The sequence below is a fragment of the Rhinolophus hipposideros genome, assembly GCF_964194185.1.
Source record: "Rhinolophus hipposideros genome assembly, chromosome: 26".
Classification (NCBI taxonomy): Eukaryota; Metazoa; Chordata; class Mammalia; order Chiroptera; family Rhinolophidae; genus Rhinolophus; species Rhinolophus hipposideros.
The window spans coordinates 25,337,764-25,409,852 of NC_138072.1; the positions used below are offsets into that span (position 1 = coordinate 25,337,764).

At 39.9% G+C, this 72,089-nt stretch overlaps 1 protein-coding gene across 2 annotated transcripts; it reads right to left on the reverse strand.

Annotated features, from left to right (window-relative positions):
• Positions 1–16,601: 16,601 nt before the first annotated feature.
• On the reverse strand, positions 16,602–47,606 carry TSNAX (translin associated factor X). Of its 2 annotated transcripts, none has more exons than XM_081038843.1 (6): positions 47,162–47,606; positions 46,618–46,722; positions 44,031–44,145; positions 41,073–41,203; positions 22,662–22,789; positions 16,602–19,022 (listed from the first exon to the last, which is right to left on the reverse strand). In XM_081038843.1, exons 1-6 carry the CDS (start codon positions 47,175–47,177, stop codon positions 18,645–18,647), a joined length of 873 nt encoding a protein of 290 aa, XP_080894969.1. In that variant the 5' UTR covers positions 47,178–47,606; the 3' UTR covers positions 16,602–18,644. The 2 variants fall into 2 exon arrangements, with proteins under 2 accessions (XP_080894969.1, XP_080894970.1); XM_081038844.1 differs by having other exon boundaries at positions 17,146–19,004; positions 47,162–47,345.
• Positions 47,607–72,089: the final 24,483 nt, after the last annotated feature.

The window sequence follows — 72,089 nt, forward strand, 5'->3', positions numbered from 1 at the left end:
CAACAATGCATTACAAAGATTATTCATCACGACCAAATGGGGTTCATCCCCGGGGCACAAGGATGGTTCAACATCTGCAAATCCATCAATGTGATACATCACATAAACAAAATAAAGGATAAAAATCATATGATTATATCAATTGATGCAGAAAAAGCATTTGACAAGGTACAACATCCATTTATGATTAAAACACTTAATAAAATAGGTATAGAAGGAAAGTACCTTCACATAATAAAGGCCATCTATGACAAGCACTCAGCTAATCTCATAATTAATGGTGAAAAACTGAAGTCCTTTGCTCTACGTTCAGGAACACGACAGGGCTGTCCCCTATCACCTCTGCTTTTCAACATAGTGCTGGAAGTCCTTGCCAGAGCAATCAGGCAAGAGAAAGAAATAAAAGGCATCCAAATTGGGAATGATGAAGTTAAATTGTCACTCTTTGCAGATGACATGATGCTATATATAGAAAACTCTAAAGACTCCACCAAAAAGCTATTAGAAACAATAAACAAATACAATAAAGTTGCTGGCTACAAAATCAATGTACAAAAGTCCATTGCATTCCTATATACTAACAATGAAATCTCAGAAAAAGAAATACAAAAAACAATTCCCTTTGCAATTGCAGCAAAAAGAATAAAATACCTAGGAATAAACTTAACCAAGGATGTGAAGGATTTATATGCTGAAAACTGTAAGACATTTTTTAAAGAAATTGAAGAAGACACAAAGAAATGGAAAGACATTCCGTGCTCATGGATTGGAAGAATCAACATAGTTAAAATGGCCATATTACCCAAAGCCATATACAGATTTAATGCAATCCCCATTAAAATCCCAATGGCATTTTTTAAAGAAATAGAACAAAAAATCATCAGATTTGTTTGGAACCACAAAAGACCCCGAATAGCCGAAGCAATCTTAAGAAAATAGAACAATACTGGAGATATCGCACTCCCTGACTTTAGCTTGTACTACAGGGCTACAATAATCAAAACAGCATGGTATTGGCAGAAAAACAGACACATAGACCAATGGAATAGAATTGAGAACGCAGAAATAAAACCACATAAATATGGACAGATGATTTTTGACAAAGAAGCTAAAAACATACAATGGAGGAAAGACAGCCTCTTCAATAAATGGTGCTGGGAGAATTGGATAGCCACGTGCAAAAGAATGAAACTGGACTGCTATCTGTCACCATGTACCAAAATTAATTCAAAATGGATCAAAGACTTAAGCATAAGACCTGACACAATAAACTGCATAGAAGAAAACATAGGTACTAAACTTATGTACCTGGGTTCAAAGAACATTTTATGAATTTGACCTCAAAGGCAATGGAAGTAAAAGCTAAAATAAACGAATAGGACTATATGAAACTTAAAAGCTTCTGCACAGCAAAAGAAACCATCGACAAAATAAAGATGCAACAGACTGAATGGGAGAAGATTTTTGCAAACAGTGCCTCCAATAAGGGGCTAATATACAAAACATACAAGGAACTCATGAAACTCAACAACAAAAAAACAAACAACCCTAGGGAAAAATGGGCAGACGACCTGAAGAGACATTTCTCCAAAGAGGATATACAAATGGGAAATAGACATGTGAAAAAATGCTCAACATTACTAATCACCACAGAAATGCAAGTGAAAACCACAATGAGATATTACCTCACCCCAGTCAGAATGGCTTTCATCAACAAGACAAATAGTCACAAGTGTTGGAGAGGCTGTGGAGAAAAAGGAACCCTCATACACTGTTGGTGGGAATGCAGACTGGTGCAGCTGGTATGGAAGGCAGTGTTGAGGTTCCTCAAAAAATTACAAATAGAATTACCACATGACCCAGCAATCGCTCTCCTGGGTATCTACCCAAAAAATCCGAAAACATTTATACATAAAGACACGTGTGCTCCAATATTCATTGCAGCTTTGTTTACGGTGGCCAAGACATGGAAACAACCAAAATGTCCTTCGACAGATGAATGGATAGAGAAGTTGTGGTATATATACACAATGGAATACTATTCGGCGGTAAGAAAAGATGATATAGGAACATTTGTGACAACATGGATGGATCTTGAGAGTATAATGCTAAGCGAAATAAGTCAGACAGAAAAAGCAGAGAACCCTATGATTTCACTGATATGTGGTATATAAACCAAAAACAACAAAAGAACAAGACAAACAAATGAGAAACAAAAACTCATAGACACAGACAATAGTTTAGTGGTTATCAGAGGGTAAGGAGGGTGGGGGGAGGGAGATGAGGGTAAGGGGGATCAAATATATGGTGATGGAAGGAGAACTGACTCTGGGTGGGAACACATAGTGGGATTTATAGATGATGTAATACAGAATTGTACACCTGAAATCTATGTAATTTCACTAACAACTGTCACCCCAATAAATTTTAAAAAAGAAACAAAACAGAGACAACACAAAACAGCAAAAGTATAGGCCAATCTCATTTGTAAACACAGATGCAAACTACTAAATAGGATATTAGCAAAGCAAACCACAAGTGTATATTTTTAAAAAAGGAAAACACCCTTGCATTATTCCAGAAATACAAGAATGCTTTAACATTAGAAAATCTATTAATGTACTTCATCACATAAACAGATTAAAGGACAGAAACTGGACAATATTAATAGATCCAAGAAAAAGATTTGCTAGAATTAACATAATCATGATTTTAAAAGAAAAAGTCTTAGCAAACAAGTAAGAGAAGGAAACTTCTTTAAAGAGTGTATGAAAAACCCACAGTAAACATCATAGTAAATGTCAACTTTTAAAGCATTCATTTAATCAGAAATGAGATCCTTCAGCACTATGCTTGTATCGTGGGAGTTCTGTCCAGCACCAGACAAGAAAAATGAAAGGTATGTGGAAAGAAAAAATGTGTAGGTCCTAAATTCATTGTTTTACCCTGACAGCAATGTTTATCCAAAGCAGAGGCTGCCAGCAATAGTTAGCCACTGTTAGCAAGGACCTAAGAGGAAGGTGGGGAAGAAGGGGGCAGGGAAGTGTTGACAAAACTGCTTTGAGATGACAAGTCCTGAATTAGCCCTGATATCTTGTTAGGTGGATAATAAAGCGGTTAATTAATCCTTACTACCCTGTGATCAAGAAATTTAAGTCAAATCTCTATTTATATTAGTACCTTGACATCATGAAAGCACTAAGAGTTTTCCTGTCATGTTAGTATTTATTTTCATCGCTCCAGGGAGACTGATTTGTAATTCCGCTTGATCCTTGCTAGTTACAGGAAAGTTACAACATTTGCTTAGAAAATGGATCACTCAAAGTTGTGACATTCATTTATCACTGGAGGTTGATTCTTCCGGGTTAACTTTGGTGATAATAAATTCACTGATTCCACAGAGCTCATCTGACTGAGTCAAGCCCCATACAAAGAACAGAGCTAAAGATATCTTCCTCCTGATGAAAAGGTGTAATTCTAGCAACAATAAAGTGACTGGCAGATTAACTTTAAAACACAATGAAGGGCCGGCCCAGTGGCTCTGGTGGTTGGAGCTCCATGTTCCTAACTCCGAAGGCTGCTGGTTCGATTCCCACATGGGCCAGTGGGCTCTCAACCACAAGGTTGCCAGTTCAATTCTTCAAGTCCTGCAAGGGATGGTGGGCAGTGCCCCCTGCAACTAAGATTGAACAAGACACCTTGAGCTGAGCTCCCAGATGGCTCAGTTGGTTGGAGCGCGTCCTCTCAACCACAAGGTTGCCAGTTTGACTCCCGCAAGGGATGGTGGGCTGCGCCCCCTGCAACTAGCAACGGCAACTGGACCTGGAGCTGAGCTGCGCCCTCCACAACTAAGACTGAAAGGACAACTTGACTTGGAAAAAAAGTCCTGAAAGTACACAGTGTTCCCCAATAAAGTCCTGTTCCCCTTCCCCAATAAAATCTTTAGAAAAAAAAATGAAGAATTCTATCAAACACTGAAAAAAGAAATAATACAAGAACATGAAGACAATTTTGAAGGTGGAAGTAGGTGTTTTCTCATTTATCAAAACTCATTATAAATTTATAGTAATTAACAAATAGACCAATAAGATAGAAAAAAGGGAACCTGGAAAGAAACCCATGTTCCTATCAGAAGTTAGGATAATAGTGATGGCTCTGCAAATTGATGGGAAAAGGATAAAGTTTTCAACCCACATGGAAAAATAAAATAACTTCTCGTCTCCAGACCACACACCATACACTGGAATACAAATAATAATAATAATAATAATAATAATAATAAAATTCAGATTGATTCCAACTGTAAATAGAAAAGACAAAAGTTTAGAATACAGGATAATGTATTTATGACCTCAGGGTATGGATGAAGTTCTTAAGTAAGACAATAGAAACACAAATCTTTCAAGACTGGTATATTTGATGGCATTAAAATAAAACATTTCTGTCTGAGAAAAGACAACATACCTCCAACTACAGACCAGGAGAAATCATTTATATATTTATGATGAACGACTACAAAAGGGTGAAAAGCCATGAGGTGTTTGGGGGAAGGCAATCTAATATAAAAATGCCCAAAATATATTAACAAGTAATTTACAAAAGAAGAAATACTGTGTTTCCCCGAAAAAGACCGGGTCTTACAGTAATTTTTGCTCCAAAAGACACGTTAGAGCTGATTGTCTGGCTAGGTCTTATTTTGGGGAAACACTGTATAAACGGCAAAGAGTTTTAATTGTAGAGATATTCACTGTTAGATTAAGCCACATTAAATTGCCAATATTCACTAGTTTTTGACTTACAAACATGCAATTTCATATAGGTCAAACTAGTAGCAGTAAGGGATATAAAAATTAAAAGAGATACCATTTAAAACCCATTAGATTGGTCACCAGGATTGACAAAATTACGTGGAAACACAAACTCTTATACAACTGCAAAAGGAAGCATAGATTGGTACAAACACTTTCGGAATATCTAATAAAATTGAACATGCATATACTCTAAAAACAAACTATCTCACTCCTATATAATTCTACCTAGATGAATTCTCACACATTCACAAGCTAAAAATAGTGTATAAGTCAGGGAGACAGAGAAATAAAGTTGCAGACAAACAGAACCAATAGCGAGAACCAATGTGTGTGTGTGTGTGTGTGTGTGTGTGTGTGTGTGTGTGTGTGTGTGTGTGTGTGTGAAGAGATTTATTATAAGGAATTGGCTCAGGCAATTGTGGAAGCTGAAACATCCCGAAGTTTGCAGTCAGCAAGGTGAAGACCCAGGAGAGCTGATGGAAGTGCCCGCTCAAAAGCCAGCAGGCTCGAGAACTAAGAAAAAGAAAAACGGCTATTTCAGAGTCCAAAGGCCAGAAAAGAGCAATGTCTCAAGCAGTCAGACTGGAGCATTCCCTCCTACTCAGGCTCTTTGTGCTATTGGGGCTCTTGGTTGATTGATGAGGCGCACCGCATCAGGGAGGACCATCTGCTTTACTCAGCCTGCAGATTCAAATGTCAATCTCATCCCCAAACACCCTCAAACGTTGGGGCATTCCATAGCCCGGCCAAGCTGACACATGCATGAACCCTCACGGGTATTCATTACGGTACTATCAGTAATAGCAAAACCTGGAAATAGTCTAATTGTCTATTCATTCTACTAATATCCACTACAGACCCATTATGTGCCATGGATTATTCAATACGTTTGGGACACATCAGTGAGTGAAAAAGACAAACATTCCTCTTGTTGGGGAGCTTATCTATTCGTTAAGGGAGACAAATAATAAGCACAATACATAGAAAGATGTATATTACTTACGTAATAAGGGAATGCTACTCTCCACAGTTTTGAGAACACCATTCATATTATAGTCTATGAAATGCCACCCTCTGAAAATGTGCAAGGCAGCATATTGGGTTGGGAGGAGGTGGCCCATGGCAACTAAATTAGGTCTCACTAGGAAGGTGGCATATTAGCACAAACTTACAAGTGCTAAGGGAATTAGCGTGCAGATAGCTGGGGAACAAGAGCAAACCAGGCAGAAGAAATAGACCCTGTAAAGATCCAAGAGCTGGAGGCCAGCGAGGCTGGAGTGAGGTGGGTCAAAGGGCAGGTATTCGGGTAAATGCAGGGCGGGCAGACTGCGTGGAGCCCTGTGGGCCATCGTAAGGACTGGGCGATCCCCTGGGAATGAGTGAGTAGCCATCATGGGGATTTAAGAGGAGCAGAGTGATCTGATCGTGTGTGGAAAGGACCACGGGGCTGCCCTACAGGGCAGCAAAGATGGAAGCAGGAAGCGGTGGCAGGATTCCAAGGGGGAGGTGCTGATGGCAGCACCAGGATGACAAAAATTCTGGATTCTGGGTATATTTCAAATATAAAGGCTACAGAACTCCTGACAGGTTGGATGTGGAATGTGAGTCGAAGAGCAGAGTTAAGGATGACTATTATTATGCCTGATCAACGGAGACGCAGGGTACATGTGCACAGGCCTGCAGGGAGCAGCCAAGCTAAATCATAGGCATGTTACCTCTGACATGGGTGTTAGACATGCAGGCGGAGATGTGGGACTGGGAGCTGGACGCACGCATTGGAGTCCACAAGAAGTCTGGGTGGGAACCGGCAGTGTATCGATGGCGTTTAAACCCACGAGACTGCACAAGACCACTAAGAGAATGAATGGAAAGATGTTCAGAGATGGAGCCTTAGGCCCTCCAGTGTGAGGCGGTCAAGGTCAGGAGAAGGAACCAGCAAAGGAGACTGAAAAGCAGCTAGTGAAACAGGAAGGAAGACCAGAGTGTCTGGAAGCCAGCAGAGAAAAGTGGACAAAGAGGAGAGCGTGACCACCTGTGTCAAACGCTGCTGACAGGTTGAGCAAGATGAGGATAGAAGGTTATATGTTGAACTAAACAATATAAAGGACATCTGGAGAAGAGCAGTTCTGGTGAAATCTTAGGGACAAGAGTCTGAGTGGCTTCAAAAGAGAATGGGAGGAGAGGAATTGGATTTGGGGGAAAAAATACAAGGTCTGACAATTAAGTTTGCGAACTCATCCTAGAATAAGTGCTATATATCCCACGGCTGAATATCACTACGGCCACCTTCGAAGTACTCCCCTTGGGAAGCTATGCACCGACGCCAGCGCCTAGTCCACCCTTCAAAGCCATTTTGGAACTCTTTTTCTGGAATGGCCATCAGAGCTGTCATTGTATTACCCTTGATGTCCTGAATGTCACCAAAATGTCTTCCTTTTAATACCTCCTTTATCTTTGGGTAAAGAAAGAAGTCCTTGGGGGCCAGATCAGGTGAGCAGGTAGGGTGTTCCAAACAGTTATTTGTTTCCTGGCTAAAACCTCCCTCACATGGTGCCGTGTGAGCTGGTGCATTGTCGTGATGCAAGAGGCATGAATTGTTGGCCAAAAGTTCAGGTTGTTTTCATCTAACTTTTTCACGCAGCCTTTTCAGCACTTCCAGATTGTAAACTTGGTGAACTGTTTGTCCAGTTGGTACAAATTCATAATGAACAATCCCTCTGATATCAAAAAAGGTTAGCGACATCGTTGCAACAAGTTCTCAAACTTAATCATCAGACTGTGTAGGTGTGTGTCCTTCAGGAAGTGGGATAAAGAGTTGTTTTAAGATATGCAAAATAAAATTATGTTTGTATATTTTATTCCAGAGGAAAAGAGTATGTTTGTATGCAGCGAGATGTGGGCACTCAGGAAATAAGGGTTCGTGTTCATTCTATCAAACTGAGGATAAGAAAATGAGTCCAGCAGCTATTCTCATTCTTTACTAAAAGCAAAGTTCCTGGCTAGTCTGATCCACCTTCCACAAACCCACATCTTGTTATACTTCAAATCTCAGAGTAGATTGGAACAAATTTAATCAAAATAATACTAATAGTGCCCTTGGTTTTTAACTCTTTACTTCACAGAAAGCCTACAAATGTGCCTATTTTCAGCCTTGCTCACTGGTTCACATCCGATAGGAGGGCACCCAACAAACACTGCTGTCATTTTGTGCCTGTTTCTAGAGCTACTCTGGGCATTCATAAAAACACAGACATATTCTTTCAGCTTTTTTCACACCGTAGTGGCATATCGGCATTTTGCTGTTTTCAGTTCAAATAATTTGGGTATCTTTCCATACAGTACAGGCAGAGCTCTTTCTTCTTAGTGGCTTTATAGCATTTAACTCTATGGTTGTACCATAATTTATTTAATTGTCCTTCATGGAGGGGCACTCACGTTTCAAATGTTTTTATATTCCAAATAATGCTGCGTGCTTTTGAACATGTAACTTCACAAATGTATGAATGAACTTGATATTGCCAAAACACCCCCTAGAGATCAGAAGTTCCAAGGATCAATATCAATTTGCACTTTTGCAGCAGCGTCTGTCTGACAACACAGTGTTATCTTCAAATCTTGGCCCATCTGCTAGGTGAAGCGTGTTAACTCGCAGTTTTAATGGGCATCTCTCTTCTGAGAGCTCAGTCCTCTCTTCCCATGCTTAGGAACCACTTGTAGGTATTTCATATCTGAAGATGGTCTCTACTAGGCGGCATTCGGCCAGGAAAGCAGAAAGCACTCCAGGCATTACAATCGGGAGTGGATTTAATACAGGTGCTTCCAAAACGTGGGCCGGGCTGGGTGAAAGGAAGGTCAGGGAGAGCTGCCAGTGAAGCCAGGAAATCAAGAAGTCACAGGAATTGCAGGAAACCACAGCTGATGACCTCAGCTGCTTGACACTGAAGCAGGTGACTAACAGAAGGCAGGAGCTCCTGCAAAATCTCACGTATGCCATCTCACCGGTCTTCACGCTTGCCCAGTGGTCCTGTGATGCTGAGAGAACAATGGCCTCTGTTCTCTTTCGGTTTTCAAATATTACCTGTGCCTGTCATTGGTAGAGTGCAAATAAAACCCTGTTAGCAAGAGAATCAGGGAGGTGTGGCTTCCAGACTTCCAGCCCCTAGGATGGAGTAGGAGTTTGGAAGGCATGTCCAGTATGGGCACCAACAGACAATGCCAGCCCTGGCCCATCCTTTGTTACTTGGCACTCCACATGCCCCTGCAGCTGGGTTTGCACTTAGACGACATCCTGCTCCCATCTAAGGTGATGTAACTATCCTCCTGCAGTGGAGGCATGTTCTCCTTCTTCCTGAAACAGGAGGGATGAAGTCCTATCTGTCACTATCCATCTCTGATGGCCTTGCCATTCTCTAACATGAAGACTAAATTAAAAGGTTAACCAACAACAATACACCCTACATAAAATAACACAGTAAAAGAAGAGGAAGAAAAGAGGACACAACGGATTAATATATAAAATATACAAAGCAAGGAGAAAACATTCATTGTCACGGAACCTGTTTTTTCTGCAACTTCCCTGAGATGAGAGTTGGCATTTATCATTTTCCTTTTCTACTTTTCATTCTAAGCTCCCTTTGCCTTCAGCCAAAACCTCACTTGACTGAGATGCTTTATCCGGTGGATGACCCAACTCTTCATCCCTAAAGGGTGAGTACCATTAGGGTTCTGGCCGTTTGATGTTTCTGTAGCCTTTTGTAGATTTCACTCCACCCACGGGAGTTCTCAGAGGTGTTCCAGAGAATTACTGTGGGCGCATGTGCATTCTATTAGGTAGACAAGGCATGTTCAGAGCCTTTTATTTGCATTATGAATACGGAAAAAAGTTCTGGGCTTTGAGTCCTGTGTTCGTGAGTTGCCTGGACACTGTTCTGTTGAGTTTCTGGAAGCAACACTTGTGATTTGGGAGATGCAACTGCCTCTGCTATTCAAAAGACCATGAGACAAGTTACAAAAAGATTTTTCCAGGGAAAAGTAGACCACTAAGAAATACACTTTTGACAGTAAAAGCACAAGCAACAAAAGCAAAAATACATAAATGGGATTACACCAAAAAGCTTCCTTCTGCACAGCGAAAGCAACAATCAATGGAATGAAAAGGCAACCTACTGAATGGGAGGAAATATCTGCAAATCACATAACTGAGAAGAGGTTAATATCCAAAATATAGAAAGAACTCATAGAACTCAACAGCAAAAAAACTAACAACCTGATTAAAAATGGGCAGAGGAACTGAACAGTTTTCAAAAGAAGACATACAGATGGCCAACACTTACACAAAAAGGCGATCAGCATTACTAATCATCAGGGAAATGCAAATTAAGCCACAATGAGATATCACCTCACACCTGTCAGAATGGCCACCATTAAAAATTCAACAAATGGCGGACGGGTCTCTCAGATGATTAGAGTGCAACCTCTGGGCAACGGAGCTGCCAGTTCAAGTCCCACATGGGCCAGCGAGCTACGCCCTTCACAACTAGAATGAAGTCAATGATCTGCTGCTCAGTTCCCAGGTGGCCAGATGGCTCAGTTGGTTGGAGCGCATCCTGTCAACCATAAGGTTGCTGGTTCAACTCCTGCAAGGGATGGTGGGCTGTGCCCCCTGCAACTAACAACAGCAACTGGACCTGGAGCTGAGCTGCGCCCTCCACAACTAAGATTGAAGGGACAATAACTTGACTTGGAAAAGTCCTGAAAGAACACACTGTTCCCCCATAAAGTCCTGTTCCCCTTCCCCAATAAAATCTTTTTTTTAAAAAAAGTCAACAAACAACAAATGCTGTCGAGGATGTGGAGAAAAGGGAACCCTGGTGTACTGTTGGTGAGATTGCAAATCGGCGCAAGCACTATGGGAAACAGTATGGAGGGAAACAAAAAATTAAGGGCATCCTGGGATTCCTCTCGTGACAAAGTTTCTCCTGGGTTCTGGGGATTTAGAGCATCCACAGATGGACCCAAGGGTCCATGAATCTCCTTAAATTACATGCAAAATTTTGCAGGTGTAGTCTATTCAGTGAGTTATACACCTGGGTTCCCAGTCTCTGTACTGCATTTTCACACAGATTACACTGTTCAGTCATAAAACACCTGAGCGAAGTAAGGCAGCTAGTGTTCAACAGATGAGTAAGATGAAGGCTCAGGGTAGGCCTGCTCGAAGTCACACGTAATATTAAGAACCACAAAAAGTCATGCTACTGCAGAAAGGCTGTACTGTGAATCTCATGAGTTGGTTTCTAACCCCAGATCTTTGCCAACACGTGGGAGATAACCTAGAAGTTCCTAACTCTCTAGGTCTCAGTAACATCACTCACAAAAGGGGCCGAGGGAGGTGTGTGCACGGGAGGGGGTCTTGTAACTCGCTGCCACCTCAGAATTGCGTTCATGTAAACGCACTTTGAGACAAAAAGTGTGCTTTTGTTAACCTGTGGGTTGGAATTCAATGGGCAAATCATCTGAAAACTTTTCAAGTCTTATTTTCAAACCAAGATTATGAGTTAGCCGTGTGACACCTCTCATATTAATCAAGTGTTGACTGTGCCAGACTTTCTAGACTTCGGGTGGCTCTCAGCATAATGGGTCCCAGGACACCGACCCCGTCCATAATCCCTCAGGGATCCAGAGCCGAGAATTCTCACTGAACAGCACTACTGAAAACCTCACCCACCTGATGGAAGTGAGGCTCCATTGTGTGGACAGCCCCTCCAACTCAGGAACTGACAGGGGCTTGTTCAGTAAGACCATCCGGGGACCAACTGGTCTCTCTGGCACCCAGCTGCCAAAAACTTTCGTAATTCTGGATGCAACAAACGTGCCCTTGAAGACAGAACCCAAGTGTTTCTTCGGAAACAAACCACAGTACTGTCATTCAGGGTCTCACCCCACTCCTCGCACAAGAACGCAGAACATGGTGAGGCCAAAAAGGAACACCAAGCTATGGATGGGGGAGTCACACCACTATAGTCTCGCTGGCGCCTGGGTTGGAGACACAGGAAGCAGGAGCCACACGATCCGCAATCTGCCATCTGCTTCTCTGCCAACCAACCAACCTGCCAAAGTAGCCATGGCAGTTATATTAATGGCTAATGGCTAACTGGCTAATGGTCACCCGGCTACAGCAATGGCCATCTGATTACAGCTGACCGCCATCTAATAATCGAGCCAGCACCTTTGCACTTGAGGCCAAGAGCCTGGAAACTGCTCTCCGGGACTCTGTCCCCACAAGTACTCCCACAAGAATCCAACGGCAGTTTCTCTAATAGACTTTGGAAAGATTGTCAAAAGACAGAAAGGCGATACCAATAGAAACCATAGTATGAACAGCTAACAATAAAAGGAAAACAATAAAAAGTCAGCCAATAGAAGTTAATCAGGCACCTACTAATTCCCAAATGAGGGTGGGGGTGACCCATATACCTCTGAATAAAAGATCAAGATGGGTTGATCCAGGCTATAGAGAAAATGGACCGGTGGGCACAATATGTTAACACGCACTCCATGAACATTCATTGAAGTAATTATAAAACCAATGTTTAAGACCCGTGAAAAAAGTCTAAAAAGAACTAAACAAAAATGTAAATTATGTCTCAAAAATATTAGAATATTAACTCAAAGAAAGTAGAAGGAAATAAGAGTATAAATCAATGAACTACAAAACAGAGTAGTTCATTGATCAAAACCCAAACAAAGCCAAATTAAGCAAAAGTTAATTCTTTGAAAAGATTAACATAATGGAGAAACATCTGGCAAAATTGACTAAAAAAAGTATATAGAGATGACACAAATATGTATTATGGATACAGATATAGCCAGGATATAAATACAATAATACTAACACTTTGTATTAAAAAAATTGAAAACAGACACAAAATGGACTAATCCTGAAAAACATATGTAACATCAAAATTTACCATTAAGAAATGATGGAAAGCCTGAATAGTCCGTCCTACACAATTAAAGAAACTAAATGGATTAAAAAAATAATCTTCTCACAAGCAAAACACCAGGTCCAAATGGTTTCAGAGGCAATTTTTAGCGAAATTTCTAGAACCAAAACAATCTAGTTTATAAAAAAATTAAAAAATTATTGTGCAACTCTCATAACATCAACTTCATCATCTTAAACTGTACAATTCAGTGGTTTTTAGCGTATTCACGAGGTTGTACGATCATTCCCATTAATTCCAGAACATTCCATCACTTCAATAGACCCCACACTTGGGGTCCCAACCCCATCCCCAATTCTGGATATTTCACATCAATGGAATCACATAATGTGTGGCCTTTTTTATCTAGTTTCTTTCACTTAGTATGTTTTCTAGGCTTATCCACGATGCAAGTATCAGTAAATTTTTTTTATGGCTAAATATTACATTGTAGGGGCGTAATACATTTTCTTTACCCATTCATCAGTCAATGGATATTTGCGTTGTTTCCACTTTTTGGCTCTTAAAACTAATGCTGCTGCCAACATTCATGTACAAGTTTTTAGTTATTTATGTACTATCCCCGACTCTTTCTCTCCTTGCCTCCCTTCCTCTCCTTCTCCAGCTCTCTACCATAGCCATCCTAGTGGGTGTAGAGTGGTATCTCACAATTTTGACTTGCATTTCCCTAATGGCTAATGATGTTGAACATCTTTTTATGCCCTTGACCATTTGTATGTCATCTTTACAAAACTATTCAAATCCTTTGTCTACTTTTAAATTGGGTTGACTTTTTACTATTAAGTTCTAAGAGTTCTTCATGTATTTTAGATAATACATCAGTTATCTGACCTGCAAATATTTTTTCCCATTCTATGGGGTGTCTTTCCACTTTCATGATGGTGTCCCTTTGACGTAGTTTTCATTTTGATGGAAGTTTCAATCTGTTTTCCCCACCTTTTGTTTTTGGTATCAGACCTCAGAAACCATTGCCTAATCTAAGATTGAGAAAATGTACACGTTTCTAAGGATATTATTGTTAGAGTTCTTACATTTGTCTTTGATCCATTTTTAATTTCTGTATACGATCTGACGTAAGGGTCTAACTTCATTCTTTTGCATGTGGATATCCAGCTGTCCCAGCAACATTTGTTGTAAAACCATTCTTACCCCACTGGTTTTGGGACTTTGGTCAAAAATAATTTGACCACAGATACAAGTTTCTTTGTAGAACTTCAATTTTATTGATCTACATATTTATCCAGTACCACACTTGATTACTGTAGATTTGTCCTAAGATTTAAAATGAGGACATGTGAGTCCTCCAATTGTGTTCTTTGCTCCAAAAGTTGTATTGTGTATATGCTGGCCCTTTGAATTCTCAAATGAATTTTAGGATCAGATTGTTAATCTCTGCAAAATGAAGCTGCAATTTTGATAAGATTGCATTGGTTCCATAGATCAATTTGCAGTGTTGCTATCTCAACAATACTAAACCTTCAGGACACCCTTTCATTTATTTTTGTTTTAATTTCTTCTGCAATGTTTTATAGCTTTCAGTGTACGATTTGCACTTACTGGGGTATATTCCTAAATCTTATTCTTTTAGTGCTATTTTAAGTGGAATTGTCTTGATTTTTTCAGATTTTTCATTGCTACTGTATTTCTATACAGTATTCTATACAACTATTCTATACAACTGATTTTGTATAATTTTCTTGTATCCTGCACTTTGCTGAATTCATTTATTAGTTCTGTTTTTGTTTTTGAGGAGTCTTCAGGGGGTTCCTATATATGATTGTTACCTCCAGAGTTCTTTTCTTCCTTTCCAATTCAGATGTCCTTTCTTTTTCTTGCCTAGATGCCTTAGCTAGAACCTGCAGTACAATGTTGAATAAAAGTGGGCATTCTTATTTCTGATCTTACAGAGAAAGCTTTCAGTTCTCTCATCATAAAATACGTTGTGTTTTTTTCAGATGCCCTTTATCAGGATGAGAAATTTCCCTTCTATTCTGAGTTTGTTGAGTGTATATGTCATGAGAGGGTGTTGGATTTTGTCAAATGACTTTTTTCTGTTGAGATGAATCTTGTTTTTTCCTCCTCATGCTATTAATATAATGTATTACATTGATTTTCATGTTTAACCAACCTTGCATTCCTGACATGAAATTCCCCTTACTTACGGTGTGCATTTTTATATGTGACTTGATTTAGTTTGCTATTATATTGTTGAGGATTTTTGCATCTATACTCATGAGGGATACTGGTCTATAGTTTTCTTTGTTTGAGTTTGGTATGAGGATAAAGCTGGCCTCAGAGAATGAGTTAGGAAGTATTCCCTCCATTTTTTGAAATAATGAGAACTCGTATTAATCCTTCTTTAAATGTTTGGTAGAATCCATCAGTGAAGCCATCTGGTCCTGGACTTTTCTTCACTAGTTTTTTTTAAATTAGTAACCTAATCTCTTTGTTATAGTTCTATTCTGATTTTCGAATCTTCTTGACTCATTTGTGAGTTTGTGCGTTTCTACGAATTTGTCCTGAAATTTCATTTAGGTTTTGTAACTTGTTACAATTGTTCTAGTGTTCCCTTATAAACTTTTTGTTAAGTTGGTAGCAATGTCTCCTAGTTCACTCCTAATCTTAGTAATTTGAGTCAACTTTTTTTTTTTTGGGGGGGGGCGGTCATTGTAGCCAAAGGTTTAATTGTCTTAATCTTTTTTGAACCAGCTTTTGGTCTGATATTCTCCATTGTTTCCCTATTCTCTACTTCATGTATTTCTGCTCTAATCTTTATTTCCGTTTTCTGCTTGCTTCGTGGTTTAGTTTGCTATTCTTTTTCTAGTTTCTTAAAGTAGTTTAGGTTATTATTTCGATATAATTATTTTTAAATGTAGGGACTTAAAGCTACAGTTGTAAGCACTGCTTTCACTGTATCCCATTAGTCATATGTTGTGTCTTTTTCATTCCTCTCAAAGTATTAATATTTTCTAATTTCCCTGTGATTGCATCTTTGGCTCACTGGTTATTTCGGAGTATGTTGCTTAATTTCCACATGAATTTTCCAATTTACTTCTATCATTAATTTCTAATTTAATTCTATTTGTGGTAAGAGAACATGCTTTGTATGACTTCGTTTTTTTAAAAATGTATTGAGACTTGTTTTGTGGCCTGACATTTTGTGGATAATGTTCCAAATGCATCTGAGAAAAATGTGTCTTGTTGTTGCTGGATGGAGCGTCCTGTACATGAGGGACTGTCGGGTCCAACTGGTCCATGATCTTGTTCAAGTCCTCGGTTTCCTTACTGACCTGTCTTGTTCTGCTGTCCATTATTGAAACTGGGGTATGAAGTATCCAACTATTATTGCTGAACTGCCTATTTCGCCTTTCAATTCTGTCAATTCCTGTCAGATTTTGCTTATGTATTTTGGGGTTCTATTGTTAATACAACAAATACAAATACATATTTGTTATACATTCTAATGAATTGAGCCTTTTACCATTACAGGTTTGTTCTTTGTCTCTAGCAAGAAAAAATAACAATAATTAGTCTTAGAGTCTATTTTGTCTAGTTCTCATTTGGTTATTGTTTGCATGGAGTATCTTTTTCTATCCTTTTACTTTTAATCTATTTGTGTCTTTGAATCTAAAGTGAGTCTTCTGTAGATAGCAGAGTTTGGACCAAGTTCTTAAATCCATTCTGCCAATCTTATTTAAACAGCATCTTTCTTGGAGGCACCTTCAGAAAGCCCTAATGCTCTGCAATGTGTGTTTTGAAAAAGCACTGACTGAATACATGCAGGTACTCTTTATTAAGGAACTAACCCAATTTTATTTCAGAATTCTGTCAGCAACTTGCCGTGTATCCGAGTTTGTTATAATAAAGATGAAAAACATTACAATAGATGATGCTATCAGAACAACCATTTTAAAAATGAGAAACATTCAGGGTATATTTAGAGACCTTCTATCATCCTGGTCTAATACCTACTGTATGAATATAACATTCAATGTGGAAATGTATCAATGACAATGGCCATTTTCCCCTTCCCATGATGGCGACATCCTAATTTGGTTTCTTGTGTTTGCCCTTCTCCTCTCAGATAAACCGTACATTGGCCTATCAAGTGATCTCATTCTCCTTTCCACCACCTGGTTTAGGGGAATGAGAATGTTACCCAGTTTCAGTCAATGAGACGTGAAGAGAAGTCTTTCCTGAGACTCTCCTACCTCTGTTTTAAGAAATAATAGCTCTCCACATTAAACTAGTCTATATTAGTTTCCTGTTTAGTTTAGGCCAAAACTTCTATAACAGTTTGATTAAGTATTTCTCAATATCATCAAAAAATAAGATTAAGTTTTTAATGTTTTAATATTTTATTCAAAGACTTCAATTTTAAACATCTGTAAGATATTCAACAATCCATTACTATTTCACCTTTAACATAAATTTAACTTCAAGTGGCAGACGAAAACAAAAACATGTAATAAGACTACATTTTCAGCAGTTATCTTCAAATAGGGAAACCAAAAAACTCACACCACCAAGAACAAACAAACAAACCTAATTTATTAGGCATGTCTATTATTTTATTTTCCTTTAGGTGATTTTTTGGGGGAGGGAAATTACACTTTCAAAGAATCAGCCCTTACAAATAGAGCAGCTAATCTTTCCAAAAATAAAATCCAGTATCTAGAGTCTCAAAACTCACACAACCAAATGGAAATGTCTGGTGGTTGGCCAGACATTTGTGTCATGCTCGAGTCAGTTTCACATCACAGGGAATCATCTCTAACTAATTTCAGCAGGTAAATTCCAATTCTTCATGTAACTAGAGATTACCCTTATTATTTATTCCCAACTATGTTGACAATTGTCTTATTGCTGAATTGTACGTATTTTCTTTGGCAACTTTTTAGACTATCATTGAACACAACTGGACAACTATAAAGGTTTGCATTAACAAGTATTTCAAAAATTTCAACAAAACTTCATTATAATTATTTAAATGTAATTTCTTATATATGCTAGAATAGGAAAGCCTCCAAACATGCCTAATGTAATATAATGGACAAAAAAGAAAAATTGCTAAAAAATCACTACTACACAGTTTTCAGTTGTATGTACAAGTATATAATTCAACTCAAACTCCAGTGAAAACATTTCGTTAGCTCTGATTCTCTATCAGACTTTCTGTGATAAAAGACAAAAGTTAAATGTACAAACTAACAGCTGGGTATCTGTCAATTTTTCTGGGAGGTTGTTTCATATGGATTCAAAATTATCTCAAATTAGCTAGAATATATGAATTCTCACTACAATGTCTTATAAAATTAAAGTATATTGACAACTTAGTAATTTTTAATTCTTTTCTATGGAAGAAACCTATTTTGGAGGCTTGGCCCAATGTTACCAAGAAATTTAAACAAAAAGCTCAAGTCCAGATAGATAACTAAGAAACCTTTACTATGATAACAAAATCACCAACTTAAATTACTAATGGCTTCCACTAACTATTACCACTCCAAAATTCACACAAAGTAAATTAAAACAAGTACGGCAGAAAGTGTACTCTGAAGCTTGTTCACATTATACCAAGTGACGAAATTTAGCCAACAAAAATTCAAATAGGCATATATGCAAACATTCGTATGCAAACTTTCATGAGTAAGATGTAAGAAATCATTGATTTTGATAATTTTATGTACAGCTTGTATATAATTTAAAACAAGTACAACTGAAAATTTTCTATGTAAAAGCCACAATAGTCAAATGAAATACTAAGTAACAGTCTTACAAACTGGTCTCTCCGAGGAGTTTTCAGGGAGAATAACTGAGCGATGTTATTCTAAGAAATGCCGTCTTCTTGATCAATCATTTCTGTTTTAACTGAGAAGACATCTGCCAGCATATGTTTTGGAATTTCTGAACCTCTGACTTTCAAGGCGTAACAAGCATTCTCCACTTTGGCCAGACTTTGTTTCAAGGTATAGAGCTTCTTAGAAACCTCGTAAGGTCCAGTGTTGCCAATGAATGAAAACCCGTCATAGACCTGCCGTAGAAACTGGCTCACTTCAAAGGGGGTGTCAATGTCCCCGTTGCCCACACTGTTGATACACACCCGCATCAGCTCTCCAGTCAGGTCGGCCACTCCCAGAAGGTAATCAACAGGTGTGATTTTCAGTCTCCAAGTACCAAACTGCTTATCCTGAGAATCAGAAGAAGGCTGGTAAACAAAACAAAACAAACAAACAAAAAACACGTACACAAAGAAAATACACCGTAAAAAAGAGTGATATGCACATATCACATTTATCATAATGTAAAACATCAAGAGCAGATCAGTGTACTAATCTTCTCTTAATGAAATGATCCATTTTGTTTAATGACCACTCGCGATGTCACAAGAGGAATTCATGCCTTGGGCTGGGAGTTCAACTTCAAGATCATTTTGAAATCTAATACTGTACCATTATAAAATGACTATTTCTAACTTTACTTGAAATACAAAATAAAATCAAAACATTCTTAAACAAGGCCAAATTATTTTATTGCATGACAATCACTCACTCATTTAAATGACGAATCATAAGCCCTCCAAGTTTGTAATCCACTCATGTTTTCCTAAGCCACTTATTCCCTTTCTGGCCTGTCTTCTATCCCCACTCAGTACGGACCATCATCATTTATTACTCTCTCGCTACCGCCTCCATTCCTTTAGGCTCCTATTTTTCTATTGCACCTGCCCAGCAAAAGCAAACCCTGAATTAATATTAAAAACTAATTTTGTTAGTGCTTTATTCAAGTGGCTAAGTACCACTGAATGGAAAAATAATAATAATCACAACTATACAGAGTTTGTACTCCTACAAATTACTCACCAGTCCTAATTTCACTGCTTCTTACATGGTTCTCTCTCCAGTCTCTTCAAACACTACTCCAAACCTTCACCATTCTCCTCAGCCCCCTAACTCAATCCCATACCTCTTCTCTCTCAGTAGACAATTTGGCCTGCTTTCAGTGGCCTGGTCATTTGCCAGACCACCTGGCACAAGCTCTCTTATTACCTTATCCTTACCAAAACAAAACACGAAAAACAAAAAAAACTTATTTATGTCCACATCCATCTTTACCTTCTATCCTCCAGTCTCAGATGATGAGTTGTCCCTCCTCTTGTCTGAGGTTAACTCTTCCAAATGACCTTGACCCATCTCCTCCCACCTCTTGCAGGACCTTGCTTCATAAGGTGCCCTTGGGCAAGTTATTTCATCTCTCTAAACCTCAGTTTCCTCATCTGTAAAATGGGATAACAGTACCTACCTCAGAGGTTTATTTCAAGGATGAGATAACATTTACCAAGAAGTTCTTGGCATCATGCCTAACACAAAATAAACGCTCAATAAATGTTAGCTATCGCCATTACCATAATTATGTAAATCTCCTCTCTCCACATCAATTTCTCTCTCTATTGGATTCTTTCTGGAAGCGGCGATAATTAAGTTGTTACGAAAAGTCTGTATGAGACTTAGCTAGAAGTTGCAGTTACACTGAAGGACACTTCAAGCAGAGGGGACTGCAAAGGCATGGCATGACTTGAGCACTGTGTGGAGTATTTGAGAAACTAGTGAGGTATTCCTTTTGAGTCAAGCTTAAAGTAAGAAGTAGTAAAGGATGAGTCTTGAAAGACAGACGGGGATAGAAGTCACAGTAAGGAATTTGGACTTTATCTATAGGTAAGAGAGTCACTGAGAATTAAGCAAGGAAATGACAGTCAAATGGAGGTATTATTAAGATCACTCTGCACTGTTGGACTACTCCTCAGAGACCACCTGGTCCAATGCTCTCAATGTAACGTATAAGAGAGGAAGCCCGAGAAACATAGAGGTGATACAGCTAGTTCATGGCAGAACTGGTAAGTACCCAAAGTCGGCTCCCAATTGTGCTGATGCCTCTGAAACTACATCATGACATACAAGTACCTGCTATGTTTTGTCTCTATTAATTGTTAGAGAACAGGAATCTTTTCCGACTGTGGTAGGGGAAGGGGGGCTGCATTTCATAGGTCATTTATAAAAACAACTTTCGCTTAAGAAAACATTAATGTTTTTATTTCTATCATTAGACAGGAGTTTCTTGGTTCTAACTAAGAAGTTGATTTTGGAGAAAAAGGCATGCTAAAAAAATCAACAAATTTCAACTAATAAATTACCAAGGAAATAAATTCCGCTTAACTGACAATGTATATTAGAAACTAGAGGGAAAAAATTACTTTAAATGCTGATTTTCAAGACGGATCTCAAGTATTGGGGGTGAAACATCATGACATCTATAATGTACTTTAAAGTGGCTTAGCAAAAAACATTCAGATGAAGCAAATATGGCAAAATGTCAACAACAATTGCATACAGGCAGTGGGAATATGGGTACTCATGTGTTACTAGTCTCTCTACTCTTCTGTATGTTTGAAATTTTTCATAATGAAGTTTTTAAAAATTAAAAATGTTTTCACAATATTCTCAACAGGCACATCAGAGCAAAATACCTTCACCTACCAAATTCCCAGAATCTGTATCACCAAGAATCTTTAGCACTAAAAGGAAAAATTATTTATGAATGCAGTCTTAACAATTTGAAAAGTGTACATGAATTTTGTGACACCATAATTTACTACTAAATAATTTATTATCTTATCCTGAGAACAGTGCATTTACTCTCTGCTCCTCTTTATTGTTCGTACTGGTATTTCCATTTTGACTTATTAGGGAGAATTTGAAAGGAAGATGGCAACTTCCCTAATGTATTTAAGAAGCAGGGTAAAATAGGCTTACTTACTTCTTTCTGTAACTCAATCTTCACTAAATGAATTAAAAATATGAAGGAATTTCACTTCTTAGAATGAATTTCCTCCTTAATAAACTTCATATATTAAAAACTGAGACAATACATTTCCTTGAAGGTGTATTTGTCATGCCAAATTCAGTCTCGCTTTTCATTAACATGTTAGTTAATGTTCAAAAACACACTATTTCTACAGCTTCTTCCATCTTCTACCCTTACTCTTTGAGTAATGTTAAAATTAATAACAGAAAAAAAAGACGAAAATTTTTAAAACAACTGTTTAATTTTATCTTGAAGTGTACTGGTTATCTCGGGAAATATCAAATATTCACTCTTACCTCATTGCCTGAATATTAATATCTTGTAACCAGGGGGAAAACAGTATTTATTTAAAAGTCAAACAGCAAGTTTCTCTTTTCTTAATTCAGAAGAGCTACATAATTTTCAGACACAAGATTAAGAACTGAGTGTGATTAACAGCTCACTATACAATTACAACTTTATATTAACTTTACAATGACAACTAACTGTTGAGGATGTACGAGTAATATGCTCTAATTTAAACCCTTTAAGTCAAATCCTTCAAAACACTGGCCCAGTGGACAAGGGCACTGGTTTCAAAGCTTAGCCCTGTCCCCTTATTAGTTGTGTGGCTTTAGATCAGTTATTAAACTCTCTAAAAGTCTGTTTCCTTCTTTGTAAACTGAGGGTGATAATTCTAACCTCACAAGGCTAATAAAAGGGTAAAATGAGACAGAGCTTATAGAGGGCATCTATAAACACACGGTAAAACCAAAAGTGAGCCTACATCACTCACTCAGCAGGGAGTTAGGTAGAGTGGTGTTTTCCCTCCACACCCCCACTGTTCCACTCATTACCACATTCCAGACCAGCCCCACGCGGGGACTGCGAGAGCGCCCTTCCGAGAACACTGCCATCCCCATAATCCTGCCATTCAATCTCTTCCCATCATTGCACTGTTACAGACATGACGTCATACATGTGAAATAAGGTTTTAAATTCTTACGGTATTATTTTCTTTCCCATTGTCTTCTGTTGTGAATATCAATTGTTTATTAATTTCATCCATACTGACAAGTGATCGTGTTTTGATAAAGTGTTGAAAAGTGACGGCCTCCACATATTCCTGTAGTCCTGAAAAACCAACCAAGAAAATTACTAAGGAACAATCACTAAATTAATAAGAATGTCAGAATAAAAAACTTCAAGTGAATCATCACCTAGCTCAACCAGGGCATGGCCGATGCCCACTACCGCTACCGCAGATTCAATCCTGAAAACACAGAGGTCACCTGGGCAGGCGGTGCGGACTGGCCCCAAGCACAACAAACACGTCTGTGACTGTGACTGAACCTGACCTGCAGCTCAGTGCAAATGTATTCGATTTCTGCTTTCTAGTCACAAGTCATCAGTCCGAAAAACTAATCTTTCCTCTAGAGAAATGTCAAGGACTTTTAGAAAAAAAATTTTTAAAGAGTTTTTCAAAAGGCTTCTTTAAAACAAAACTTCTGATAGGCTTTAACAGAAACTGTACAGATTATTTTTTTCTCCCTTAGGTAGCAAAATAGACCAAATGAGACAAAAATTAAGGATCATTCTGACCTTTCTTACAACTCTAATAAGTAAACACTTTAAATAATGCAGATTAAAGTGTGAAAATACGAAACACTGTTTTTCTCTTCATACTTCAAATGGAACCAAGAATAAATAACTCCTCTCTGCTTTAGTAGTTTAAGTTAAAAACAAACAAAAAAAGCTAATGAGCAAAATACAGTTTTGTGCTGGATGGAAATTCTACAAAATTCACAATGAATTAAAAATAAATTTTGGTAAAGGTCAAAAATAACACTACAAATTTTTTTGAAGTGTTTCAAAACAACTAAATTCCATAGCCACAATTTTTAATATTTTTTATTATCATCAGTTTCAGGTATATCAAAATTACTTTCTTATGTTGTAATCTATAAGATGACACAAGGAAAAAGTGTTTTTATAAATGATTATCATTATTGCCAGGTTAAGAAACTGCCTTAAGTCCTCTTTTTGAAGGCTTTATTGTAAAAACAAGAGGAGGAGAATGAGTTCTGATCATGGAAAGAAAAGTCAGAACTTAAGTTAGGATCACCAGTATTTGTGTCTCTAACCTTCCTGTGACAGTCCTGCCTCTCACACGATCGCCCAGCAGCTAACACTACAGATCCGGCGTGGCAGCAACAGAGCTGAGAAGGCTGACCACCGTGGTTACCATCACATCAGGTGCCACCCAAGGTCAAAGACAAAAAGGGAAACAGATGACCTGGCTTTGACAGCAATAAAAGGAAACAACTAAATGAAACTATCCTGACCATCCTGAGCCACAAGTGATGTTAAAATCAGGTCAGAAAACCGGTGACTGCAGCTGACACAACAGGACATGATGGAAAAAGATACTGTTTAATAAACCACAACATGCTGAGAAGTGAAACAATGAAGTGGACTTGAACCGAACAGATAACATCCTTTACATTTACAATAAAAAATATCTGAAATTTTAGTTTTATGAATAGGTAACCACCTAGTCCCCTTCTCTGAGGACAATCTATATTTCTCCTTTTCTTCCAGAAATATTTCGTGCATACGAAAGCAAACAGCAAAACTAAGGACCACTCATCACACCTCTGAACACGCCCTGGTATGGTTAGCTGTGGATGAGCAAAACAGGAAGATATGCACCCAAAGATTAGGCACAAGGATGTTTGTCGTTACAATCAACATAGCAAAAAATGTAACCGATCAATACTAGATGTGCCATTTGTCAATTTCCAGTATTCAGATAATGGAGATGGACCCTAAATCATGTCTCCTTTGCCGGCTGGCACATATTAAACTTGCTTGGTAGAGGGCGCAGGAGGGACAGCAAGAGAGGCAAAGGCCCCTTCGGGTTCTCGTGCCCCATCTAGCAGCCTTCCCAGTGCGGAGCAGCCAGCAGCTCAGGAGCCAGTAGCACATGGCCTCTTCTTGGGGGCAGCTTCCCCTGACTCCAGAGCGCTTCCCAGCAAGCCACCTCCTTGCACTAGGAGTTCCACCGCATGGCACCTTCCCACAGACAGCTTTCCAGAGAATTCCATCAGCTCCAACCCTCAGCTAACTTATCTGCCATCCAATAGGCCATGCCTTCAGGGGGTGAGGGAGGGTAGGGACGAAGGCAAGACCCTTCCAGATTTTTCCCTCCTTGGATGCTGCGCCTCAGTCCTGGGGCAGTGTGCTCCTTTTACCTGATGTTCCTGTACTCTCCAGAGTTCACTTTTCCTCTTATCAGGTCATCTCCTACACAGTTAGTTCTTTATATTCAACTTCCCCTGTTCGAATTCCTGTGCAGTTTGCTTCCTGTTTGGGCCCTGATGCATACAATAGGGAATTTGGAAAAGAAAATCTGGTATTATTTCTCCTTCGCCCCGATACTCCAGAGGAGGTGTCGCACGTGGGGAGGCCAGACGGTCTCGGCAGGAAGCTTAGCCTGGATTCTCCCTTCAACGCACGCACAGGGTGTCCCACTTTACCTTCCCTACAGGATGCTAGCTGTCAGTACAGCAACGCGCTCGCATCTCTCCCACCCAGAGACCCTCTCTTTCTCCCAACTACTGCCCTTGTCTCCCCTCCACTTCAGAGCTGAATTTCTCGAAGTAGCTGGCTACCTGTCCTCCATGACCTCATCTCACACTTCCCGACATACTTCATTCCAGCGTGAGCCCCTCTCTACACCGAAATAGCTCTAAGATCATCAGACATAGTAAGTGTCGGACATTTTTCTCAGTCAACCTTGGCAGCATTCAGTATTTTGACCGCTTGTTTCCTTCTTTAAACAAGTTTCCCTTTGGTTCCTTTGGCAGCATCATCTCCTGGTTCCCCTTTTTCTACCTCTCCGGCCCTGTCTTCTTAGCCTCCAGCTCTATTAGTCTCGGGCTGTCTCAAATTCATCTACATTTGGCTTCAATGAACCCTGCCATCCCTCAACTTTACATCTCTGGCTTGGAGTCACATACATGCAAAAGCACATGTGACAATTCCCAACAGAGGGACCTCTAAATCAACATGTGCAACGATGAATTAACAATCTTCCCTCCAAACCTGGTCCTCTGGTCCTAAGGGCACCTGCCTTCCTCCCTTCCGTTTTCCACTCTTCTCATCCATGTTCATCCCACAGACTGTTTGCCTTTGTGCTACAGAACTGTGACCATATTACTCCCCTGCTTACAGGCCACACAGCTTCCCATGGCTCTTAGAATACAGAGCAAAACCATTAATATGGCTTCTAAGACTCTCCCGAATTTCACCCCACCTACATCAGCCATAGGCAAGTTATAACTTACAAAGGGTTACATTTCAAAGATGGGTATATAAACCCAATTTTTCCTAAAATCCTTTAAATCAACAAAAGCACAAAACTTGTATGTACTAGATAACAATAAGTTTTCCTAGTTAGTGTGAATGACGATTTCTTCGGTATTTCTAGGCATAATCCTATCCCCACATCCCTACAGTTGGCTTACCTTTCAGGGCCATGTTAAGCAAAAGCAGCAGTGCTTTAAATGCTAAAGAATTTAGTATTTAGCATGTTCCGCAAACAACCGGAAACGCTCCAGACCTACATGTGGCAATTGATATGGGTGGGACAGAGCATGAGAACCAAGAATGTATCAGTTGAAGGTGGTACACACAAATTCTCCTGAGCCTCCACCATTAAAGCTCAATGGTAAAGCGCAGCAGGCGATCATTAGCTCAGTTTGATGGGTATAGGCCACTGCAAGCTTAAAGATGGAAAATGATCACATGTGCCATGTTTCCCCCAAAATAAGACCAGGTCTCATATTAATTTTTGCTCCAAAAGATGCATCAGGGCTTATGTTCAGGGGATGTCATCCTGAAAAATCATACTAGGGCTTATTTTCCGGTCAGGTCTTATTTTGGGGGAAACACGGGATACACCTATAATCTCAAACTGAATTGATGGTCAAGGTACAAATTCCCATGTGTAGTTCAAAGCAGAAGAAATGAGTCAGCAGTGAGGGTATCATTTAAACTGAACTAGCCTATTTTCTATTCTCTCCTGGAAACACTACTGTGTGTGATGGTTAATTTCATGTGTCAACTTGGCAAGCTATGGTACCCAGCTGTTTGGTCAAACATTGGTCTAGATGTAGTTATGAAAGTATTTTTTAGATGAGGTTACATTGAAATCAATGGATAGTAAGGCAGATTACACTCCCCCCACAAAAAAAATGGGGGGTAAGGGGATCTAATCCAATCAGCTGAAGGCGTTAAGAACACAGCATGATGCTTACCACATAAGCAATTCTGTCAATTCCTTAAAATCAATCAATCAAAATCTCTAGCTAGCTAGCTAGAATTCTGTTTCTCTGGAGAAGCGTGACTGAAATGGTGGAATGGCGAATCTGGTAAGGCAGAATGCTTTAGCTGATTCACAGAACGTAAATGTGTATGGAACGCAAAGCTTCTATAATCTCTCCACTTCCTGTTTTCTACCGTTTTCATTCCTCACCCACACTGTGCCCTTTCTTGCTTCGAGGCGTTTTGTGCGCGGCTCCCTCAGCTTCCCTTCAAGGCTCTCCTAACTCCTTACTGAGCCTGTTACTAAACCTTGAGATTAACGTCCCTTCGAAAGAACCTGTCTCTGGCACCACCCCATTCTAAGTAAAGCCCTACTGTATGTTCTCCTAGTAACACGCGCCTTTCTGTTACAGCACTAATCAAAGTTGTATCTAAACAAGGTAAAATTCCTATCTGATGTCCAGTGCCATCCCTTGCTAGACGGGCAATGCCAGGAACACCCTGTTCACTGCTATATCCTGAGCCCAATATAATGCCTTCCATAAAAGCATGATTAAATGAGGTAGAACCATTTTTGAAAAACTAAATTATTTTATAACATTTAATAAGTAGGAAAAAGCCCATTTTGAAAAAGACACAAAATACAATAAATAATTAAAACACAACATATATAGTATGATTATAAATAAAGACAGTGGGAAATAGAGCAAACCAGCTACTTAAAACAATATCAAAAGGATTCTAACCAATTCAGCATTCTAAGCAGGGGCGTAAATCCTTCTAGTGGGACAAATATTATTATATTACACTATTTTGCTTACAGAGATCAGTGGAGGTAAATCATATCTAAGAATTTGATCCTGTTCAAGGAAAGATAAAATTCCGGGACCAATTCCATGATGCTTCAGGACAGCACTAGAGAGTAGATGTCCCTTTGTTTAACCAGGTCCTTAAAGAGTGATTAGACACCCAAGGGTAGAAATGGAGCTAAATTTAGGGCAGGGACCATCAAAAACTAAGCACCATGATCTCTATGGTGGTTTTAAAATTTAGAATGCTATAAACTATTCTTCCTACAGAAATACCAAAAAGGAAGGAAGGAAGGAGGGAGGGAGGGAGGGAGGGAGGGAGGAAGAGAGAGAGAGAGAGAGAGAAAGAACAATTTACTTTCATCTTAGTGAAAGTAAATTAGATGGCAACCAAGTAAGAATGCCATTTGCTTTGGTAACAGAGCACCACTAAATGACATAAAATAGTGTATTTTTGCTAAAATGTTTGCGGTCTTCTAAACAAATGCCTATGAAATAAATCCAATTCATCCAATAGGGTAATGGACCTAAACCTTGCCGTTTCATCACTTGAAGTGTACCGTTCTGTGGCATTGAGTACACTCAGTGTTGGACAACCGTCACCACCATCCATCTCCAGATCTTTTCCATCTTACACACTGACACTGCCTCCATTAAATAACAACTCCTCTTTCACTCGCCCCAGTCCCTACAAGCAGCATTCTGCTCTCTGCCTCTGAATGTGAATACTCTGGGTATCTCATGAGTGGAATCACCCAGCATTTGCCCTTGTGTGACTGGCTCACTTCACTCAGCATCATGTCCTCCAGGTTCACCCATGTGGTCGCCGGTGTCAGAAGGTCCTTCCTTTGCAAGGCTAAGTAATGTCCCACTGTGAGGAGATATGACATTTTGTTCATCGACTCATCTATCGATGGACACTTAGACTGCTTCCACCTTTTGAGTATTGGGAATACGCTCCTATGAACACGTATTGGGAATACGCTCCTATGAACACGGTGTACAAATGTCTGCTCGAGCCCCTACTTTAGTTCTTCTGGATACATGCCCAGAAGCCTCCAATAAGACTTTAAAAATACACGAATAAAATATTAACAATAGCTTATCAAGTCTTGAGTGTCAATTACATATAAGATAATGTAGTTCACATCATTCTTTTTAACTCATTATAATCTTACATGGCTGTACTACTATCCTTCTGTTATGGATAAAAATTAAAAAATAAAAATCGAGGCTCAAAACAGTTAAGAAATTAAGACATTCATCCAGGTCACACAGTGAGTGACTAAATGTATCTATACTTCCCACCTTATGTGCTTCTTTACATTCAACTCCACATAAAACACATTCACTGTCTCTCATTTCCCACGAAATCCCCACTTCAGCTTTCCTCCATACTTTATTTAACCTATTCTCTAGTTTCTCAAACTATATGCTTCATGACATTTCTGTGCCTATGTTTCTAGCAGTAAGAAAGAGTGTTTTGATCAACCCCAATTAGGGCCGCACCCATTTCTTCATACCCACTACATAAAACTTCCACAATGAAATACCTCAGTTGGCTTGTATCATAAACAGCTGTAGGAGCAGCTATTTTACACCCTAGAGCCCTGAAGGCAAGCATCACGCATGTCCTCACAACTTTGCTCCTTTCCCCATCCCCAGTGACAGCACTTCATAGACAGAAAAGGCTCAGATGTGCAGTAAATTACTTATAATAATCTCTACCTCTTCCTCCTCACTAGTTTTATGAAACTATAAGAGCTTTAACAAAACTATGTTTTAAAATATTCAAATGTCCGCAACTATCTCATTATACTAATTTACAGTACTTTGGATTTAAAGTCCACTACCAAAGAAATATTCTCTCTCTCTTTTTTTTTTAAGTTTCAGGTGCACAAGACAAAGTAATACTTATACATTTATCATTTATATCCCTCACACTGTGTGGACCCCCCCATCCACTATCCCTCTGACATCGCCCACAGCCATTACATTTCCACTGTCTCTATTCCTAATGCTGTACTCTGCTTCTTGTAAGTATATACATACATATATATACATATATATATATATATATATAAAATTATAGTTGGCATTCATTATTGTTCAGCTTCAGATGTACAGTGCAGTGCAAAGAAATATTCTTACAAGATTAAAGTTCAAACTGATGATGGTCAGAAGTAGAGGTCTTAGAGTTACCTGATTTATTTTTTTGGGTGAAGAAAGGAAGACATGGAACAAAAGCCCTCAAAATTCATCTCTGGTGTCAATCTCTATTAACATGGATGGCTATCAAATATTACATTTTCAAGGATATCTAAAGTCATTATTTAAGTTGTCCTAGGGATGTGGTTGACTGAGGTTACTGCCAAGATGAGGCAGCCATTTTTGCTCCATAGAAATTGGGTTTCATGGTATACTATAGAGAAAGTTCAAGGACATCTGGCCCAAAACACTGAAAAGTGTTTTTGGTCACATGTTGGTAAAAGGATGTTTAAACAAGTTATGCTTCAACTTGATGAAAAGGACATCCGCTATTTTCAGTGAATAATCCCCAAGGTGAAAGATTTCAACCTACTGCCATATTCCATCAAACAATGCCTTCCCCTTCTGCCTCTGTCTTGGATGAAATCCAATTAGAATTATTTACAGAAACAGCTGCCAGTAAGAGAGAAGTTTGCAGGTTGCTTTTATGGAATTTGTTATTTCTCTTCTTGTTCTTCTATTAGAACATATACAAGGAAACCCAATTAAACGCGTCTGGTTATTTTTACTTATTCTTGTAATACTTAAGTAATATACATCCAGTCCAAATCTCCACCCAAAAACATATATAAAGGTAAGCAGACAAGACCTAGACGTTTCATTATAAATTTGAATTTCATGTCTCTACTGTCTTTTCAGGCTTTTAGTATTTTAAAAAATTGTTTGCCATGTGACCCAGCAATTCCACTCCTAGCTATGCACCCAAGAGAAATGAAACCCTATGTTCACATAAAGGCTTGTAGGCAAATGTTCAGTGTTCTTCACAATAGCCAAAAAGTAGGAAAAAAACAAATGTCCATCAACTGATGATGCAATAAACAAAATGTGGTCTATATGTACAATGGAGTATTATTCAGCCACAAAAAAGGAATAAAGTACTGATAATGCTATGACATAGATGAACACTGAAAACATTATGCTAAGTGGAAGAAGCCAGGCACAAAAGGCCATATACTCCATGATTCTATTTATATGAGATATCCAGAATAGGCAACTCCGTGGAAACAGAAAGTAGGTAAGTGGTTGCCCAGGGTTGGGAGTACTGGGGTACAGGAAGGGAGATGAGCAGTGGGTGCTAATGGGTAAGGGGTTCATTTTTGGGGTGATGAAAAATATTCTGGAATTAGATAGTGGTGATACCTGGATATCAAGGGTAATATTATATTAGTTTCAAGTGCACAACAGTGATTAGACATTTATATACCTTATGAAGTGACCACCCCAACCAGTCTAGTACCCGACCAGCACCACATATAGTTATTACAATATTACTGCCTATGCTTCCTATGCCGTACTTTACAGCCCCATGATTATTCTTATAATTGGCAATTTGTACTTCTTAATCCCTTTACCTTTTTTGCTCACCCCCAATCCCCTTCCTACCTGGCGACCATCACTATGTTTTCTGTATCCATGAGTTCGATGAAACAACTGTTTCTATCTCTGGTTCCCCGTAGACTCCCCGAATACTATCTGCTGCTCCCCTCAGACAGGGCATTTCTCTTGGAGGCTTACAAAAGAGGGCCACAGCTTAGCTGCACAACACGAATTCCCCCCCCACACACACACTCCACTCTGGACTTGAACTCGAGCCGACTCCCCAGTCTCCCCACCCCAAAATAACAATTTCTGTAGCTTGCCCTCTAGCTGCAATGTAACAAACCAAAAAGCATGTTACGGGCTGTCACCCCAAATTCATATGTTGCAGCCCTAACCTCTAGTACCTCAGAATGCAACTATATTGGAGATAGGGCCTTTAAATGGTAATTACGTGAAAATGAGGCCGTTCGGGTGGGCCGTCATCCAGCCTGACTGGAGTACTTATAAAAAGAGATTAGGACACAGAGAGTCACCAGGGACGCCCATGCACACGAAGGGAAGACCATGTGGGGACAGAGAAAGAGGGCGGCCATCTTTAAGCCTAAGCGAGAGGCGTCAGGAAACAAACCAACCCTGCCAACACCTTTATCTTGCACTTCAGCCTCCAGAAATATAAGACAATCAAATTCTGTGCTTAAACCCCCGGGTCTGGGACATTTTATTATGGCGGTCCTAGCAAACTAATATAGTAGTATCTCAGGATCATAGCGCACGTTTGGCTTCTGAGATAAACCAGATATGCTAAAATGTGTATTATTAATTAATTTTACTATTCATCACAGTTAATAACATACAACTTACCAACAGACATGGAAGTATGTTTTTATTTTAACCACCAAAAGGGCCATAGTAGTGTATCAGCTGACTATGTTGTCCTACTTCTCCACTGTCATCCTATTGCAACCAACTAGCAAAATCCTAACCCATGAATTAATCTAACTTTCTACCTCATTCATTCCTATTTCCATACAGAAAAGGTGACGTTTACTGATAAGGTAAACTTTCAAACATGATTCACAATAACTATGAAGCATTCCTGGTTGAGTTGTCACCCCCATTACCCTCAGTCATTCTTGTATCTGCAATCTCCCACCACTTCCAAACCACTGGCCCAGCTCCAGTCCTTTCTCAGCACATGACAGGAAGAGAGGTTACTGAGCAGGAATTTGCTCCTTGCCCACCTCTGTACCCATCCTTCACTGCATCTTAGAGGAGGCGGCTTTCCTCTCACATGGGCTTCTCAGTCTTCCCGAGCTCTGGGATGGATGCCATCCTCTCATGCTTCTTCAGGGATCCTATTCCATCAAATATTCTATTGCCTTTAGTTCAGCTTCGCACAGGACCCAGTCCTGGACTTTTTTCTCACTCTCCACTCTCCTTGGACAATCTCATTCATGTCTACAAATCCAGCTACAGCTTGAAGCTGATGAGCCGAAGGCTGTTAACTGCAGACTGGTCCTGAAACCTGAGTCCCCTGGACCCACACTCGTATATCCACTTGCCTATTAGGTAGCTACTGGGATGCACCATAATTTCCAGTCAAACCCTTTCCATCTTTCATTTTCTCCTCTTAATATAACATCCCCATTCAAACAGCTGGCCAAACCAGAAACCTAAAGCGTTTTCCTAGACGATTATTCCCTTTCCCCTGCACTTTTTTTAAAAAACCATATCCTAAAAACATGTCCTTTCCTGTCCATCCCTATTGCTAACACCAAACCGGAAGCCCTGTTCCCTGCACACGTGGAACCACTGCCACAGGAAGCCCTGCTCCCTGCACACGTGGAACCACCGCCACAGGAAGCCCTGCTCCCTGCACACGTGGAACCACCACTATAGCTTTTTTACTCACCTCCCTGACTCTAGCCTTCCCTCAGGGATGATAATGGCGTAACGAAAGCCCAGACTTGAAATGAGGATGCCCTGGGTTCTAAAGCCCATTCAGTCTCTTACTAGTTATGTGCACTACAGGAAGTTTATTAACTTTACTGCACTTCCCTTTCCTCATTTGTACGTACAGACGCCTACCTCACTGTAGGATTTATATAGAATAACATATCAGGGTCTGGTACAAGGGCCCACCTCTGACTGCTGAATTACACTGAGGGGAGAATAACTAAAATAAGAAAGACAGCCATTAAATTTTGTTAGACAATATTGTGTAACTTCTTTAAAGAAAGCAGTGGGTTTTTTTGTTCTTTGTTTTCTTTTCAAGGTATTAACTCACTATTAAAAGAGGCCATTAACCTTCCACCCTAGCCCCAAATGCACTCTAATTCTAAGGAGTAAAGGGCAAATTCTGTTAATGGCACACTATTCTTTATCCTTATCCTCTTATCAGTTAAGACAGTTGGTCAGGGAACAAGGAGCTGCCTGACTCGGCGCGTCCTCGTGTGTCCACATCGGAGTAGGACTCTCTCCTCCATGGCCCCCTCCTCAGCTCCATCCTCATCAATTGACAGACCTGAGTTCAAAAGAGAAAACTTTCGGAAAAGCAACAGGAATGTTCAAAAGTGTAAGGAGAAACTGGGCTAAAAGACCTCCACACGCCCGGGCGGTCTAAGCAGTGTGTACAGACTTTCATCTAAGAAGAATGTTTACAAACTGAGTTTCTGTAACCCAGAAAATGCCTCTGGAGAGATTTTCTCATCGTCATAGGATTTACCACAGAAGTTTCCAGTATGATATATACACTTATTAAATTCTGATGAAAACAGTCACAAAAAATGTTTATTGAATCATCTCACATTTTAAATGCAAATTTAAACTACCTGTATTTTACTTATACATTCAGATAAATTCAAGGATGTCTGACTGTCTTTAACTAGATATAGAATCTGAGGTTTTGGAGGACAAGCCTGTGGCTTTAGAGAAAATTACAGAATAAAGCCCTGAATACCAGCTTTCAGAGAGGAGGTGGTCTAGCAGAAAGTGTGTAAGAGCAGGTAACACACGCACGCTCGGTTCCAATACATCACTAAGCTCATTTACCAAATGAGGTCGTAGGACTACATGTCCTCAAACCACTCCATATTATAAAATTATTTTCAAATTAGGCAAACGAATGCTTTTAAACAAAACTAAATATATTCAGAAAAAAAAATGTAAAATCCAGTAAACCAAATGGACATCAAATTACTATGTTGGGCAGAGAAAAATTTTTTTATCAAACATATTTCATTGTCTTTGGCACAGAAAGAAACCGTATTTCCCATTCTCCCTTGAAGTTAGGTGTGGCCTGCAGACCAGCCATTAAAATGTGGCATGAGTGACCTATGCCCCTTCCAGGACTGGCCCACCAGCCAGTCCTATGTTGATGGCCTGGCCCATCTTGGAAACCGTGTCCTGATGAGACATAGCCCTATGATCCTGGGTCCCCAAATGACAAAGTGGGCAGAGCACACTCAAACCACCATCAAAACCCTGGGCTTTAATTGTGAGAAACAATTCCCATTCTAAGTCACCAAAATGTTACATTTTATACATTTGTTTCAGTACTTACATCTCTGGCACACTTAATCTTCACTCATAAATAGATAACTTTCAATGTTTAGCTATAGCTTTCCCTTCACTAAATTCTTTTGTTATTCCAAAGGCTTACAGATCTTAATCTCCTAGTTCATTTTTTCAGGGAGCCGTCTCCGTTTTGCTAATATGCTGAACCCAAATCAAATTTCTCTGTACGGATGCGAGGTTTAGAACTTCCCTAAATAGTCATACTGACCCTATCTCTGCTTCATGTCTAAGTAACAGCCCCAAAACATGTTTTCTTTTGAAAGGAACAAAAAGCAGTCAAATAAAAATTTGCAAAAGCAAATCATCTGATAAAGGATTTGGCTGAACAAAAAAGAACAGCCCTTTAAAACAGTTTTGTCTTCATTTCGTCAACACTTAACACCTAGTAAGTGTCTGGGTTATACATCAGAGAACAACAACAACTAAAAATACCCCATTTGTCTGGACTCCTGGTGTTTATATTCCAGCAGGGGGGAAAGGGAGAGAGACAGTAAAGAAATATACTATGTAACAGGAGATTATAAATAATGCCAAAAGGTATTAAGTGCTATTTTAAAAAAAGAGTAACCTAAGAGCTGTGTGTGCTGGATTTGTAAGGAAAACCTTAACATTCTGAGGAAGAGGAGTTGAAGCAGGATAAAGCATTCACTAGGGGTTAGGTTCTAAAGTCAGTAGATAGATTAAATCCAGTGGTACTACTCCTTACAAGCTTATGACCTTAGGCAAGTTGCTTACCTTCTGTGAGCTTCAATTTCCCCACTTATGAAGTGGTTAAAAACAACATCTGCATCTTAGGGATATCGCAAAGGTAGTGAATATAAAGAATGACGGCTTAAAAAATATCTCTAACTGGCCCAACACACCCACTTACCCTATCATTTACATTCTTGGATAAGAGATATCAAAATATTAGTTAAGTGCTGAACTTTTGTACATCAAAATACCTCAACATTAAATAATTTTTACCACTCTCTCAGTGATATAAACTAAGCTAAAAAATTTTTTTTCTTTGAGATGGAGGACCTTTTTCCCCAAATTGTTAATTTTTCAACAAGAGAGAAAAACAACAAAAACATGATAGGGCACAAAATTTTTTTTAAGTGATTTATTTCAAGCCGCTAATGATTCGTTCATTTGTTTAACCATCCCTTGGGACAATCTGTAATCTACTCTGATAAGAACTGTGTAGAAAACAGACCTAACTTTTTGTTGTTGTTCAATTATTAGTAGGATACTCACTGTTTGAGCTCACACAAGTATCCCTCGGGGAAATGCTCTGCGTGCCATTAGCACTATTCTTAATGAGGAAAAGCACAGAACTCCTTTAGTTCAATGCCAGAATTGTTTTATCTTCAAGTCCAAAGAACAACTATTTGGAGTAACACCAAAACAAGCACTTAACAATTACAAGCAGCAAGCTATTCATAAGCATCACATTGTTAATGCTACTCTAATTATAAATAACCTTATTTTATCAAATCAAATATCTGTCAGCAATTTTAAGTCCCAGATACCTCTCTATTTGACTGCTTCATGCCTCAAGTTTAAGAAAAAACATCTTTATTGCTTCAATTTAAAGAATCTTGTTTTATTTTAAAGACTTCTTACAGAAAAGTGAGATATAGGGAATCCTTACATTTTTAATCCATGAGTAGGTAATCTTCAAAGCAAACTTACAAACAATAAAGGCCTAAAACAGAGTCTGGTGCTGATACTAATCCTCGCTGACACAGATAGTGGAAATCTGAAGGAGGCCGCTCCCATGTAGGAACGCCCTGCCTGCCTAAACTCTTTCCAAGGGTGCCGGCCGGCCTTCCGTCCTGACTTAAGAAAAGAAGTACTTTATGGACTCAATGAAATGTTTCCTCTGCCTGCCATTCTCCACTTCTCTGTTTTGTTCTCAAGTCAAGTGTAACTTTCCAGGTTTCTTTCTGTATCACTATCCAGATGGTCCTTGCCCTGGTTTGAAGTCTTTCCTTGTACTTTACTCACTGATGAATGATGGACATACGAAACAGACTCTAGACCGAACAGAGCCAACCAGGATGCTCCAATAGATACTGGGGAAGTTTAAGTTGTCAGGATTAGTAGGGCTTAACCACATACTAATACCGACTTGAGAAGTTGAAACATAACCCCTGCGTTTGATGAAGCACCAACACTGAGAAAAACATACAAGTTTTTATAAAAATACCTAAGTTTTAAGCATGTGTGGAAGCCAAAAGTGAAGACTACTGTGGTTTGCTTTTATTATATGTATTACAGCCCCATGAATTTTTACAAGATAGAAAAAATAATCACGATTATGGAAGTTATTCAGACTCCCATTATCCTTGCCTTTCATTATCCCAGGTAATATAATAGAAGACGTTGTAGGATGGAGTTTGTTTACTTCGATGCAGTAAGGCATTTAGACTGTACTGCTTCTTCAGATCACCCTCAAGATGATCTCTGCACCCGTTTATATAGAGCAGGACCTTTATGACCAAGCTATCTGTCTGCCATGGATCTATCTCCAGTGTGGGTAGGGCTACTACTGTTGCATATGGGGACAGAGCAATCGTGACAATTCACTAGGACTCTTTACGGCAGTTAGTTCTCATATAGAAACGACTGATAAATACCAGGGCTTCTCATCTAAAACCTACAACGTTCCTGCAGCCTGGAGGGGCCACTTCTGGATTCCAACCACCCCTGAGAACTGAGAGATGAGTGTGCTGGGTGTCCCAGCTGACCTCCTCCCCACTCCACAGCCACTGGAAGAGGCGTGTAAAATGTGCAGGCGCTCAAGCACAACCAGACCAAGTGGCCACAAACGTGAGTTGCCCTGCCTTCCAACCAGAAACCAGAGTGCCCCAGGGATTCCTCACTGTAGGGGTTTGGATAAAGAATATCATTAATAGGAAAGGCATGGATTTTTTCACTAAACACGGCACACATTTCACCACAGAACTACCATGAAGAGAATTATTATTGATGTAATCTCCTGATACAAAGAACTGCTCTGGAAGAGGGAACTAAGAACTCATCAGTCAACAGTGACGTTCCTTGTTAAAAAAAAATGAGCTCTAGGGTTCGGCCCTGTGGCTCAGGCGGTTGGAGCTCCATGCTCCTAACGCCGAAGGCTGCCAGTTCGATTTCTACATGAGCCAGTGGGCTCTCAACCACAAGGCTGCCGGTTTGACTCCCGCAAGGGATGGTGGGCTGTGCCCCCTGCAACTAGCAACGGCAACTGGACCTGGAGCTGAGCTGCGCCCTCCACAACTAAGACCGAAGGGACAACTTGACTTGGAAGGAGTCCTCGAAGTACACACTGTTCCCCAATAAAGTCCTGTTCCCTTTACCCAATAAAATCTTCAAAAAAACGTTCTAAATCACCAACAATGAAATGTACAAATCTTAAACGCATAACTCAATGAATCTTTACACATGTACACACCTGTGTATCCTCACCCAGATCAAAATATAAAACATTTCTATCACTCCACAAGGTTCTCTCATGCCCATAGTCAGTAACACCCACTCCCAGGTAAGCACTATCCTGCCTTTTATCCCCCTACATGAATTCGGCCTCTTTTTGAACCTACGTAAACGAAATTATACAGGAGATACTCTTTTGTGTCTCACTGTGCCAAAAGAATGTAGCATTTTTCATTGCTATATAGTATACCATCGTACAACTATACCACAACTTACCCATTCTCCTGTTGATGGATTTATCTCAGTGATTTTTCAGTTTTCAGCTATTATGGCGATAGCCATTGGTTACGTAAGCCTCCAGTCTCTTGGGTCACACCCAGAAGTGATCATATGTATGCACGTGTTTTTAGTTAGATATTACCAACATTTTTAAAAGCGGTACCCTCACTCTTTATAATTTAGTCAAGTTGGTCAGTGAACAGTGTCTAGTCGTGGTTTGAGTTTGCGTTACTCGAGTAACAATGTTGAGCACCTTTTCATATGCTTATTAGCCATCTGAACATTCTTTTTTTGAGGTCTCTATTCAAGTTTTTTGTCCATTTTTAAAACTGTTTGTCTTCTTTTTGTTTTGCAGAAATTCTTCCTAAATCCTGTATAAGAATCCTTTATCCGACGTATTTGTCTTCTCTCTGACTTCAGCTTGCCTTTTCACTTACTTAATGCCTTTTGATAAACAGCATTTCTTAATTTTAATGAAATTCAATTGATCTATTTTTCCTATAGCAGTTAATATTTATTTGTGTCACTTAAAAAAACAATCTTTCCTACCATGAAGACATTCTCATGTTTTCTTCTAGAGATTTTAGCTTTCATGTTACCCTTCTTTCCACCATTACTTATCTCTTCTCCCAACCCAGCCAAATTTGTCATATTCAAGATTGTGCCACTTGACAACACAAACTGAATTCATTATCTCTTTTATTATGTGTGCTATTATTTAAAAAAACAAATAGTAAATGATGATGATGGGAATGTACTCTCCTTTGGGAATGTACTACAACGACTCCTTACAGAACTGCCTGAGTTATCACTTCAGTTTCCAATAACACACCCGCAGCTTTAACTGGACCTGTACAGGTACTTTCTCTCACTGATATTCCAAGTGGTTGCCTGAGGCAGGGGTGGGAGGTAGGCGAAATGTGTGAAGGGGTCAAAAGGCACAGACTTCCAGTTATAAAATGACTAAGTCACAGGGATGGAATGTACAACACAGTGACTACAGTAAGTAATACTGTACTGCACATCTGAAATTTGCTAACAGTAGCTCTTAAAAGTTCATCACAAGAAAAAAAATTCTATAACTATGCATGGTGATGGATGGTAACTAAACTTATTGTGATTGTTTCACAACAGATACGAATATCAAATCAGTAAGTTGTATACCTGAAACTAATACAATGTTGTATGTCAATTATACCCATATATAGACAGTGAGTATTACTGAGCAAGAATAAACAATAAACGACATTTCAATACACTACAGGTCAACATTTCTGGAAAAGTGCTGAAATTATAAATGTTTAAACTAAAATTGGACACATACTGAGCAAATATGAAATGAAGTCATTTCCCACTGACCTGACTTCAGTGGGCCTTGACCTGAGCTCAGTGAAATCAACATTTGATAGAAAGAAACCCAGAACTTTCCTGTACTCCTGTAAGTATCAACCAACCTTTGACTCGGTCTCTGCAAATTTTAGGGTATGTCTGAATATACAGTCTCTCTTCTGTCAGTGAACTCACGGAAGAAAAGGATGAAGAGGAATCAAGCACTTGAAACATTTATGCAAGTACAGCTGACCCTTGAACAACATGGGTTTGAACTACATGGGTCCACTTACATGCGGATGTTTTTCAACACATACAGTTCTGTAAGTGTATTTTCTCTTCCTTATGATTTTCTTAATAACATTACCTTTTCTCTAGCTGACTTTACTATAAGAATATAGTATATAATACAAATAACATATAAAATATGTGTTAACCAACTGTTTACGTTACCAGTAATGCTTCCGGTCAACAGTAGGCAATTTAAGTAAAGTTTCTGGGAATCAAAAGTTATATGCACATTGTTGACTGTGCAAGAGGTGAGGGTGGGGTGTCGGTAACCCTAACCTCTGTGTTGTTCAAGGATCAACTGTAATTTGCAAATGGCGATACCACCAACATCCAGTACTCTCTGGAACTTTTTAAATGAATACAAAGTCCAGTGCTGTCCTACAATCCCCAATATGGAATCACGTTATGAGATGTCTGGGTCTACCCTACTCAGTGATACATTCTCTTTTCTGAACCTACTAAATATGAAACTTACAGACACCACTGAGACACACCGTAGTGGGAAATGAGATGTGCCCTATCTGAATTCACCCTACACACTCAATAAAGGTCATTCTATTGAGTCTGCTTCCTCAATTACTTTAATAAAAATCCGTCAAAGACTATTACTATACGATCAGAAAAATAAAGCCAATTACATGTCTCTGGATTACCTTTACATTACTATTCAGCAGTTCCAATTTTTTAAAGCAAATAATATTTCACCAACTATTAAATAAAATTCATGCAATTTACATAGAAATCATGTAACACACTATTTCTTAAAAATGTTACCACTGAAGAGAACCGAGGCTTACCTGTAGTTATGGCTCTGTGGAACTGATGCATGTCTTCTCCTGAGAGTTCCTGGGCCACCTGCAGTATCTTTTGTCTGACACCATCTAACTTAATTTCTGATTCAGTCAGTATTTCTTCCATGTCAGGAGCACTATAATCAAGATATAGGGAACTTTCAGAATATCAGCCAGATGCTTTACAGTGAAAAACTGAAATAATCTGATTATCAATTAACATAAGACTACATATTGTATTTGGATACTCCCAACTCAAAACTACAATTTATTTTATTAAAAGTATGAAAAAACATAGAAAATGCTGTAACACATTATTAAGCGAAAAGAGTAAACAAAGTTGTATGCATATTATGATAACTACAAGAAAAATTATGTTCATAAATATATGACATCTACGGCGGCCGGATGGCTCAGTTGGTTAGAGTGCAAGCTCTTAAGAACAAGGTTGCCAGTTCAATTCCCGATGGTGGGCTGTGCCCCCAGCAACTAAAGACTGAAAACGGCGACTGGACTTGGAGCTGAGCTGCACCGTCCACAACTAGATTGAAGGACAACTTGGAGATGATGGGTCCTGGAGAAACACACTGTTCCCCCCAATATTCCCCAATAAAATTTAATAAATAAATAAATAAATGACATCTAGAGATGTCTGCTTTTAGTCAGGATAGAGTAACACGGACAAAATTTATCCTCCCACCATAAACAACTAAAAAGAAAAAACATGTACCAAACAATGGTTTTCAGACACTTGAAAACAAGCAGCATGGGACAGTGATCCTGAGAGAAGGGTGAAAAAAAGGACATGCGCCCTATAACTGTCCTATCTTACTGCCTGGAGAGTTTCCAAGTGACAGGCAGGAATGAAAAACTTACATAGAACCTAGGAGTCTCCCTGAGAAAATATTTTGAACTGAATAAAAATGAAAAAATAAAATGTATATATATAAATTCATAGAATGCAGCTAAAGTGTACTTAGACAATTAAAAGGGAATTAATAGCACTAAATGCCAATATTAGAAAAGAAAAAAAATCTCAGTTTCTTCTTTGATCTAAGCATCCACCTCAATAAACTAGAAAAAGAGGAGCAAATGAATCCAAAGCAAGCACACAATGGGAAAAAACAGAAATCAGTGTAACAGACAAAAAAAAAAAAAAAAAAAAAAAAAAGACAATGTCAATAAAATCAACATTTGGTCCTTTAAGATGAATAAAACTGATAGCCACACAGATCAGGAAAAAGAGAGGACACAAATTACCAACATCAGGAAGAAAGAAGGGATGTCACTATAGATCCTACAGAAATAAAAGGAGAATAAAGGAATGAGATGAAATGTAAAAATTCCTTGGAAGACACAAAATACTAAAGCTCACTGATGAAGAAAAATATATCTATTAAAGAGTGAATTTGCGATTAAAATATGAAATCTACTAATTAATAGTAGATATCTTCATGAACTCTGGCTGATTTCTTTCATAAATATTTTCACTTTTCTGTAGTTTATAATATTTTTAAAATTTATTATTTACTGTTTACTAATCAAAAAATGTATACACAATATGGTTACAACTACAATAAAAAACAGTAGGTAAAATATGAAATCTGCTCGCTGACACTAGCTATCTTTCGGTATTATGACTGGTTCCTTTCATTCAGTAACTTTACTGTTTGTCATTGACTATTTTTCTAAAGATTATTTTCTAAGTTTACTGTAATGAGCATTTATTATGTTTTGGTGGACAAATACATACAAGATTAGCTTTTCCTGTCACAGTTCTATTATAAAGTGCTGAATATTGATGGTAACTGTTTTAGAATTTTAATTTGTATTGAGAAAAAGTGTTCATAATTAAGTGTTGCTTCTTTTCATAATACAAGCTCCAAGGTATATAAGTTATCTGAGAAATTGGTCAAAACCAAGCAAAAACTAATTTGAGTCAGGTAAGATTAACGTCTCATTCCAATAAAGCTATGTATGGCAAATTTACTTCTACTTCATGGACTAAAAATGAAAAGTATTAGAGAATTACCTTAAATGTTGTAAGTTAGTGACTGGAATACTTCAACAGACGACATACTCCAAAAGAAAGACAAATAATGTAAAGCCAATCATAGCTATCCCTCTAGAGACATTTATTAGTATTTGTTGGGGAATTGCAGGGTGGGCACTTTCTACCCTCATGTGGAACAGAGAAGCAAATAAAGCTGGTCAAATGAAATATGAACAAAGAAGCAAAGATAAAAGATGGAGATACCCAACTGCATTCATAAAATATTCCTGAATCTTTATAATTCACCTCCCTACTCTGCTTAGGCTAGTCTAAGCTGGTTTCTTTTACCTGCAACCAAGAAATCTATGAAATATACATAGCCTACTTGGAAAAATAAAAAAGTCCTAGAGAAAGAAATTTCAAAGAAAACGTCTTAGAGCTGAAGGAAAAGACATTTTCAAAAAATTTAGTAGTCGACACTATCAGATACTGCAAAAAATATAAACTAAGAAAACAGCAAAAGAGTATGCACTACATTTAGCAATACAAAGGCAATTTCAATAGTTGTGAGGCAAAACGGCAGACTGTAATGAGTTGAAAATGAATGGGACGGTAAGTTAAGCAGACTTTAACATTTACCTAATATTAAAATTTTCACATATATTGTCCAAGTAAAGCTTCAATAAGATCTAAAAAACCATCAAAGATTTAACATTTTTACAAACAATAGCTACATCAATGAATGATTTTAAGAGAACACAAAATCCCCTGGCTGCTCTGAAAATATGAATTTTTCTCTATTTTCATTAAAATGTTTGCTCTTAAAATCTGCCTGCTGCTAACATCCTCTGATCCTGATGTTTGCAGAATAAGTTACAGAATATTCTAATGGCTAGTTACTGTCCAGTAAGGCATAAAGCATTTTATATTAAACAATCCCACTGTAACAAATTTTAAAGATATTTACTCACCTCGTAATCCGATGGAGGAGAAAAATTGTCCTTTTACTTTCTACAGTTATATCCCGACTAAGTTTTACAAGTCTCTCATATTTGTCATGTCTTGCATCAAGTTCCTGCTGAAATGCTAAGAATACATTATTATAACCATAAGCATGCATATTCTATAATTAACATCTATCAAACAATATTGTTACTATGCATGATAAAGCAACTATTATTTACTCTATAAAAATAATGAGGACAAAATCATCTTTTTTATTTCTAAAGTACTTGGAAATCAATGACTCTGCTAATAGCCAAACTATTCTTCCTTTAAATAGATGTGAGCAGTATATGTTGTAAAAAGTATCTGGTCAATTAAACATGAGATTATCACAAAATTATCACATATAACTACGTTAAAAAATTATTTCCAACTACCTCTCTAAGTAACGTAAAGTTTTTTAAATTACTTTACCACATACAATATAAATATCCCCAAAAAAGAAACTAGAATTTAATTAAACGTTATAACTTTTAATAACATCAACTGTCTCAAGTTTCAAGCTCTAGTCATTGAAACACCTGTAAACCATTTAACTCTTCACAACCACTTTATTTCAGAAGCATTGTCACACCAAAGATGCCTGTCCCATAAGGAGCACCCAACAGAAGTACTTTGCATGAATAAAAAAAAAAACCCAGAACTTGAATAAACCATTAACCAAATTAGTAGTTGACAAGGGCCTAAATACATCTGGTCTTTTTTTATTGAGATAACAATTAGGCTATGATTTTTGTCTAATAGTTCAAGACAACCAAATGTATTTACTGATTATGAATATGTTAATGACCACTGTGAACTAGTTACTATGAATACAAAGTTAAATAAGACAGTTCCCATCTTCAATGAGCTTAGTACAGTAGAAGGCAGACATATAAATAAATAATAAAATGTGACCATGCTATTATAAACATATGTAAAAGGTTCAATAAAGCAGGAACCACATTTTTCTGGTTCACCACTAACACATGCTAAAATACAGTGGATGTTCAATAAACGTCTCATGACTGAATGAATGGATAATGAATGAACAAAATGTTTATCACCAAGTTTCCTTGAGAGAAAAGTCAGAAAGGCTTCAAAGGGAAAAAGCAACTTGAGCTAGGTCTTGAACAAAACCACAGCAAACCAGATGGACAAAGGGGCACCAAGTTAGAAGGAATTCCAAGCTTAAAGAACTATGTGCGAAAAGGTAGGCAGAAGCATAAAACAGCAAAATCAGCTTGGAAACAAGCCGCTGTGTGTGTGTGTGTCAGAGCACAAGGGCGGGAATATCGGCCAGGCCCGCTGTCTTCCTCTACCCACAGCACAGATGGAGCAGTGTGCTCTGTCCTCAGTCACAACCGGTTCTCACACCTCTCAGGTGCTGTGGTGGCTCTACATATGTTCACAAGTTATTCCTCCCTTCAAAAGGGTGGGATCTAGTTCCCTTCCCCTTAAATCAATGTAGCAAAAAGTGCATGATGCCTGAGATTGGGACATAAAGGGACTGTGGTTTCCTCCTTGCTCCATGCCCCATGCCATAACATGAGGACACTCAAGCAGCACTATGGAGGCTGGCTGCTGGCAGAAGCCCTCCCTTGTCAATAGCTGGGGACCCTCCGACTCAAATCCAGCCTTCGGATGACTGCGAATTAGAACCAACAGCTAAGCCCCTCTCAGGTTCCAGAACCACGGAAACTATAAGGTATAGGACAGTGAACCGAGGAAGCAGAATTTTGTTTCATGTTTTGTTTTGAAATGTGGAACAGCCTAAGTTAACATGCTGAGAAAAGGGGGGTGGTGCATACACACGTATCTACGTCCATATATGATTTACTAATAGATAGGAGTCCCACTCTGTGCAAACGGCTAGTCAAAACAAAAATATAGTCCGTCTTCAAAAGTCTAGTTTAGGAAACAAAACCAATACACGTTAAAAAAAATTTTAAATGTATGTATAAACACACACCTGATACATATGGTCGTGTGCCACCTAATGACATTTTGGTCAACAATGGACCTCACATACGATGGTGGTCCCCTAAGATTATAACGGTGCTAAGAATGTCCTATCACCTAGGGACTTCATAGCCTTCCTAACCTGGTAGCAATGCATTCATTCCTCACGTGTTGGTGGTGATGCCGGTGTAAACAACCTACTGTGCTCACAGTCGCACACAAGCACAGCGCGCCCGATTACTGTAGGAGGCTGGACCTCTAGGTGTGTGTCCGTGCACTCTGCGCTCGCACAAGGATGAAATCGCCTTACGAGCATTTCTCCGGGTCATGAGGCAGCACGCGTGACCGTGTGTGTGTGTGTCTGTATGGCATTTCATATGAAACAATGTTTACCTGTGCAACTGTAACGGGAAAAAAGGGCAGGACATTTGTAATCTCGAGTTTCACGCAGACCTGGCACCATCCGAAACCTCCAGGAAAAGTACAGTGTTCACATGCGTACGTCTTACATTCTTAGGAGCCGGTTTTTCCTTGTGCACAACACCGGCCAAACAATCTTGGCTACAATGTCTTTCTCGTCCCTTCGCCAGCTGGATACTACAGAGAACTTACATTTGAAGGCCAACATCACAGGTGAAGATGAATTAACCTCCTTCCCTTCTCTTCTCTGGTTATGGGGGAAATTGTCGTGCTTCCTTTTCCTGAAGCCTCCCGGTCCTTGCGGAGAGAGGAGGAAGAGGTTGGGAAGGGTTCCTGCATCAGCAGCGGCGACAGAGCCCACCGTGGGCAGGCAAAGCCCTTCGTTCCGCGCATCCCCGCGCCCACGGGCCGCCTCGGGGCTCCCAGCCCGGCGGAAAGGCCCGCGTCTCCTCCCCAAACCTCCGGCTCCGCCGCCGGGCCTCCCACCCGCGCTCCCCGCCGCGGCCCAAGGAGGGGCAGTTACCGAACCAACACTCTTAAAGCACAGCTCGAGGACCCAGGACACGGAGAAGCGCGAACAAGGCCGTGTGGCCGGGAAACCAGCAGGGCCGCCGCCCCCCACCCCGAGCCTGCAGGGGGAGCGGCACCCCTCGGTGAGAAGTGCAAACTCCGACCAAAAGGCTGGGCCTCCAGTCCCCTCTGAATAAATAACACCCAGCGCGGCCGAGAACGCCACCTTCTTTGCTGCTCATGGCGTCACGGCCACAGGTGCGACGAGCCGCGGCTCAGGGCCTCGGAGCCGGCGAAGCGCGCAAGGGGACGGCCGGAGAGCCTGCCGGGGCGCCTTCCCAGCCGGCCGACGTCGACGCACGGCCGGAAGCGCGCGCCCGCAGCCACTCCCCCCGCCTTCGTCCTCGCACACTTCCGGCTGGTCCCCAGCCCGCGCCCGACTCCGCCCCGCGCGTGGCCCGCGGCCCCCGTGCCTCCGCGCCTTCCTCTCGCCTGCCCTCTGCTATGCCTGAAGGCAGGAGCGACGCTACGCGCGTCACTGCCTGCGCTGCTACTAGATGAGGCGATGCGTCCTCCGGGAGGGCATAGCGGTGCGAAAGTGGAAAGGCGGCGTTAAACGCACGTGAGGTTGCTTCTCAAGGCGCCTTTGGGATACCTCGCGTTCCCTCAGTGTGGACCCAGGCTCCCGCGCGGTGCATAGTGGGTGTTGTAGTTCGCCCGCGGAGCCGGCCGGCGCTGCTGGAGGCTAGTGTCGGAGGAGGGGACCACCCACCCCTGAGCTCCTGTGGGAGAACCTGCTGAGGATCGGGGACGAACGTGACCGAGTTAGGAGTTTTTAACCTTTCCATTCCTGGCGAAAGTGATGGGAATATGCAAATCAGTAAGTGGATGGCGGAGCTAGCGTTTTCTCTGAGAAGGTGAAAGCCGCTCTTCTGTTGTCCCCCCTCCCCCCTCTCCCTGCCTTTCACTTGCTCCCCCTCCCCCGGCCTCTATCACTTTACTCCTTTGTTCCCGGCCTGTGGAGCCGGGCTGCCTGCGTTCCAACTCGTCTCCACCACTGAGTGGTCGTGTGAGCTTGAGGAAGTAATTAATCTCTGGACCTCAGTTTCTTTATCTGTAAAATAGGGATAGAACAGTACCCGCCTCACAGGAGTACTTGAAGACTAAGAGAGTTACTACTGAGGCGCATGGAAGAGTGTCTTTCACATCATAAATGCTCAGGTAAATATTACCTCGGATACTTTTCTCCCACCATCAATCTTAAAAAAAAAAAAAAATAGGAGAGGTCAGTAGTAATAGTAACAGGTGTGGACCACTACGTTGTGAGCATGTAACACGGGTGAGGCCGCCGCGTCTCGTTAGCCTGCGCCGCGCCACCCCGATGCCGCCTGAGCGCAGTGCCTGTGTACGCCTGCCTGAGTGCTTGCTGAAGAGCCACGTCCCCGTCCTCGCGATGGGTAAGTAGCCAGCAATCCGGCATCCTCTAGAGAGAAACTGGCTAAGGCTTAGTACGTTGGATGACCTAGGCCTACTAGGGAAAACTCAAGTATATTTTATTACACTTTCTCCAAGTAACCTCCATATTGTAGACACCTACTGCACACAGTTTTCCTCCTCGTTCATTTAGGAACAAAGGAACAGTGACTGAAATAGCGTGGCTAGAATAGGGCGGTCATTTCGAGTCCCTGACACAAGTGTGTCATGGGAAGGTGTTCTGCTGTGAGTAATCTCTAGGGTCTTTTCTAGCCCTGGAGCGAGAAGGTGACCACCCTTCATGCCTTTGCGTCCCTGTGAATGCATGCACTGACCAGCCAAATTCCTAGTGGATTAAATAGGCTACTGAGGACCTGGATTGAACGCGTGGTGTTTGAATGTTGGCAAATAATTTTCAGTTTGTGTGAGGTCTGACCCTGCTGTCGTAATCCATCAGTATTCTCTCTACTCTCTGATTGGAGGTGACTGGACTATGAGGGAAACAAGGACAACTCTGATATAAATGTAATCACTTTAATGTGACTCCCTCTAGATCCAAGGGAGCCAGTAGTTATGAGCATTATTTTACCATAGTGTGGAAAAGGGTGTTTTTCCTGACTCTACTGGAAAAGCATTTCCCAAGACCTCAACTTTCCAAAACCTGGAACAGCCATATTTCATCTGCCACCACTCTTGTTCACTTTCTCAACTGCAGTTGTGTTATTTGAACTGCTTTTCACTGCTTCCCATAAATGTAAAGATTACGACACTAAGTTTTATAACCTGTACTGACTTCTGAGTACTTAATGGAGGTGAATCCCAGAAACATTTCCCAGCACTTATTTGCATATGCTGCTACCCCAGGTGTCCCAACAGTAGCTACTCCTTTGTCAGGAAATACCTCTCAACCACTGGGACCATGAGCAAAAGGCATCTCTACCTTGACCATCTCATTGTTTTATTGTTTCAGATGCACACACATAGTTTTGATATTTGGCAAAACAAGTTTTAGTTGTTAAAGAAAAACTACCACCCCAGTTGGGGAGAAGAAGGTAAAGATTTTCAGTAAGACCTCACTTCCGGAATGGTGCCCTTTCCTCCTCCTATTGTTGCATTCCAGTTTCCCAAATTTGAATAAAGTTCTGAGCCTTTCAAGTACACATGTTTTTATTCAGTTTATAAATCCTCATATTGGTCACCTTTACAGAGAAAAAAATCATATCAAAATTGGTTTTGGGTATAAAAAAAAATCATATAATCAAGTAAGAGAAGAGATATAGACCCTCAAAAGATTTCTGTGTCAGCATTTATGTTATTATGTAGTTATTACATAAAATCTGGAGAGTGGGTTTGGTGTCAGGGGAAATTATCGTAATATTTTAAAGATAACTTGTAAGGTCTGAGTGGTTTTGTGAAGTGTACACATACCAATTCACACATTTATATGATGTTCTGGTTCTTTCCTAGAGAGGGAAGCTGGTATTTGAGGGAGTGAAAAGGGATGGACAAAACCACCATGAGATACCATGTCACATCCACTGGGACATAATTTTAAAAAACAACAAAACAGTGTTAGTGGGGATATGGAGAAATAGGCACTCTCACACATTGTAGGTTTGTAAAATTTTGCAGCCACTGTAGGAGACAGTTTGGTTTCTCAAAGAGTTAAACTTAGAATTACCATCTGATCCAGTAATTCCACTCCTTGGTACATACCTCGTACACAGATGTTCACAGCAGCTCTTCGCAATAATCAAAAGGTGGAAACCACCCAAATGTCCATCAGTGGCTGACTGGATAAACAAAATATGGTATATTCATACAGTATCATTTAGCAATAAGAAGGAAATACTATCCATGCTATAAAAACAGACACATAGATCAATGGAACAGAATAGAGAGCCCAGAAATAAATCCGTGCCTATATGGTCATTTAATCTACGACAGTGGAAACAAGAATTTACAATGGGTAAAGACAGTCTATTCAATAAATGGTGCTGGGAAACCTGGACAGACACATGCAAAAAACATGAAGTTGGACCACCTCCTTACACCATATACACGAATAAATTCAAAATGGATTAAAGACTTAAATGTAAGATCTGAAACTATCAAATTCCTAGAAGAAAATATGGAAGAAACTTGACAGACATTACCCGGAGTAAGATATTTAATGATATATCCCCTCGCACAAGGGAAGTAAGAGAAAAAATAAACATGTGGGATTACATCAAACTAAAAAGTTTTTTCACAGCAAAGGAAACTGTCAATAAAACAAAAAGGGTTCCTACTGAATGGGAGAAGATATTTGCCAATGATATATCTGATGACGGGTTAATATCCCAAATTTATAAAAAACTCACTCAACTCCAAAAAGACAAACAACCCAATTGAAAAATGGGCAGAGGACATGAAGAGACATTTTTCTAAAGAGGACTACAGATGGCAAACAGACATATGAAAAAATGCTCAACCTCACTAATCATTAGAGAAATGCAAATAAAAACCACAATGAGATACCACCTCACCCCAGTCAAAATGGCTATCATCAATAAATCAACAAACAACAAGTGCTGGCGCGGATGTGGAGAAAAGGGAACGCTAGTGCACTGTTGGTGGGATTGCAGATTGGTGCAGCCACTATGGAAAACAACATGAAGGTATCTCAAAAATCTGAAAATGGAACTACTTATGATCCAGCAATTCCACTCCTAGGTATCTATCTGGAGAAATCCAAAACTCTAATTAGAAAAAATGTATGCACCCCAATGTTTATTGCAGCACTATACACAATAGCCAAGACATGGAAACAACTGAAATGTCCAACGGTAGACGACTGGATTAAGACACTGTGGTACACTTATGCAATAGAGTATTACGCAGCCATAAAGAAGAATGAAATCTTACCATTTGTAGCAATATGGATGGACCTAGAGAACATTATGTTAAGTGAAATAAGTCAGACAGAGAAAGACAAGTACCATATGATCTCACATATGCAGAATCTAAAGAAAAGAATAAATGAATGAACTAATCAGAAACAGTTTTGGAGACATAGAGGAAAAACTGAGGGTTGCTAGATGGCGGGGGGGTGGGGATAAGGGGCAGGTGAGGGGATTAGAAAACAGTCGGTAACCACAAGATGGCCATGGGGATACGAAAGTCAATTTGGGGAAAGTAATCAATGTAAAGATTTTGTAGGGTATCCGATGGACACTTGTCCCATTAGGGAGAACACCTCAGGGATGATGTAGATTCCTGATCATTGCACTGTACACCTGAAACTGAAGCTGAACAATGTTGAATGTCAACTACAATTACATATACATATATTTACAAGAAGTGGAGTACAGCATTAGGAATAGAGACAGTAGAAATGTAATGGCTGTGTGTGATGTCAGAGGGGTAGTAGACGGGGGAGATGGGTTATCACTGTGTGAGGGATATAAATTATAAATATCTATTACATAGTTTTGTACACCTGAAACTGATAAAAAATAACTACTAAATGACAATGGCAAAGAAATAAAAAAATAAAAAAAATAAAGGGTGTGGGTTTCTTTTTGTGGTGAGGAAGATGTTCTAAAATTGGCTGTGATGATGGTTGCACATATCTGAATATACTAAAAACTATTGGATTGGTCACTTTAATGGATGAATTGTAAATAGGTAAATTATCTCAAAGCTGTTAAAAAAATTATTTTGAAGAGAGGGCAGACATTCTTTTCAGGTCCTGTAAATTATATACATACTGGGAGTGCACACATACTGGGAGTGTGTGTTTTTGGAACACAATTCCAAAAATATTTATACACATTTTAAGAGATGTTATCTGTGTATTACTTTTCAAAGTTGAATTGAATTATAATAGAAATGTGTAGTATGATGTTCGCTCAAAAGATGGCGTTAATCAAATGAACGCTAGTGTAACCAGGTGACAGGCAGGACAGTCAAAGAAAATGGCGGAAAAACGGTTGTTCGAGGAGCCCAAGATCATTTTGAAGTGGTGTTTGAAATTCGAGAACGTTGGGGAAGTACAATGACAATAGAGCGTGACTGTGCAGCAGAACCGCCAACACACCTAACAAGTGCACGCATTCGTGACTGTGGCAGTACTTCGGGAAGAAATTGAAATGGCATGTGCAGTGATACAAGTGGACACTTTGGTCAGCGTTGCTCAAGCAGTAGTTCACCATAATCTGAAGTGTCTGGACGCTGATGGGAACCACTCTGAGCACCTCTTGTAATTGTAGAAGTCAAACATGACTTGTATTTATCTTCTGTTATCGGTATAAGTTGAATATTACAATTTTAATACAATTTTTCCTTTCTTAAAATGTGCATACATTTTTTTGGCACCGTGTGTGTGTGTGTGTGTGTGTGTGTGTGTGTGTGTGTGTATGTAGAGAGAGAGACACAGAGAGAGAGAGAGATACTCAATGTTATTAGGGTAAAGCATTAGGCAGGATTGCTTAAATCTATTTTTAACGTGTAATACGAAATATATACAATACTTTACAGATTTGATAATCTTCAACAAATATTTCTGTACATAGTTTTGCCTAGAAATGTGATTTGTGCCATAAAGGACACAAACATTTTCTTATTCATTCAACAAATTCTGATTGAACACGTAGCCTGTTTCAGGTACTGTTCTAAGGATTGGTGATTCCCCTTCTCATGAAGTTTACCGTCGTGAGAAGAGACAAAGAACAAAATAAGTCTGTAGCATTAGAAAGTGAGCATTGCTATAGAGAAAAGTGAAGTGAAGGAAAGACAAAAAAAAAAAAATGAAGGATAGGGGTTGAGGGTGAGAGTTGCAGGTGAAACGGATGATCAGAAAAGACCTCACTGGGAAGGGGACATAGACCTGAAGGCAGTGAACAAGTGAGCCATGCAGATATCTGGGGTGTTTTCCCTCCCCTGCGTGACGGTAATTCTTCCCTTTCTCTCTTACGTTATTTTTGTCCTTTTGCTCTACTGCATCGTTCCCGTCACCCTACCAACATGCTATCGTATTGTCATCCTAAAATCCACCTCTTGACTCCACTTCTGTCTCCAGCTTCCGCACCATTTCTCTGCTCCTCTATGCAGTAAAACCTCAACACGACTCTACTCCTCCCGTTCTTCTGTGACCCATCTCTGGTCAGGCTGGCACTTCTCAGAACTGCTCTTGGTGAGATCACCGATGACTTGCGCGGTGCTAAATCTGATGGTCAGTACTTGTCCCTCATCTTGACCTACAAGCAGTATAGAACACCACCGTCATGTCCTGTGTCACTTCCAGACACCACATTCTCCCTCATGAGCCAGTTCTTCTCAGCCCTTCGTGCTTCCTCCGCCTCTCCCCAGACTCTTTAGCGTTGGTTTGCCCCAGAACCTCCCCTCTCATTGGCCCATTCGCGTGGTATTGAATGCCATCTGTAACCTAATTCCCCGCTTTGTATCTCCAGTCCAGAAAACTTATCTATCCAGTCTAAACTCATATCAAAGTACCTATTCGTTATCTCCTCTTGAGTATCTGTGTCTCAAAATGAACATGTCCAAAATTGAACACAATTCCCCCAAACCATCTCTTCAGCATCATTCCCTATTTCAGTGAATGTTCATCTCTTACTGACTGATCAGACTAAAAAAACTAGTCATCTGTCACTCCTTTCTTTCACATCCTGCATCCTATTTGCTATAGACTGAGTTGTGTCCCCCAAAATCCATATTTTGAAGCCTTTCCCCTCAGTATGACTGTGTTTGGAGATGGGGCTTTTAAGAGGTCATAATGTCATCAGGTGGGGCCCTAATCCAGGATAGCCTTATAAGAAGTGGGAGAGAGAGTGACCTCCTTGTCCACGTGCACCCATCGAGGTCAGGCCCTGCAGAGACACAGCAAGCAGATGGCTGTCTGCAAGCCGGAGGAGAGGTCTCACCAGGAGCGGACCACCCTCACACCCTGATCTTGGACTTCTAGCCTCCAGAACTGTGAGAAAATAAATGTGTTGTTTAAGCCACCTAGTCTGGTATTTTGTTATGGCAGCCCAAGCAGACTAAAACACTATTTATTACCAAATCCTGTTGACTCTGCCTTTAATGTATATTCAGAATACAACCCATCTCCTCAAATTGTACTGTCACCCCTTAGCCCAAGCTACTACGATCTCCCACCTGAAATACTGCAGTACCCTCCTAACTGAGTACAAATGTCAATCTCATTAAGAGGTGGGGTCAATTTTTCCTCCCACTAACACCGAGTTGGCTTTTGAGTTGCTTTGCCTAATTAAATGTGGGGGTAGTGGTGGTGGGCCAGTTCCAGACCCAGCCCTCATGGGTCCTGAAAGCTTCCCCTGTAGTTGTCTTGGCACCTGGAGCCACCGTGTAAGAAGTCTGACAAAACTGTTGGAGAGAGGAGCCAGACCAGTCCCCATTCCTTACAGCCAGCCCAGCTGAGGCACCAGTCCCCTGAGGGAAGCTCTCTTCCAGCCCCAGGTGAACTACCTGCTGAATGGAACAGTATGATGACCCTAGCTGCCACCACCATGGCACAAAGAACCCATCCAACCAACCCACGGAATCAGGAAAAATACATTTTTGTTTTAAAATCCTTAAGATTTGGGGTAGTTTGTTACGTGGCAATAGATAACTGATACACACTGGTCTCCAATTTTCAATTTTGCCCAATTTTCAGTCATTCTACCACACAGCAGGCAGACTGATTTCATTAAAATATACATAGATGATGTCACTCCTCTACTTAAAACTGCAAGGACTAGATTTACTCCTATTTTTATTTATGGCAATGAGTTTTCTATTAGTTCCATAAGCTATGGATATACTATATCTTGGTTTGTTCCTTTTAAAAATCTATTTAAATGCACTGACGATATAGATCACTTGGGGGAACTTATGATGATGCATTTTCTGTTCTATAAACTGTGCATATACTGTACCTCTTGATTTATTCACTTGACTTTGGTTAGATTTATTGTAGGTTCCTTATATTCATTGTGAGCTTTATGCTGTGAACTTTATAGATTTTATAGGTACCAAGGATGGGACCTTTACTTTTTGTGTATTAAATTGGTTATCTCTCTAGTAGACAGATAATATTTTGAGCCAGTAAAGCCTGAATACTAGGTCTGCATAATTATTTGTGCAATATCAAGTATTATGCACAAAGATTCACTTTTAAGGTGTTTAAGGTCTGTGTAGCTGAATTATAAAGCACAAAAATGTCCAACAATAAATGAATGACTATAGTGGGTATTTGGAAATAATATTAAGATATTGTAACACAGAAAAGTTATGGTTATTTAAGTGAAAAACCTTGAATATCATTTAATCAAAATAGTATTAAAAATACACAGAAAAACATGTTAATGTATTTTGCTCATGTGTAGAGTAAGTTGGGGACTGTTTGGCAATATGTATTAAGACTTTTAAAAATGTCTATACCAGTTGACCTAGCAATTCTACTTTTTGAAATTAATGCTAGGCAGCTAAGCAGAAATGAAGACAGACTTAGGTATAAATTCAACATACTAGAGCCTTGCAAAATTTGGAAACAGTGTATAAGACTAGGCAAGGTTAAGTTGTATATTTATGATGCATCCATCTAAAGGATAATTATGGAACCACTACAATCATGTTTTACAAAAACATTTGTGTTTATTTTGTATAGTTGCAATATACTACAGGCACACCTTTTATTATGGGTTTAGCTTTTGGGGCTTCACAGATGTGTTTTTTTAGAAACTGAAGTCAGAACCCTCCACTAGCAAAAAGATTATGACCCACTTTATTGCGTTGGTCTGGAACCGAACCCACAATATGTCCGAGCTATGCCTGTACTTTCATCAGGGTCTGAAATTTGACGCTACTTACAAGTGAGTAGATTAGCCTATTACTATTTCATGGATGCTGGCAGAGGATGTGAGCCCTGGGTCGGACGTAAAGAACTTTACTACTCACACAAGCTATGTGTCATGTTGCATTGGTTTCCTTTGCTCCCTCAGTTCACAGGGCAATGCAGAGAAGCCCAAGTGGATTCTATGCCCATAATGTATTTGCATCACAGCTGAAGAACACTGAATTGGAGAACCCACTGCTTTTATAGTAAGCAGTAAGCAAGGTTGCTCTTTTTCCTAGAGAAAGATTTTACCTCATGTCTCAAGATTGCTTGCTGCAAACATAACCCTGAAAAGTGGATCACTGATGCAATATATGTTTGTATTTTATAAAGACTAGCTTAAAAGCACAAGATTTATGCAAATATATATGTGTGTGTATGCATATGTATACATACACACACAAACACACAAGGTGCTCCTAGAATCACTTTATAATATTTAAAAATGGGAAATTATTTCAGTGTCCACAAGTACATTAGTTAAATAAATTTAGATACACAGATACAATGGAATACTATACTGATTTTTAAAAGAATGAGATTTATGTGTTTACATTAAAAGATATCCAAGATTGTCATCAAGAGAAAAAGGCAAGTTGCAAAAGAGTAGAGTGAGATTTTATAAATTTTTAAAAATGTAATTTAAGATATATACAGAAAAAACAAATGGGAAAGAATACACCAAAATGTTAACAGTGGTTATATCTGGAGTCAGAAATAGGAGAACTCACTCACACTTTCTAAAGTATAAATTCCTGTAATGCATGGACGTTAAACAAATAACCAAGTATTTTATAATATAAAAGGAGCTACACGTTTAAACTTTTGTTGTGAAGACTGAAGCAAATACATCTCAGTGTTAAATGTGTTTTTCTCTGAATGATGTGATTATGGGAAGTTTTATTTTCATTTTGTTTTCCACATTGTTTACAATGAGTATACATTATTATATTTATAGTAAGGGAGAAAATCTTACTTAGAAAAATGTTAACAGTGTTTGTCTTTGAATGTTGGGATATGGAGCTATTTCCCCTCCCCTCTGTGTAATTCGGTTTCCTATCACAAGTTTACTGCTTGATGTAAAGTGGGTGGAGTACACTTCTGTTCCTTTGCTCCGCCCAGCATCCTTTCCTCACTCTGGTGGGAAATTGCCCATCAGTACTTCTCGAGTGGCAGCTATTGGGACTATCTTTAGCAAAACTGCTTTTGCTGGTCAAAAGGGGAGGGGAAAGCATTCACTAAAGAAAACAACTTCCACTTGTCGTTGTGGGGCTCTTCAAACCAGTACTTCTCAACAAAAAGTGACTTTCCTCTGGCACTGTCTGGAGAACTCTGGTTGTCAGAACGGGGGTGAGAGTAGGGTTGCTACGGCATCTAGTGAGTGGAGGCGCGGGACACTACTAAACATTTTACAGTGCACAGGACAGCTCCCCATAACAAATTATCTGCTCCCAAATGTCAGTAGTACAGAGGTGGAGAAAGCTAGCACTAAACAGGTGTGTGCGTGTGTCAGGGGGTAAGGGGCAGATCCACTAACTGATCTGACTATCAAAAGGAAATAGGGTTGGGAGAAGGACAGCTGGCACACAAGATCCCCCTGGGGTACTTTGTCGTATACCATGTGCAGTGGTCAAAATTAGCAGCAGACCATTGCAGCCCTTTACAGGCAGGACCCCTGAATTTTTCAGAATTTAAGCCCCACGGAAAAAAGAAAAGGCATAGATTGCCCCATTAGACAAAGAACTAACCAGCTACAGTGTTAGCCTAAAACAGCAAAACATGGAGTAAGTGGGAGGGAAAGGCCAGTTAAAGCTTTGAGACCAGCTACAGAAGCCAGGGCTGTAGGCCCTGCCTCTAGTTCCTCGCTTGCTGTATCTTACGTAAATATTTTTTCTTTCCTTTTCTTTACCCATGCCATTGTATCTATGGTGTAATTGTGGTGGTTCTAGTTATGATTTGTCCATATGAACGGAGAAGGTATTGACCGTGAGCTGTGGTAAACATGAACTAAGAGGACCCTGCACGCAGAGCGCTGGCCCACAGTGTCACATGGAATAACTTTGATCCCTGGTCTTATCAAGTGGCACGAAACTTAAATTCCAAATAAGAATTTCCTGAGAAATTGAACCTCTCTAGGTGCCTAGGAATAGAAATCACAAACTTCGAATAGAACAGAAGACAAAAAAAGAAAATGGTATCTGCACGTAGATAACTAACAGGCAATGAGAATTAAGGTCTCACTGGTGGCATTCATAGAAAAAAACTTTTACATGTCATTAAAACCAGAGGCAGGTAGGAGTTTGTTACTGTTTTAGGAAATTATCAATGGAGAATAGAATTTCCTTCATAGATGTGCTTTGCAATGTCTGGGTAGAGGGGAGAAGCTGACCACTGCATTTTCCGGATAATTGCTAAGTATGAAATCACATGAATGGATTTCAAGGGTTGTGCTTGGGTTAGAAGCATCTTCCTCTTATCCAAACTACTCCTTCGATTTGGGAGGCCAGGCCCAAATCCCTTACCAAATTCCTCTTCTGATAAACGAGTTAGAATGGGTTGCATAGTTGCAAAGAAAACCTCTGGTACAGAAATTGTTACGAGGAGTCGCTGCAGGCCACAGATCCTGGTGAAGTGACAGAGGGCTTAGCTGGACTCGAAGGCACTGAGGACACGGAGAGTGTTTCTCAGCAGACGCAAGCAGAGGCGACCGGGTTGCATTATTACTTACGCCAACTGTGATGAGGTGCCTGTTGAAGGGAGGCGTTGGGCAACAAGTGGCTTCATTCCTTCTTAAGTTCGGAAGAACTTTAAAGAACAATAATGATGGGCTTAAAATAAATATTCCCGCCCAGAGTAGAGAACCAGGAGCTGTCTGTTAATGATGCTAAAAGAATTTTTAGGGTCTTAGCCTCAGAACTGAGGTGGTATAAAATCAAACTCAAGGTCTGATCCTATGGGTCGCAAAATTGCACAGTTGCATTTATAGCATCACCAAGTGTCAGGCAAAATTTGGACACTGATCAGGATAGAACAGAAGACCCCATGAATTGCAATGGGGACATAGAGGAGAATCAGGATGACTTAGAGTACTGCACACCCCACTGAGGATTCCTTGCGAGCAGAAGCAGCTTCCCTACCGCACATCTGATGATGTTCCTGCTTTGCTTGGAGATCTGGTAATGACCTTGCCTCAGACAGTTGCCTTGTAAAAAGTGGCCACATGGCCTCGCGCTTCATTTCTGTCACTTCTCATTTGCCTCCATCTCTACAATTAGGCACCTACAGGTCAATTACAAAGTCAAACCCTAAAGGAGAAGGCTCACACAGCAAGTCTTGTCCACTTATATGGCAGAAACCTGAAGAATATCAGCAGTAATGCATTTTGAGAGTGTTAGGCTAGGGGAAAAAGAATAATTTTAGACAGGACTGAACTTATTGACAGGTACTCAAGCAGATGGGAATGATTCTAATAGTTTGTTCACTCAATGATCTGAAACTTGGACTCAGCGGTGGCCAACACTAAATGAAGCTGCAAGAAATTCCTTTTACTAAAATAGAGGAAGGGAGACAGAATTGCTAGAGTGGATTTACCAAATCCATCTGCTCATTCGTCCTTTAATTGCATCCAATAAGAGGACTCTTGAATATGCTCTCTTCATTCCAGCAGTGAGAAGTACAATGGTGAGGGATATTTCAGAATTGTCCATGTGCTAGAGTGACTGTTTTCAGTAGTCTGGGGATGCAGGTAAGTGTTCTGCCTTTGAAATTGGCTCCTTAATTTCAATAAAGTTAGTGGGATCCTAGGCAGTGTTCAGAAGAAACACTTAGCAAGCAAAGTGGGCATGATTACTGTAATAGAAGATTAGGAGTAACAATCGGATTGTTTCTGGACACATGGACCATAGGACTACTAAGTACCTAGGAAAGAGAGGCTTCACTTAAGCATCCATCATTGATGGTCCTCACCTAATTCCCATCGTAAATTCATTGACTTAGAGCTCCTTGAAGAAAAGGGCAGGCAAGAGCCTCTTGAAGAAAACACCAGCAATCACATCACCAGTGTATTCTGTCAATCATCCTCCTAGACTTCCCTTAAGGGAATTCTGTTCATTTACCAGGATAATTCTGGCAAACACTAGCTGGGATCCAGAAGGCTACAATGGTCTACCAGTAAGTGTGGGGGTTTATTGGGACTAGGTGACAAACAGAGTTGTTATCTGAGTATGCCTCATGGCGAGTTCATTGGGACCCCTAGCCTGTTCCATAGTTGTTTCCTGAATAAACAAATGTATAGTTGGAATACAAGTACTCAACACCAGCAGAATTTCACGTCGACCTTCTGATCTGTGAAATAGATACCATAATTGTACAAAGAGTAAAGTGAAAGTCTTTGAAGCTCTTCCTACCAAAGGCAAAGCCAAAGCAATACCAAGTTCCTTGAGAAATCTGAACCTGTACTATCATCAAAGACTTGCAACCAGCAGGAATGGTTGTTCTTACACATCCCTGTTTAACTCACCTCTCTGTCCAGTGCAAAATGAGTCTTGGGTAGTTACACTGGATTGTCGTAAGTGTTATTAGGTGGTGACTCCAATCGCATCTGCTGTTTCGGCCTCTTTTCTGACGTAAATCAAAACAGCCCCCAGCATCTGGAACTACAGCCAGTGATCTGACTGATTTATTTCTCCCCCAAGAGGAAAGAGCCCCAGAAGTAGTTTCCTTTCACCTCATTGGGATACCAGAACATACTCACTGTCTTACCTCAAGCCTGTGCCAGCTCAACAGCTCTGTGCAAGAATTCAGTCTGCAGAGATCTTGCTCGTCTCACAATCCCATAGAGGATATTGCTCTGGTCTATTCATTAAGAGAATCATGCCTATGGGACCTAAATAATATTTTGAAATGGTTTCAGGTGCTCAGAGCTCCATCATTTATAACAGAGTAAATCAAGAGATTGTCTATCCAATAACAAGGGCAGGAACCAAATCATGGTCCACGTGTGTAAATATGGAAAGAAATTTACCAAGGGCTTGAAACACATTGGCAAATTGTTTATATCACTATACAAGTGAATAAACGATGCAATATAATCATACTTGATTTTTATACACAGAAAAAATATGAAAAATATATCAATTTACAAATGCAAATGCAAGCTCCACAACCATTTTGAAAAACAATTTTTCTAATATACTTCAAGAGCCTAAAATAATGTTCATATTGTTTGTTCCAATGATTTCACTTGAAGGGATACCCCCTAAAATTATCCAGAGATGCAAATAATGCTCATAGCAAAATTACTTCTATTAACCAAACTTGGGAACCAGGTAAAATCATCAAGTGTGGGAACAGTTATATTAATTAAATTATGACACCTTTATAAAATAGAATATTATATAAGTATTACATTTAACCAAGATTTTGATAGTATTTAAAAAGTTTGTGATATGCTAACTAATAAAGCAAGAGGTAAATTTACATACACTAGGATATCAATCTATTAAATATGTGCATTTCTATAGACACTGATTCAGAAACATAAATCAGCACAGATGTATGATCAAGGATTTTTCACTGAAGCCCTGTTGGTAATAATGAAAAATCTGAATCAACTTAAACGTCCTCCGGTAGGATTAGTTCAATAAATTGAGATATATGCATTCAATAGAATAAAATAGGGCTGTTGAAAGAGTGAGGTTACAGTCTATGTACTAATATGGAAATACTTTCCAAGATACAGTTATGTGTCAGAAATATGTGCAATATTTAATGGACATAATGTCACAACCATCCACTTAAGAAGTAGGACCTTACCAGCACTTCAGACGTCTTCCTCATTGCCTTCTCCCAGTCACTGTCTTTCCTCTCCACCTACTGTAAACACTAAACTGAATTTAACACTATAGTTTAGTATTTTTGTGTTTTGAGCTTTCTATAAAAAAGTATTCTTTTATGTTTGGCTTCTTTTGTTCAATATTATAGTTGAGAAATTCAGCCATATTGATTTGTGAGGTGGCGACTGGACAAAATAATTCCCCTGGTAGTCCACCACAAGAGGATTTATTTGGGAAAGAACAAGAAACAAAACCACCCCAGCATGTGAGGACACACACCTCCGGCCGCACACCTCTGGCTGGCCGCCCAGTGCAAAAAGAAGGGACCTCTTCCCAACAGAGCCCCATGTAAATCCCTCTCCAGGAAGTTGGAACCATAAAGTTTTGACAGGAAGTCAGGACTAGAGAGTAACAGGAAGCCCAGCTCCACCCATAGACCTCCCAGCTCTATGGTGAGTCATCTTAAGATGCCAGTTCACTTTTATCATCCCCCCTTTTGATCAAGATCTTTTCTCTAAAAGCATCATTGATCACCAGTCAGGTCTTCCGGTCGCAGGTTTTCCTTTGTTCAGCCTTTGTCCCTTGATGTCAGAAGGACTTCCTCTGGGTGTCATCTCTTACATCAGGGGAGAGTGGATGGATTGAGAACCGCTCCTGTCCAGGATTGACGGGCATCAGGAGCAGAGCTGAAAACAATACGAGTTAAAGGTGAATTAGAAGAGCATAGCAGCCTAGCTCATATGGTAGGGGTAAGCAGGGGCTCAAGCTTGTGGGTAATGAGACAAAGGCTATTATTACCTTAAACAGATCAAACTTCTTGATGATAGATTCAATTTTGGTAACTCACCTCCTTAGAGGTCACCTGCTTTAAATTTTGACAGCTTTAGCTTCAGATCACCAGCCTCTGTGCTTTTCTAGACAGGATTGGGCGTCTTCTTTAGATGTGACTCGTGTATCCAAGAGTCTACTCCTTATTGTTTAGCAGCACAGGGGTTACTCAGTAGTACCTGGTAAGGGACCTTCCAGCGTGGCTGGAGGGAATTCTTTTTGAGGTGTCTTTTCCAATAAACAAAATCTCCAAGTTGTAGAGTATGAATTTTTAGTTTTTCATTTCCCTGGAGTGCATAATGAAATGATTGTTCTACTAAAGCATGATTATTGTCGATATAAGCAATGAGGCCTTTACAATACTGAAGTACGTCTCCTTTCACCAACTGTGGATCAAGGGAGGCAGAAGCCAAATGCCTAGGACATCCTGTAATTATCTCAAAGGGTGAGAGCTTATGAGTCCCAAAGGGGTAGGTATGAGATTTAAAAGGACCAACAGCAATGTTTTTGGCCGGAGTATTTGAAGAGTTCCTGTAAATTTTGCCAATTGAGTCTTTACAATGGCATTTGTACGTTCAACCAATCCTGAAGATTGAGGATGGTGAGCACAGTGAAAATGTTGCAGAACTGGCCAAACAGCACAGACTTGCTTTAGCACCTGACCAGTGAAATAGGGTCCTCAATCACTGTGGATGGAGTTCAAGAGGAGTTCTTGAGGAATAATCTTCTCTAACAGTATTTTAGCCACTGCAGGTGCATTAGCTTGTCTGCAAGGGAAAGCTTCAGTCCAGTGAGAAAACATACATGTCATGACTCAAACATACTTGTATCCATGAGTTGGGGGAAGCTGTATGAAGCATATTTGCCAGACCTCAAATGGTCCATTTGGCAACTTAAAATGTCCAGGGGCAGTGCTAACAGGCTTCCCTGAAGCCTGTTAGTACTTTGGACAGGTGGGACACCTGAGGAAGGCACTTTCCACAGCCTTATTACTGTCTCCCCACCAGTACTGACACATGAAAGCTACCATTTTGTCAGTTGACCAATGGTTTAACACATGTACAGTGGTGAGGAGTGGGAATTTTAGAGTTTCTGATAAGACTGGGTTGTTATTTGGTCCAAACCAGAGTCTCTTCTTATTATTAAACCAACTGTTGGATTTCCAATCTTGTTTTTCTTCTTCAGAAGCTGATTGTTGGGTTTCTCCAGTCAGGTTTTCTAAGTTATCAACTGGAGAAGCTTCTCTCTGGACCATGACAGAGGTTTGACTGCCGTTGATGCCCTCAAAGGCAGCATTTCTAGTGGAAGTGTCAGCTAGGTGATTTCCCTTAGCTTCCAGGGAGTCAAGTTTAGAATGCCCCAGAATCTTAATGGCTAATACAGCAGGCAAAAGTATAGCATCCCATAATTCCTATACATGTGGACCATTCTTAATTTGATCTCCATTGGAGGTAAGGGAACCACGTTGTTTCCATAGCATCCCGAAGTCATGAATTACTCCAAAGGCATATCTGTTGTCAGTATAAATGTTGACAGCTCTATCCTTTGCTAAAATGCAAGCTCAAGTGAGGGCATATCATTCAGCCTGCTGTGCTGAAGTGGCCAGAGGCAAAGGTGCTGCCTCAATGACTTCAGAAGGAGTCACAACAGCATAACCAGCACAGAACTCACCGTTGTCGTTTTTTAAGTACGAACCATCAGTAGACCATGAGAAATCAGCTTTACCCAGAGGAGTTTTCTACAAATCATCATGAGGAATCAGGAGGTAATCTGTCAGTGTCAGGCAGTCATGAGAAGCTTCCTCAGTCTCAGAAGAAAGAAAAGCACCTGGATTAAGGTTGTTACAATGTGAAAGCGCTATATGGGAAGCGGTTAACAAAAGGATTTTGTAGGAAGTAAGGCAGATGACTGAAAGATGCTGGGAGTGACAAAAATTCAGGAGAGCTTTAACTGCATGAGGCACAAAAATGGTTAGAGGGGATCCCACAACAATCTTCTCTGGTTTAATCAGTAGGGCAGTAGCTGCACTGGCTCTGTGGCAAAGGGGGTATCCCCAAGCCACAGAGTCCAGTTGCTGACCACAGTAAGCTGGGGTCTGCATTGATCCCCATCCTTCCGAGTGAGCACCCCACGGGCATTTCCTTCCTTTTCATGTACAAAAAGGAAGAAGGGAATCTGGTAGTTGGGATGCCCAAGAGAAGGTGGGTTCATTAAACTCTCCTTCAAGGCCTTAACAGCCATGTCGTCCTGTTCTTCCCATGAAATTGGGTCAGGACTGTCATTCCTTAATAGGACATATAGAGGTTTTGCCATAAGAGAAAGATTTAGGATCCAATGCCAGCACTAGCCAACCAGCCCAAGAAAACCTTGCAATTGGTGCTTAGTTTTGGGCCTTGGGAAACTCAAGATGCCATGGAGCTTGTCTGGATCCAGGCATAGACTTTGTTACAATATCAAATGTCCCAAATATCAAATCTGAGCTTACATAAAAGGTAATTTCTCTGTAGAGAACTTATGTCTCTTCAAGGCCAAAAGTGTCAGCAAATGGATGCTATCATCCTGTGAGAAAACTTGAGAAGGAGAGCAAAGAAGTAAATCAACCACATATTGAAACAAAGTGGAAGCTTCAGGGAAAACTACATCATCCAAATCAGTCTTCAGAATCTGTGAGAAATAAGAAGGGCTGTCAGTAAAACCCCAAGGCGTACAGTCCAGGTAATTCGCTTTCCTTCCCAAGTGAAGCGAAAAGGTATTGGCTAGCTTCCTCAACTGGGATACCAAAGAATGCACTGCATAAATCAATTACTGTAAAGAATTTTCTTCCAATTGGGATGGATGCCAGCAGTGTATGATGGTCAGGAACGACAGGGTGTTGAGGGATGACAATGTGGTTTTTTTGCTCAGAGGTTCTGGACAAACCTCCACCCTCATCCCTTTGGCTTTCTCACAGGTAGAATAGGAGTGTTACAAGAACTAGTGCAAGGAATATTAAGACCCTGAGTTATGTACTCTTCTGTTATGGGCTTTATACCTTGGAAGGCCTCCTTACTTATAGGATATTTATTCATTCTGGGCAGAGGCTTTGAAGGATCAATTGAACCTTGATAGCAAGTGCACTGTGAATTCTGCCAATACCATTTGAAGATTTTGCCCATAAAGAAGATGGTAGTTGGTCCTATAGGGCCATTTATCAGTGTTTTCAGATTCAGTTACTGTACTGTCAGAGACAGCACAAATAAGATGCTGAAAAGTCATGCAATTCACCTGATTGGTGATTCTGACAGTTACCATCAAACTCTAACATTTTTTCTCCTTTTTGAGAAAAGGATATTCCAGCATGCTACTTCTCTAAGAAGTCTCTGCCTAATAAATGGGTAGGGGCAGAAGAACTAAGGAGAAAACAATGTTCATCTCTTCAGGGACCTAGACGAAAGGGACTAGGTTGAGATACATAAACCTGTTGAGGTTTATTTGAAATCCTCACTATGTGAAATCCCTCATTACTCAGAGGTAGGGGCCGGTTTACAGCAGTGGGGTTGAGCACCGAGAGTGTAGCACTGGTGTCAACAAGAACAGAAACAGTTTCCTCCCCAATTTGAAGAGAGGTTTCTCCAAGATGATTAGGAGAAGGATTGGAAAAAGCTCCTGTAATTCCTTGGAGCCCCATCACTGGGAATTGGGAAGACCTGAAAACAACTGGTTAGAAGGCGCAGAGCGTCTTGTACGCTTAAGCTTAACGGCAATCCCTTTTCCAGTGTCCTTGCTCCTTGCAATAGTGGCAAAAAGTTGAAGTTCTTTGGTTTCCCATAGGGGCTATCATTTGCCACAGCTGAAAGGCCAAAGTCTTGGCGATCTTGCTTCCAAATGGTTCATGTAGGGTCCTGGCAAGCTCAGTGGCCAAATTCACCAAGTCTAGGGTAGCCATAGTTCCCCATCCCATCCTGGGTCTCCTACCAGGAGGGAAAGGTTTTCATTTAGCTCATTGACGAATTAAAAGTTACACTTGTGGTGTTAACGTTTGAAAGAAGACCATAATTTTCCTTTAAAAATACATGGAGTCTATTATAATAGTCATGAACAGATTCATCAGGCCTCTGTGAGTACGAGTGAATTTCGCTCCCATCCACTGGCTTTGAAAAAGCCTTAGGAATTGCTTGATGTAGCTTTTGAGCAAGTTCCCTGGCTTCCTCCCAATAACTGGAGGGTTGTTTTTCTATATCTCTATCAGGATACTCCCATCTGGCAATCTTCATCCAATGTCTAGCTTGGCCTTCACCAACAAACATATTGCTTAGCTGGTACAAATTGGAAAACCCAGGCTGATAGGCCTGAATAGTATTATCAAATTCATTAGCAAACTTATTACAGTCCTCAGTTACCTTAGGGAATTCCTTTACAATGGCTTGTAACTCAGCTTCAGTCCAGGGGACCTAGGAAACTGAGGTTTATTAGGATCTCAAGACGGTTTTTTCTTAAATGGGAAAGTACTGATAAGTTCCAAGGAAGGGGAAAGAGGAGAAGATTCAAGAGAAGGTGCCCTGGGGGCTGAGCTGAAAGCAAAGGAGGCAGCAATGAGACAAGATGGCATCAGAGGTGGAGCTTGAGACAAAGGAGCAGTGGGGGAAGGGCAGGGCAGTTCTGTGAAGGAAGAGCTCGAGGTTTCAGGCGCCATTCGGTCTCTTTTTGAATTTTCAGCAGCCCTTGTTAACTTGGAGACTTTATTTTGCAATTAGGTAACTTTAGATTCATAGCCTTGCTTGGAAGCCTCAACATACCACTCGAAATAAGCATTCGATTCCTATTTCTTAGTTACAGCGCTGTTATTATCCAATTTAGTTTTAGGAAAATCAAGTTTGGGAATCTCAAATGTTCCCCAAAGTGGCCACTGATTTTCTAAATTACTCTTAGTCAGATCTGTCCATTTAGTTAAATACGTGCATGAAAATTCCCAACAGGTTTTAATCATATACTCAGCCGGTGTCCCTGGAAGAGGGACAGTTTTAGAAGGCTTAGACAGCAGAGATTCCATTTTTAATACTGGGCCGAAATCAGGTCACAATCCAAGCAACCTGCAGGGCTTCAGCTAGCCTCACTCTGGAACAGCCTGGTCACTGAGAACCAGACCAAAGGCTAAAAGCCAGTTCCAGGGAAATAACGAACTCTCGGGGAGTTAAGTTACAGGCTGAGCTGGGTGGCACTCTTCTCACTTTCTCAATGGGATGGCACTGTCTAATACTGGCCAAAACTGACCAATTTCAGTAGAAATAATCCCCAAAGGGGCGTTAGGCAAAGGCCAGTTTTTGTCTTAAGGAACAGCTTGTTTTCCAAAGAATTCAAACCGACGTGCCACAACGAGTACTCAGACAGCATAGACAAATAGGTCTTCAATGCATTAATACATACATACGCAAAACAAGAAAACAACAAACAAACAAACAAACAAAAAATTTAAAACAATTCCCAAGTAAAGCCTGGAGAGCGCCAGACACTAAAGCCCATTGGCTCAGATCCAGGAGAGAACTCACCTGAGGCCTCTACACCGAGGAGCAAAGAAGCGTCAAGCTTAAACAGCTCAACCAGGTGCCATAGCTGGTTTGCTCACTGCTCAGAAGCTGCCAGAGTTTGTTTTTCTAGATCCAAGATGAGCTCCCAAAATGTCAACTCGACAAAATAATTCTCCAGGTAGTCCACCACAAGAGAGTTTATTTGGGAATGAAAAAGAAACAAAACCACCACAGTAGTGTAAGGATGCACTCCTCCAGCAGGCCTCCCACGTGCAAAAAAGGGACCTCTTCCCAAGATGGCCCTATATAAATCCCTCTCCTGGAAGTTGGAACCATAAAGTTTTGACAGGAAGTCATGACTAGAGAGTAACAAGTGGCCCAGGGCTGTCCATAGAGCTCCTAGTTCTATGGTTAGTCATCTTAAGAATCCAGTTCACTTTTATCAGAGGTGTTATCAAACAATATGGTGAATATGTAAATTTTTAAAAAATTATTACAGTAAAGACACATTGTCATTAAACCCCCTCAAAATACTTCCCCTCGCTTTGAACACACTTATCCCACTTTCTTGCCATTTTCTGAAGCAGTTCTGGAAGTCCTCTTTGGCGAGTGTCTTTAGTTGTGCTGCCTCATGGCTGCCTCGATGTCCTGAATTCTGTTGACTTTGGGGAAGAGCCAGAAGTCGCATGGTGCCAGATCCAGTGAGTAAAGTGGATGAGAACACACCATAATGTTTTTATTTGACAGAAATTGCCATATACCAGAAGCGATGTGTGACATGGAGCGTTGTCATGATGGAGTCGATGGAGTTGAAACTTAAGACACTCATGAAAGAGGACTTCCAGAACTTCCAGTCCTTCATCTCTAGCATGATCCTCTTTATTTTCGTTTGTTTTCTGTTTTGTCACTTTTTGCTCTTTATTATTTCCTTCCTTCTACTGTTTTTATTTGATATTCTTTTTTTACCTTTCTTGAGATAGCCATTTAGATCATCTATTTTTAGCCTTTATACTTCATATATATACATATATATACACATTATATATATATATATATGTTTATATATGTGTATATATATATATATATATATATATATCTTTTTGTTAACATACGTTGTGTTTTTAAAAAGAATCTGTGTTTTAAAAGTGGGAAGTACAATGATACCTGACGTCAAATTATACTACAAGGCTACAGTAATCAAAACAGCATGGTACTGGCGTAAAAACAGACACATAGATCAATGGAACAGAATAGAGAGCCTATAAATAAATCCGTGCCTATACAGTCAGTTAATCTACAACAATGGAAACAAGAATTTACAGTGGGGTAAAGATAGTCTATTCAATAAATGGTGCTGGGAAACCTGGACAGACACATGCAAAAAAATGAAGCTGGACCACCTCCTTACACCATATACAAAAATAAATTCAAAATAGATTAAAGACTTAAATGTAAGATCTGAAACCATAAAACTCCTGAAAGAAAATATAGGAAGAAAGTTTACAGACATTATCCGTAATAAGATATTTAATGATATATCCCCTCGGGCAAAGGAAATAAGAGAGAAAAAATAAATGTGGGATTACATCAAACTAAAAAGGTTTTTCACAGCAAAGGAAACCATCAATAAAACAAAAAGGGATCCTACTGAATGGGAGAAGATATTTGCCAATGATATATCCGATAAGTGGTTAATATCCCAAATGTATAAAAAACTCACTCAATTCAACTCCAAAAAAACAAACAACCCAATTAAAAAATGGGCAGAGGACGTGAAGAGACGTTTTTCTAAAAAGGACATACAGATGGCAAACAGACATATGAAGAAATGCTCAACCTCACTAACCATCAGAGAAATGCAAATAAAAACCACAATGAGATACCACCTCACCCCAGTCAGAATGGCTATCATCAATAAATCAACAAACAAGTGCTGGCGAGGATGTGGAGAAAAGTGAACCCTTGTGCACTGTTGGTGGGATTGCAGATTGGTGCAGCCACTATGGAAAACAATATGGAGGTATCTCAAAAATCTGAAAATGGAACTACCTTATGACGCAGCATTTCCACTCCTAGGTATTTATCCAGAGAAATCTGAAACTCTAATTTGAAAAACTTTATGCACCCCTATGTTTATTGCAGCACTATACACAATAACCAAGACATGGAAACAACCGAAATGCCCATTGGTAGACGACTAGATTAAGAAACTGTGGTACATTTATACAATGGAGTATTACGCAGCCATAAAGAAGAATGAAATCTTACCGTTTGCAACAAGATGGATGGACCTAGAGAACATTATGCTAAATGAAATAAGTCAGACAGAGAAAGACAAATACCATATGATCTCATATATATGTGGAATCTAAAGGAAAGAATAAATGAATGAACTAATCAGAAACAGTCCCAGAGACATAGAGGAAAAACTTAGGGTTGCTAGACGGGAAGGGGTGTGGGGATAAGGGGAAAGGTGAGGGCATTAGAAAGCACAGTCAGTAACCACAAGATTGCCATGGGGATACGAAAGTCAATTTGGGGAATGTAATCAATAATGTTGTAAAGATTTTGTAGCGTATCCGATGGACACTTGTCTCATTAGGGAGACCACCTCAGGGATGATGTAGATGCCTGACCACTGCATTGTACACCTGGAGCTGAGGCTGAACAATAATGAATGCCAACTATAATTTTGTATGTATATATAGTTACAAGAAGCGGAGTACAACATTAGGAATAGAGAGAGTGGAAATATAAGGGCTGTATGCAATGTCAGAGGGGTACTAGATGGGGGGATGGGGGTTTTCACTGTGTGAGGGATATAAATGATAAATGTCTAACTATTACATTGTTTTGTACACCTGAAACTAATAATAAAACAAAAAGAATTTGTGTTTTTTAATTAAGTATATTGGTTTATCTGTATAAATTAGGTCAATTTGTTCATTGTGTTATTCAAATCTCCTATATCTTCATAGATTGTTTTTTTGTCTGCTTATTCTATCAGTTACTCAGAGAAGTGTAGGAAAATTTCTTTTTAATATTGTGGACTTGTCTATTTATCCTTCTAATTCTGTCCATTTTTGAGAGCTACAGATTGTGAAGGGCAGTCATGCACAGTCTGTCACCCCTATTTGGCTGCATAAGGATGGGCCTGGGGCCTGGAGCATTTCCTTACCAGGACATAAAAAGACCTCACAGCCTGTGCTGGGCTAATGGCCTAAAGAAGGAATATCTTTCCCTCATCCGGCCTCATGCAGACTCCTTTGTTGTGCTTAAGCATGTATGTCAGTGGCCCTCAGGCACAGCCCCAGATTTCTGCACTCAGACCTCACATGGGAGGTCAGGGTCCTTTCACTGCAGCCTGAAGTGAAATGCATGCAGTCTCCTTCTTGGATGAAGAATGGATTCCCTGGCTCTGAGGGACCAATGTATTGCAAGGGGTTGGATCTTGTACACACGTCATCTCGTTCTCTTGCTGTAAGTGAACACTGGACCGCTTGAGACTAGTGTTGGTGCCATCTGTTCCCAGAGACCTGGAATCATGCACTGGTTTCTTCCTTGGGTGGCACTTATCTGCCCTTTAACGTCACTCATGTTATATTTTATCCTGCG

Excerpts from the sequence above, each read along its gene's own strand:
- TSNAX (XM_081038843.1), bottom strand. Across the intron at positions 22,790-41,072 it reads CCACAGAGCCATAACTACAG|GACTACAGGAATATGTGGAG; the intron begins GTAAGCCTCGGT and ends TTGGTTTTTCAG. Across the intron at positions 19,023-22,661 it reads ATGGGAAAGAAAATAATACC|CCTTCTTCTGATTCTCAGGA; the intron begins GTAAGAATTTAA and ends TTTGTTTACCAG.